General features: G+C 46.7%; 1 protein-coding gene across 2 annotated transcripts; it reads left to right on the top strand.

The window, feature by feature from the left end:
- The first annotated feature begins 60,319 nt into the window (after positions 1-60,319).
- Positions 60,320-63,443, top strand: LOC100279376 (uncharacterized). 2 transcript variants are annotated; one of them, XM_008656573.3, is made up of 4 exons: positions 60,320-60,791; positions 60,882-61,024; positions 62,682-62,801; positions 62,928-63,443. In XM_008656573.3, exons 1-4 carry the CDS (start codon positions 60,488-60,490, stop codon positions 63,153-63,155), a joined length of 795 nt encoding a protein of 264 aa, XP_008654795.1. In that variant the 5' UTR covers positions 60,320-60,487; the 3' UTR covers positions 63,156-63,443. The 2 variants fall into 2 exon arrangements, with proteins under 2 accessions (XP_008654795.1, NP_001347897.1); NM_001360968.1 differs by having other exon boundaries at positions 60,388-60,791; positions 62,903-63,402.
- The last annotated feature ends 8,646 nt before the right edge of the window (positions 63,444-72,089 follow it).

The raw sequence follows: 72,089 nt of genomic DNA, 5'->3' as shown, positions 1-72,089 counted from the left end.
AAAATTTGATGATAGCCTGAGTAGCAGTCCAGTAGACTCATGAGCTCCAAAGAAGCTGCTGCATCTACAAGAGAGTCTATTCTTGGCAATGGGAACTCGTCTTTTGGGCATGCTTTGTTGAGATATGTGAAATCAATACACATTCTCCATTTGCCATTAGCCTTCTTCACCATAATAGTGTTGGCTAGCCATTCTGGATATGTTACTTCTCTGATAACACCAGCACTAAGAAGTCTCTTTACTTTGTTTCGAGCACCTTCAACTTTATCATCAGACATCTTCTGAAGTCTTTGCTTCCTTGGCCTGAAAGATGGATCCACATTAGGGCTTGTTCGGTTAGCTCTCAATCCATGTGGATTGAGTGGGATTGGATGGGTTTGAAACCCAAACAAGTCAAACCTCTTCTCATTTTTTTCCAATCCTATCCAATCCATGTGTTTTGGGAATAACCGAACAAGCCCTTAAGTGAATGCTCGATGACATCTCTGTTGACACCACAAAGATCATTGGCTGTCCAAGCGAAGACATCTTTGTTGTTGAACAAAAACCTTATCAGAGTTTTTTCTTGCTCATCAGATAGCTGAGACCCCAGCAGTACCCTATGATCTGCTATATCTTCACACAGGGGCAAAGGCTTCGGCTGGTCTGCCGAAGCAGCCTTCTCTCTTTTGTGTTTATATTGTTGACAAGCTTCGGCTCCATCTATGTTGTGTATTGCCTTTGTGAGAGCACCTAGAGGGGGGGTGAATAGGTGATCCTGTAAAATCAAACACTAAATAGCCACAAACTTGGTTATTAGAGTGTTAGTTCGACTAAGTAGCTTTGAAGCGAGTTCCTGTGAACACAACTGAGAGCACCTAGAGGGGGGGTGAATAGGTGATCCTGTAAAAACTTAGAACTTAAAGCCACAAAACTTGATTAAGTGTTAGCACAATTAAATCATGTGGCTAAGGACTAAGCTCGTGTGAAACACAATAGTCACAAAGAGAACAAGCATACAAGACACGATGATTTATCCCGTGGTTCGACCAAGTATAACACTTGCCTACTCCACGTTGTGGCGTCCCAATGGACGAGAGTTGCACTCAACTCCTCTCAAGTGATCCAATGATCAACTTGAATACCATAGTGTTCTTCTTTCTTTACTCTTTCCCGTTTGCGAGGAATCTCCACAACTTGGAGTCTCTCGCCCTTACAATAAGAATCAAAGTGAAGGCACTAGAGTAAGGGAGGGAAGCAACACACACAAATCCATAGCAATACGCACACACACAGCCAAGACTTGAGCTCAAATGAGTAGCACAAAGTTCACCACTAGAACGGAGCTCAAATCACTAAGAATGTCAATCGAGTGCACAAAGACGGAGTGTGAATGATCAAGAATGCTCAAAGTATGCTTAGTGTTCTCCTCCATGCGCCTAGGGGTCCCTTTTATAGCCCCAAGGCAGCTAGGAGCCGTTGAGAGCAATCCAGGAAGGCAATTCTTGCCTTCTGTCGGGTGGCGCACCGGACAGTCCGGTGTGCCACCGGACAGGCACTGTTCAGTGTCCGGTGCAGATCACCTTCCTAAACTGGCGCAGCCGACCGATGAAGATTTGGAGCCGTTGGCGCACCGGACACTGTATGGTGGACACCGGACAGTCCGGTGCCCCCATCAGACCGTTGGCTCGGCCACGTGTCACACGCGGATTGCGCGGCCGACCGTTGGCTCACCGGACAGTCCGGTGCACCACCGGACTGTCCTGTGATTTTTAGTCGTACGCCGCCGACGAAATCCCGAGAGCGGCCAGTTTGACCAAAGCCAGCCTGGCGTACCGGACACTGTCCGGTGCACCACTGGATAGTCCGGTGCACCCAGACTGCGCAGAGTCTTGGCTGTACAGCCAAGTCCTTTTTCCTTTTGTCTTTTCTCTGATTCTAGCACTTAGACAAATATGTTAGTACACAAAAAAACAATGTACTAAGTCTAGAATCGTACCTGTGTGTTGATTTGCACTTCATTAACCATTTGGCACAGTTTAACACTTAGACCATCACTACTAAAAAATCACCCTAATGCCACGACAGATATTGCAACAACAATATTTTTGTTGCATTAGATGTTATTTATTGCCACGACCTTTAAAAGTGGTAGCAATATATGGACCGTTTTGCCACTTTTTTGTGCATTGCGATAACCATGACTTTCGTTGCAAGAGAAAGGTGTTATTGCGACCACTAGAACAGTTGTTGCAAAATCACCCTAATGCCACGACAGATATTGCAACAACAATATTTTTGTTGCATTAGATATTATTTATTGCCATGACCTTTAAAAGTGGTTGCAATATATGGACCGTTTCGCCACTTTTTTTGTGCATTGCGATAACCATGACTTTCGTTGCAAGAGAAAGGTGTTATTGCGACCACTAGAACAGTTGTTGCAAAATTACTCTAGTGTCACACGGATATTGCAACAACAATAAAGTTGTAGCATTAGGTGTTACTTACTGCCACAGCCTTTAAAAGTGGTTGCAATTTATGCACCTTTTTTGCCACTTTACTTGTGCGTTGCAATAATCATGAAGATGTTATTGCTACCACTAGAATAGTTGTTGCAAAATGTCCCTAGTGGCTCACCAGATATTACAACATCAGTAAAGTTGTAGCATTACGTGTTAGTTATTGCCACAGCCTTTAAAAGTGGTTGCAAAATATGCACCTTTTTGCCACTTTATTTGTGCGTTGCAATAATCACGACTTTCGTTGCAAGAGAAAGATGTTATTGCTATCACTAGAACAGTTGTTGCAAAAATGTCCCTAGTGGCTCACTGGATATTACAACATCAGTAAAGTGGTAGCATTAGTAGCAGTGTAAAGCGAGACGCGACATGTGCGTAGAATTCTTTTTTTCATCCAAACCGACCGGGCGTGCAGGGAGGGTGAGGCCACCCTATGTCATATACTCTCATGTCCGCGCAAGGCCAAGGAAATCGCAGTATATACGGACCTGCCGCGCGCGACATGTCTAAGCCGTGATCCAACTTTGCGTTTTGTATCTGGATCGCGATGGGAAATATATTCAATTTATTGATACGTTACAAGAAAAATACAAAGAACAATCTAGAAGTTTCTGTTCTCTCAGACACACATCAATAAAACACGCAGGTGAATAAAATACAAGGAAAAGGATCACAAGAATCTTCTAAAATCTGATATATAACCAACAATAGAAAAGAATACAAGGAAAAGGATCTCAAGAATCTTCTAAAATCTGATATATAACCAACAATAGAAAAGAATATAAGGAAAAGGATTACAAGAATCTTCTAAAATCTGGTATATAACCAACAATAGAAAAGAATACAAGGAAAATGATCACATGAATCATACAATTTTCCAATTGTTGTCTGCATGCCTATATTAGTACATATTACAACCGCCACTGCCTGCAAGGGACTCAAATTGCCGCCAGCCAGGACACACAACAACCAGCAGCCAGGGACTCCACTCGCCAGGGACTCCACGCCTTCAGCCAGGGACTCCACGCGCCAGGGACTCCTGGCTGAAAACAACCAGCAGCCAGGGACTCCACTCGCCAGGGACTCCACGCCTTCAGCCTTCAGCCAGGGACTCCACGCGCCAGGGACTCCATGCCTTCAGCCAGGGACTTCACGCCTTCAGCCTTCAGGTGTTCCTTCTGACTTTGGCTAGCTTATTCTCTCTGATTATCTTTGGTCTATGTTTTTTCTTCCGAGCCTTCATTTTCAGTGCTGGGTTTTCCCGCAACGACGTTTGATGTTCTTTTAAGTGACAAGAAATAACTCCCAGCAAACCCAATGGAAGCTCCTTTGGAATATACAGAGCAACAACAATCAAATAATGTTCAGTGCATTCATAATGTATGATAATACAGCCACACAAAACTGAACTAACATGCATGGAAAATAGGATTATAAAGCTTTGAGACCCATCTAAATAGCTGCATTCACATGAGTAGTTGTCTGGTATTAAAACTTTGCAGATATGTACAACGCTGAGGCGATGAATGGGTTGGGCGGTCCATGTACATAATATCTAGTATAAAGAAATTTGTTTCTATCAGAAAATGGATTCATTATGTTTCTTTTACAGACAAAAAAGAAAAGTTTAGAGTTAAAAACTATAGACAAAGTGCATACAACTATTTCTTACATGTTACCATTTTGTTTTACTCTCTTATTGATTTTCAAGTTTCTGTATTTTTATTAGGTACTTTGTAGACAACTTAAACTATTCTTCAAACTCAAATCTTAAAAAACATTTTATCACAGGTGAAGGAAGGACAGAGAGATCATACCATTTTGTTTAAGCAGATACGATAGCAACTAGAGAGAGAAACAACAAGTTTAGTATTTTAGTTATGATAAAAAAGAGATAATTTTGTTTCCTTTATTATGTACTTTGTGAGTTAATAAAACATACATTTTTCTGAGATCCATCGATCTTCTATTTGCTCGTCGTTACTTTAGATTATCCTGCAATAGATAGTATTAAAGAAAAAAGAGGAAAATATAATCATGTCGCAAGTAGAAAAAGAGAGAAGTATGGAGAAATGCTTGAGAAAAAATATGAAAAACTAACTCCTAGAATATGAAAAAGAGAGAAGTTCGTATTGTAGAGATGTGTTATTTTCAGGACTGCGCTTAAAGAAAAGATATGACCCCAACTACAAATGCATTTGTGTTGGCACTTAATCACCAAAATACTTAGAAATGGCCCAAGGGCACATTTCCCTTTCAATCTCCCCCTTTTTGGTGATTTATGCCAACACAACAAAAAGCAAAACATGGAAGTGCAACATCAATGCAAATGAGAACAAGAATTGTTTTTGATTCAAATTTGGCATATTTGGATCATCCTTTGCCACCACTTGGTTTTGTTTTTGCAAATCAACTTCAGTTTCCTATCTCTAAGTCAAACACACTTGTTGAGGCATAAAGAGAGGTATTCCAAGAGAAATTGATCAAAGATTAAAAAACTCCCCCTTTTTCCCATAATCAAACATTCTCCCCACAAGAGACCAACTTTTGACAAAAAGAGACACTTAGAGTATTTTGACAAATCAAAACTTCTAACTCTATTATTTTCAAAATTCTCAAGTGGTAGCTGATCCATTTGCTTGCTTTGGCCTTAATTTCTCCCCCTTTGGCATCAAGCACCAAAACAGGATCATTTTTGGCCCTTAAACTCCATTGCCTCACCAAAATCTCCAATTAAGAGTAAAAAGGCAAAAAGAGCATGGAGATGAACTTGGAATTAGTTACTCTCTCATCAGAGTGCAGTGGAAGTCTTTCATGGTCCAAGTCCACCTTTCCCTTTCAGTCCACTTGTGAGACTAAAACAAGTAAGCTCAAACACAAGGTTAGTCTCAAAGTGTCAAGTTGTAGCATGCCTCCCCCTAAATAAGTGCATCATGCGCAAATGGACTTGTGAGGTCCGGGAATCATGTGTACAACTTGAGCACCATAAGTAAGCAACAATATGCATAAAGAACATGATCAAAGGCATAAACACATGTATGTTATAGATCAATCCAAGTTACGCGAATCTAAGACATTTAGCTCACTACGCAGCCTGCAAAAGGTCTTCTCATCTAAAGGCTTGGTAAAGATATCGGCTAGCTGGTTCTCGGTGCTAACATAAAACACTTCGATATCTCCCTTTTGCTGGTGGTCTCTCAAAAAGTGATGTCGGATGTCTATGTGCTTAGTGCGGCTGTGTTCAACAAGATTATCCGCCATGTGGATTGCACTCTCATTATCACATAGGAGTGGGACTTTGCTCAGATTGTAGCCAAAGTCCCTGAGGGTTTGCCTCATCCAAAGTAGTTGCGCGCAACACTGTCCTGTGGCAACGTACTCGGCCTCAGCGGTGGATAGGGCAACGGAAGTTTGTTTCTTAGAACACCAAGACACCAGGGACCTTCCTAAGAATTGGCACGTCCCTGATGTACTCTTCCTATCAACCTTGCATTCGGCATAATCGGAGTCTGAGTATCCAATCAAGTCAAAGGTAGACCCCTTTGGATACCAGATCCCGAAGCAAGGCGTAGCAACTAAATATCTGAGAATTCGCTTAACGGCCACAAGGTGACACTCCCTTGGGTCGGATTGAAACCTAGCACACATGCATACACTTAGCATAATATCCAGTCTACTAGCACATAAGTAAAGCAAGGAACCTATCATAGACCGGTATGCCTTTTGATCAACGGACTTACCTCCTTTGTTGAGGTCGACATGTCTGTCGGTTCCCATTGGAGTCTTTGCGGGCTTGGCGTCCTTCATTCCGAATCGCTTGATCAAGTCTTGCGTGTACTTCGTTTGGGAGATGAAGGTGCCATCCTTGAGTTGCTTCACTTGGAACCCAAGGAAGTAGTTCAACTCGCCCATCATCGACATCTCAAATTTTTGAGTCATCACCCTGCTAAAGTCTTCACAAGACTTTTGGTTAGTAGAACCAAATATTATGTCATCGACATAAATATGGCACACAAATAGGTCACCATCACAAGTCTTAGTAAATAAAGTTGGATCGGCTTTCCCAACCTTGAAAGCATTAGCAATTAAAAAGTCTCTAAGGCATTCATACCATGCTCTTAGGGCTTGCTTAAGTCCATAGAGCGCCTTAGAGAGCTTACACACGTGGTCGGGGTACCGTTCATCCTCAAAGCCAGGGGGTTGCTCTACGTACACCTCCTCCTTGATTGGCCCGTTGAGGAAAGCGCTCTTCACATCCATTTGGAACAACCTGAAAGAATGGTGAGCGGCATAGGCTAACAAAATGCGAATAGACTCTAGCCTAGCCACAGGAGCAAAAGTCTCCTCAAAGTCCAAACCTGTGACTTGGGCATAACCTTTTGCCACAAGTCGTGCCTTGTTCCTTGTCACCACCCTGTGTTCGTCTTGCTTGTTGCGGAACACCCACTTGGTTCCCACAACGTTTTGCTTGGGACGAGGCACCAGTGTCCAAACTTCATTTCGCTTGAAGTTATTTAGCTCTTCCTGCATGGCCAACACCCAGTCTGGATCTAGCAAGGCCTCTTCTATCCTGAAAGGCTCAATAGAAGAGACAAAAGAGTAATGCTCACAAAAATTTGCTAATCTAGAGCGAGTAGTTACTCCCTTGCTTATATCACCCAATATCTGGTCGACGGGATGATTCCTTTGAATCGTCGCTCGGACTTGAGTTGGAGGGGCCTGTGGTGCTTCTTCCTCCATAACATTATCATCTTGTGCTCCCCCTTGATCACACGCCTCTTCTTGATGAACCTGTTCATCATCTTGAGTTGGGGGGTGCACCATTGTTGAGGAAGAAGGTTGATCTTGCTCTTGGTGTTCCTGTGGTCGCACATCTCCAATCGCCATGGTGCGAATTGCGTCCGTTGGAACATCATATTCATCTACGTCATTAAGATCAACTTGCTCTCTTGGAGAGCCATCAGTCTCATCAAATACAACGTCGCTAGAGACTTCAACCAAACCCGATGATTTCTTGAAGACTCTATACGCCTTTGTATTTGAGTCATAACCTAACAGAAACCCTTCTACAGCTTTGGGAGAAAATTTAGAAATTCTACCTTTGTTCACTAGAATGTAACATTTACTCCCAAATACACGAAAGTATGACACGTTGGGTTTGTTACCGGTTAGAAGTTCGTACGACGTCTTCTTGGGGAGGCGATGAAGGTAGACCCGGTTTATGGCGTGGCAAGCCGTGTTCACGACTTCCGACAAAAAACCGCTCGGGCGTCTTGAACTCTCCAAGCATCGTTCTTGCCATGTCTATGAGCGTCCTGTTCTTCCTCTCTACCACACCATTTTGCTGTGGTGTGTAGGGAGCGGAGAACTCGTGCTTGATTCCTTCCTCCTCAAGGTATTCCTCCACTTGAAGGTTCTTGAACTCGGACACGTTGACGCTCCTTATCTTCTTCACTTTGAGCTCAAATTCATTTTGAGCTCTCCTTAGGAAGCGCTTGAGGGTCCCTTGGGTTTCAGATTTATCCTGCAAAAAGAATACCCAAGTGAAGCGGGAAAAATCATCAACTATAACAAGACCATACTTACTTCCCCCGATGCTGAGGTAGGCGACGGGTCCGAAGAGGTCCATATGCAGTAGCTCCAGGGGTCTTGATGTGGTCATCACGTTCTTGCTGTGATGAGCATTTCCCACTTGCTTACCTGCTTGACAAGCTGCACAAGGTCTATCTTTTTCGAAAGTTACATTTGTTAGACCTAACACATGTTCCCCCTTTAGAAGCTTATGAAGGTTCTTCATCCCAACATGTGCTAGACGGCGATGCCACAGCCAGCCCATGCTAGTCTTAGCAATTAAGCATGCATCTAGACCGACCTCTTCCTTCGAAAAATCAACTAAATAAAGTTTGCCGTCTAGTGCACCCTTAAAAGCTAGTGAACTATCACTCCTTCTAAAGACAGACACATCTACATTTGTAAATAAGCAATTATACCCCATATTACATAATTGACTAACGGACAACAAGTTATACCCGAGCGATTCAACCAAAAACACATTAGATATGGAATGCTCGGATGAAATAGCTATCTTTCCTAGTCCTTTAACCTTGCCTTGATTCCCGTCACCGAATATGATTGAATCTTGGGAATCTTTGTTCTTGACTTAGGAGGTGAACATCTTCTTCTCCCCCGTCATGTGGTTTGTGCATCCGCTGTCGATAATACAGCTTGAGCCCCTGGATGCATAAACCTGCAAGGCAAATTAGGCTTGGGTTTTAGGTACCCAACTCTTGTTGGGTCCTACAAGGTTAGTAACAATAGCCTTAGGGACCCAAATGCAAGTTTTGTCTCCCTTGCATTTTGCCCCTAATTTCCTAGCAATCACTTTCCTATTCTTCCTACAAATTGCAAAAGAAGCATTGCAAGCATGGTAAATTGTAGAAGGTTCATTACTTGCTTTCCTAGGTACATGAACAACATTTCTCCTAGGCATATGATGAATAACATTTTTCCTAGGCATATCTCTATCATGCACACAGGAAGAACTCGAAGCAATCATGGCATTTGAATCATAAGCATTACAACTCCTATTATGATAAGCATTTCTAGAAAATTTTCTATCATAAATAAATGCATGATTTTTTTACTATTAATAGTCATAGGAGCCTTCCCTTTTTCCTTGTTGAAAATGGGAGCCCCTTGACTTGTTAAGTTCTTGGCTTCCCTCTTAAAGCCAAGCCCATCCTTAATTGAGGGGTGTCTACCACTAGTGTAGGCATCCCTTGCAAAATTTTAGTTTATCAAAGTCATTCTTGCTAGTCTTAAGTTGGGCATTAAGACTAGCCACTTCATCATTTAATTTGGAAATGGAAATTAAGTGTTCACTACAAGCATCAACATTAAAATCCTTACACCTATTGCATATCACAACATGTTCTACACAAGAGCTTGATTTATTAGCTATTTCTAACTTAGTATTTAAATTATCATTAATACTCTTTAAGCTAGAAACAGATTCATGGCATGTAGATAATTCACATGAAAGCATTTCATTTCTTTTAACTTCTAAAGCAAGAGAATTTTGCGCACTAACAAATTTATCATGCTCTTCATATAAAAGATCCTCTTGCTTCTCTAACAATCTATTCTTCTAATTCAAAGCATCAATTAATTCATTGATCTTATCAATTTTAGTTCTATCTAAACCTTTGAATAAGCTTGCGTAGTCTACTTCATCATCACTAGACTCATCATCACTTGAAGAAGCATACGTAATAGTACTTCGAGTACTTACCTTCTTCTCCTTTGCCATGAGGCAGGTGTGATGCTCGTTGGGGAAGAGAGACGATTTGTTGAAGGCTGTGGCGGTGAGTCCTTCGTCGTCGGAGTTGGACGAAGAACAATCTGAGTCCCATTCTTTTCCAAGGTGTGCCTTGCCCTTAGCCTTCTTGTAGACCTTCTTGTTTTCTCTCTTCCCATTCTTTCCTTGTTCCTGGACAGTTAGCAATGAAGTGACCAATCTTATCACACTTGAAGCAGGAGCACTTTCCCTTTGTCTTGCTCTTGTTTGGATGCTCCTTGCGACCTTTGAGCGCCGTCTTAAAGCGCTTGATGATGAGGGCCATTTCGTCCTCATTTAGCCCGGCCGCCTCAACTTGCGCCACCTTGCTAGGTAGCGCCTCCCTGCTACTTGTTGCTTTGAGAGCAACGGTTTGAGGCTCGTAGATCGGCATTGGGCCATTCAACGCCTCATCAACATATCTTACCTCCTTGATCATCATTCGCCCGCTTACAAACTTTCCGAGTATTTCCTCGGGCGTCATCTTGATGTACCTAGGATTCTCACGAATAGAGTTTACAAGATGAGGATCAAAGGATAGTGAAAGACCTTAGCATAAGTCGGACGACGTCGTGGTCCGTCCATCTCGTGCTCCTTATCTTGTTGACCAGGGTCTTGAGCCTATTGTACGTTTGAGTTGGCTCCTCTCCCCTAATCATCGCGAACCTTTCTAGTTCACCTTCCACCAACTCCATCTTGGTGAGCATGGTGGCGTCGTTCCCCTCATGCGAGATCTTGAGGGTGTCCTAGATCTGCTTGGCGTTATCCAAGCCGCTCACCTTATTGTATTCTTCCCTGCACAAGGATGCTAAAAGAACAATAGTAGCTTGTGTATTTTTATGGATTTTGTAACACCATAAAAATCATCAAATAAAAGTAATACATTTAGTTGTTAATGGTATAAATTTTATTTTAAGTGTTTGTTATTTGTTTGCATTTGGAATGATTTTTGATTACTCATAATAGATTTTGGATATTGAATATCATTTTTTCCTTAAATGAAAAACCAAATAAATAATATAATAATTAGTCCAAAAATTAATATTTTACTTAAAAATAATTTTGGTTTAATTATTATAAATTTTAGGGTTATTTAAAATTATATTTTGAAATTAGAAAGAAATTGAAAAAAAGAAAAAAAGAAAAAAAACAAACTCTAAACTAAGTCGGCCCACCAAGGCCCATTAAGCTGGCCGTGCTCCTCTCCCTGCCCTAACCGCGCCGCCTCCCATTCGCTCCCTGCTGGCCGCCGCCTGCTCCCTTTCCCTCTCTTCTCTCTACAGCGCGCGCCGCCAGGAGCACCCGCTGCCGAGCGCTCGCCAGGACCTGGCGCCCAGCCCTGCGCAGCTACCGCGACCTTCCCCGCTTGACCCCGCGGCCGAGCGCATCGCGCCGAGCGCCCAGCCCGACGCCGCGCTTAGAAGCCCGACGCACCCTGTGCCTCGACGCCCCGAAGCCGCCCGCGCCAAGACTGCAGGAACGCGCCAGGAAGCCGACCCAACGCCAGAACCCGGCCACCCGCGCTCGGCCATCCATGACCCCGAGCCCCTGCGCCGTGACACCCGCCTGCGCCCAGGACCCGGCCGAGCCGCTCGCGACAGAAGCCCTAAAATCCCACGCCGTCCATTCATCACTCGAGTAAAGAAGCTTCAATGGAACTGTTTCTCCTTTCCCCACTCTCCTCCGTTACTTCCTCCCTCCATGAATGCCATCAATGGCCGGTCGCCGTTCTACTCCCTCCCCCGGCGCTCTCTCCCTATAAATTGGACAGCCACTCTCTCCCTCTCTTCCCACGCCGAGCTCTTCTCCCTCTTCATCCCCATGCTCGCTCTCCAAGCTATCCCGTGTTCACTGCCGTCGTTGTGAACCGAAGCCGCATCAGCGCCCTACTCGCCGACGGAGCTCGCCGTCGTGTCTCGCCGGAGACGTCCCCGAACCCCGTCCAAACCTCGTCGCCCGTCGAATCACTCCCTCTCGTCGACGTTCATCACTTCCTGCGCAAGAACGAGAACTCAAGGTTGAAGACAACCCCAACCCGTTAATTTATTTTCTAAATCATATTTTGAATCTTACGATTTATTGTTGTAATATTATGATGATGCGATTTGGTGATTCATGTATGATTTTGGAGATTTCGTTTTATACGTGTAGTCAAAATCGAACCCCGCGACAACATTTTAATATGTGTATGATTTTATAATTTTAAAAATGAGTACGGTCACTATGCACTACTTCAGTGGTTTTCATACTAGAAAACATTTAGAGATTTGATTTTACTTTTGTGGGTGGAACGATAATTGTTAGTAGTATGTTAAGTATAAACTTATTTGCATGAAGAAATAGAAGAAATACTAGGCCACGTATTTTCGGTCAAATGAGGATATAGTTTACTATTCATAATAAATGAATTCATAAGTATGGCACCTAATTACTTAGAATAGTAATATGTTTATTTATATCATAATAACCATGGATAGGTTATTAAAAGTCCCCTTTAGTAATTTACAATTAATTCTTAGTATATTAATGTTAGAAGAATTATAAATAAATAATTTTTAGATATACGTATAAATTCTATTTAGAAAAGAAAGGAGAAATCGAAAGAGTTGAATTTATAATAATGTTAAAATGACTTAACTAGGCACTTATACTTTCCTAATAAAGAAAATGATAATATGTTGATAAATATAGGTTTCTTACTAAAGAATTAGAGAATTTGTTTCTAACTGTAAAACGACCTTTTAATAGACATCATGATTTTGATTTAATAAGATTCATTATAGATGTTTAAGTATAGCCGTACTAAATAGTAATTTGTCATATAAATGATATAATGGCTTAATTAAATACTCACACCGTCATAACTTAATTGATAGTTAATACCAATAAATATAGTATTCATTTTAATTATCTAGATCATTTGTTCCTACAATAGAATTAAAGATAATTAATAGATTAATTATCATTTAACATAATTTATTAGTCACACCTATTGTCAACTTGTTCATAACTAGTTATATGGGCTTGATTAATTTTATCACATTTAGTCCATGTTATATAAATCATTTAGTTTTTTCTAAAGGGTAAAATAAAGTAATAACTAAAATGTTACTTTATATATATACTTCGAATATAATAATATAGGCTATGTGTTTGTAAATGAAATTAAAAGGATGTTTGTTTGTTCATTGTCTTTTACATAAAAGTTTATTTAAGACATATACCATAACTTCCCATAAATAGGTGTTTAATAATAATAACGACCTTTTCATATAAAACCTATTTAGACTTATATCTTAATTTATCATAAGTGATAGGTTTAACAATGAATTATATGCTCCATAATGCTTCTACAATTAATAACGTGATTAGTAGCCCATTAACATTAGATATAACATATATCTTTTTAAAAGGTTAAAAAGGTTTAATATTGTTATAACGTGTTTTATCGTCTTATAAACCCTTTATCTTAGACGTATCGCATATGACGTTTTATAAAAGATTAAATTGGTGAACCTAATATTTGTATATTTTAATTAAGATATTTTTAAGCTCATGTCTTGTTTTAGAAAGTATAGATCACACATTTTTAAAAGAATACCCTCTTAATATAGCCATTACTTGCGATGTTTTTGAAAAGCGAACACTCTTTTCATTAGGCTTTCTTTTAGCTTTACGCATGGTGAATGTGGTATGTTATTGAGTGGTGTTTGTTCTTCTTGTTTGTTTGTGTGATATTCAGTGGTTGATCTAGTAGTTAAGAATCAAGACTATTCCTATCCGTGGAAGAACCTCAAGTTTTCAATAAGCAAGGCAAGTAGACTTCTCCCTCTGCATACTCTGTTTGATCCCAAACAATACATTTAATAAAGTTTATTGTTTTGGATATATATGCATAATTTGACGGGTTACCTATTTAGATAACCTTTCCAACCTTATTCCTTGATCAAACCTGGGAATTATACTTTACCTTAGTAGCTATGCTATTGCTACAACTTAACTTTATGCAGTCACTCCCGCTTATGATATTAATGTTCCAAATGGTAAGTTTACATTTTTGTTGTTAACCCGATGGTTAAACAAGATTATTGCATATTAATTGGAACATGGAGTGACCACCTGGGAAAACAGTGCTACCATGAGAACTATCATGGCTCTGGTCTTGGCTAAATAACTAGGGAAGTCTTATGTTGGGTGCTGGTCGTGGTCGACAGGAACGGGGGCATCTGGCAAGCTCTTATAGTTCCGGCTCAGGCAGATTGGATACGGGCATAGTTCCCAAATCTTTACCCTGTAGTCTGGACTATAAGTTGGTTACGGTAGGTGTGCCTTATGCAGTTTGACCATTTCCAGCATTTGCGTAATGAGGACTCTAGGGAGAAGCCTCGTAGTGAGACCCTGGCCATTCACCTCGGAAGTGAATACGGGTCTAGCTAACCCGGGCTAGAAGGGAATCGCGACTCATGGGTAAAGATGCGCCACCTCTGCAGAGTGTAAAACTGATATATCAGCCGTGCTCATGGTTATGAGCGGCCTAGACTCCTCACATGATAATTGAACTTGAAGATGAAAATAAATCGAGATCCGATGATCTGCCAATGGTTTGCTTAAGTGGTTTCACTTAAGTGTTTTTGATATACTCTTATACCTTTGCTTAATGGGAATACTTGGGATTCACACTTATTAGTAAGACAGGTGTTGTTAATAAAATGTTGACCAACTAAAATGCTTACTGCTCAACCTTAGCCTCACCTTGTTAAACCTGCATTAGTTTTTCCCCACTTGCTGAGCCCCGACCATAAGTGAGCTCACCCTTGCTTAATTTTGATCAGAAGTTGCAGATGAAGATATGATGCTGAACTCCATGGATGCTAGTCTAATGTTACCCCCGGTCATCTTCCTGTGGATGGATGTCCTTGCTCGCTGTACTTTGATGAATAAAGGTTAAGACATTATGTCTGTTCGAAGTGTAATATGTTAATATAATCGTTATTTACGCTTTTATGCATTGTTCTTTTGATATATTACACTTGTGACGTCAACATATGTGTGGAAATAGATCCTAGCACACATATGCTATGCACCCGGCTCTGCCCTTAGAAACGGGTGTGACAGAAGTGGTATCAAAGCAATGTGACCGTAGGTCGCTAAATTAGTTAGAAATGGAAAACCCAGTCAGTCTTTCAAAGCCTGATATATTTTCCTCCATAAAAACTTACTTTATATCAAAACTCGTCTCTTTTATCTTCAACTCTTCTTGTCTGATTCTTCGTCTATCAGAAGGTTCTAATGAGAAGCATTGCAAGATGATCAAGCTAGGATTTCGGAACTTGAAGTGAAGTCTACCGGAAGGAACCCTTTAGAAGTTATGGAAGATGCCCCATTCTCTGTCTTATCCCCGCCCCGCAAGAAGTTTCGTTATAGATCTCTTGGATCTATTAACATTCTTCTTGGTTAGGTTGATAGGATAGTTCTATAGTGCTAAGTTTTCGACTAGATCGGTAAGGACGATGTTATATTGTAGTTGTTTTCTAATCCGTAATATTGTTATATAACCCTTGATTTCTTCTACTCTTGTTTTCTTGCCATTGTATTGTCATCCTTGGACAATATCTACCTCGAGATATTGAACCCTTTGTCTCTCTACTTGATAATGCCCTTGTATTTTGTATCCTTAAAAAAAGGAAAAAAAACTTTCTCATATCCTTGGTGGTATAATTTATCCTCGCTTCACCAGTTAGTGGTTATCTTATTTCATTATTGGTCATTAACAATAATGTTTTGGTCTTGTCTAACTACTTGATAATTCTTACCTGACTCCTTGACTTTATAATATCTTTCTTATTCCAAACCTTGTCTCACCTTTTGTTTTGGTTGAATGAGTAGAATTGGATTGTGTTGTGCTGGTATGCTTGAATTCATTGTCCTTTGTGTTCATGTTTGATTTACTTCTTTGAAATGATTGTTGGTGTATTATGTGACTTCTATCCACAATGACATCAGTTAGCTAGGTAAAACCTTAGATAGATGGGTTTTCTCTGCTCTCTATAATCTGTCTTTACTCAACCCTTTCGTCCCTTCCATTCCTCCATACCCATACAGATGTCAGACCTTGGAATGTCAACTACAAGTGATGTCACTAAATGCAAAGAATGCGGTGTGTTGACAAGTCAAAACAACATTATAAATAAAATAGCTGATGAACAGACCTTCAAGACACAAAAGGATGCACAACCAAACCAACAGACAAGTGACCTTGGAACATGTTGTTGTTGTGAGTACTATGGAATTCCTTGTCGCCAGATCAGTACAAACGAAAGTGAAACTACAAAACAGAAGAACCGGATTTTATTTTCTTGTATAAAAAGTCAATGGTCTTCCCAAGAACAATTAATAGCAGATGCACTGTCAGACAATGAATTGCTAGGTTTTCCAAAAAGGAAACATCACAAGGATGCCCAGCCCCAAGAAGAAACACATGAGTGTTACATTGATGGATGGACTATTACTTGCACACAGTTTCAGCCTCGTGGTCACATCAGTTCCAAGAAACGAAAAGGGAAACATGGAAAAAGTCAAGAAATAACTTCAAGAAAAGCTTGCTATCAATGTGGACGTGAAGGTCATTACTTCCGTAACTGTCTTGAGAAAAATTCACTACAGATCACCTCTGAGATAAAGCTATCTCACTCTTCAGACATGGAATATGAACAAAAATGCACAGAAACTTCTACCAACACAGTAAAGACAACTCCACCATGTAACTTATCAAGAGGTGCTTGCTACTACTGCAAAAATGAAGGACATATTATTCGCGAATGCCCCAAGAAGCGTCTAGACCGACTAGAGAAGAAAGCTGCCAAGCATGACCTAATCAATAGTTCAGAAGACCCACCATTTTATAAGTATGATGATGAAGGTCGCTTGATTAGTATACATTGCGAAGCAAAGAAGTAAGAAAGTTCCTTAAGTTTGGAGGAGTTCAATGTGAACTAAGAACCTATAAATAACCATGTATCTCCTTTGCTTTCGTGCTAGCCTCTTCCTTAATCTCGAGGACGAGATTCTTTTTAAGAGGGGTAGATTTGTAACACCATAAAAATCATCAAATAAAAGTAATACATTTAGTTGTTAATGGTAATAAATTTTATTTTAAGTGTTTGTTATTTGTTTGCATTTGGAATGATTTTTGATTACTCATAATAGATTTTGGATATTGAATATCATTTTTTTCCTTAAATGAAAAACCAAATAAATAATATAATAATTAGTCCAAAAATTAATATTTTATTTAAAAATAATTTTGGTTTAATTATTATAAATTTTAGGGTTATTTAAAATTATATTTTGAAATTAGAAAGAAATTGAAAAAAAGAAATAAAAAAAGAAAAAAAACAAACCCTAAACTAAGTCGGTCCACCAAGGCCCATTAAGTTGGTCGTGCTCCTCTCCCTGCCCTAACCGCGCCGCCTCCCATTCGCTCCCTGCTGGCCGCCGCCTGCTCCCTTTCCCTCTCTTCTCTCTACAGCGCGCGCCACCAGGAGCACCCGCTGCCGAGCGCTCGCCAGGACCTGGCGCCCAGCCCTGCGCAGCTGCCGCGACCTTCCTCGCGCGACCCCGCGGCCGAGCGCATCGCGCCGAGCGCCCAGCCCGACGCCGCGCTCAGAAGCCTGACGCACCCTGTGCCTCGCCGCCCCGAAGCCGCCCGCGCCAAGACTGCAGGAACGCGCTAGGAAGCCGACCCGACGCCAGAACCCGGCCACCCGCGCTCGGCCATCCGCGACCCCGAGCCCCTGCGCCGTGACACCCGCCTACGCCCAGGACCCGGCCGAGCCGCTCGCGACAGAAGCCCCAAAATCCCACGCCGTCCATTCATCACTCGAGTAAAGAAGCTTCAATGGAACCGTTTCTCCTTTCCCCACTCTCCTCCGTTACTTCCTCCCTCCATGAATGCCATCAATGGCCGGTCGCCGTTCTACTCCCTCCCCCGGCGCTCTCTCCCAATAAATTGGACAGCCACTCTCTCCCTCTCTTCCCACGCCGAGCTCTTCTCCCTCTTCATCCCCATGCTCGCTCTCCAAGCTATCCCGTGTTCACTGTCGTCGTTGTGAACCGAAGCCGCAGCAGCGCCCTACTCGCCGACGGAGCTCGCCGTCGTGTCTCGCCGGAGACGTCCCCGAACACCGTCCAAACCTCGTCGCCCGTCGAATCACTCCCTCTCGTCGACGTTCATCACTTCCCGCGCAAGAACGAGAACTCAAGGTTGAAGACAACCCCAACCCGTTAATTTATTTTCTAAATCATATTTTGAATCTTACGATTTATTGTTGTAATATTATGATGATGTGGTTTGGTGATTCGTGTATGATTTTGGAGATTTCGTTTTATACGTGTAGTCAAAATCGGACCCCGCGACAACATTTTAATATGTGTATGATTTTATAATTTTAAAAATGAGTACGGTCACTATGCACTACTTCAGTGGTTTTCATACTAGAAAACATTTAGAGATTTGATTTTACTTTTGTGGGTGGAACGATAATTGTTAGTAGTATGTTAAGTATAAACTTATTTGCATGAAAAAATAGAAGAAATACTAGGCCACATATTTTCGGTCAAATGAGGATATAGTTTACTATTCATAATAAATGAATTCATAAGTATGGCACCTAATTACTTAGAATAGTAATATGTTTATTTATATCATAATAACCATGGATAGGTTATTAAAAGTCCCCTTTAGTAATTTACAATTAATTCTTAGTATATTAATGTTAGAAGAATTATAAATAAATAATTTTTAGATATACGTATAAATTCTATTTAGAAAAGAAACGAGAAATCGAAAGAGTCGAATTTATAATAATGTTAAAATGACTTAACTAGGCACTTATACTTTCCTAATAAAGAAAATGATAATATGTTGATAAATATAGGTTTCTTACTAAAGAATTAGAGAATTTGTTTCTAACTGTAAAACGACCTTTTAATAGACATCATGATTTTGATTTAATAAGATTCATTATAGATGTTTAAGTATAGCCATACTAAATAGTAATTTATCATATAAATGATATAATGGCTTAATTAAATATTCACACCGTCATAACTTAATTGATAGTTAATACCAATAAATATAGTATTCATTTTAATTATCTAGATCATTTGTTCCTACAATAGAATCAAAGATAATTAATAGATTAATTATCATTTAACATAATTTATTAGTCACACCTATTATCAACTTGTTCATAACTAGTTATATGGGCTTGATTAATTTTATCACATTTAGTCCATGTTATATAAATCATTTAGTTTTTCCTAAAGGGTAAAATAAAGTAATAACTAAAATGTTACTTTATATATATACTTCAAATATAATAATATAGGCTATGTGTTTGTAAATGAAATTAAAAGGATGTTTGTTTGTTCATTGTACATAAAAGTTTATTTAAGACATATACCATAACTTTCCATAAATAGGTGTTTAATAATAATAATGACCTTTTCATATAAAACCTATTTAGACTTATATCTTAATTTATCATAAGTGATAGGTTTAACAATGAATTATATGCTCCATAATGCTTCTACAATTAATAACGTGATTAGTAGCCCATTAACATTAGATATAACATATATCTTTTTAAAAGGTTAAAAAGGTTTAATATTGTTATAACGTGTTTTATCGTCTTATAAACCCTTTATCTTAGACGTATCACATATGACATTTTATAAAAGATTAAATTGGTGAACCTAATATTTGTATATTTTAATTAAGATATTTTAAGCTCATGTCTTGTTTTAGAAAGTATAGATCATACATTTTTAAAAGAATACCCTCTTAATATAGCCATTACTTGCGATGTTTTTGAAAAGCGAACACTCTTTTCGTTAGGCTTTCTTTTAGCTTTACGCATGGTGAATGTGGTATGTTATTGAGTGGTGTTTGTTTTTCTTGTTTGTTTGTGTGATATTCAGTGGTTGATCTAGTAGTTAAGAATCAAGACTATTCCTATCAGTGGAAGAACCTCAAGTTTTCAATAAGCAAGGCAAGTGGACTTCTCCCTCTGCATACTCTGTTTGATCCCAAACAATACATTTAATAAAGTTTATTGTTTTGGATATATATGCATAATTTGACGGGTTACCTATTTAGATAATCTTTCCAACCTTATTCCTTGATAAAACCTGGGAATTATACTTTACCTTAGTAGCTATGTTATTGCTACAACTTAACTTTATGCAGTCACTCCCGCTTATGATATTAATGTTCCAAATGGTAAGTTTACATTTTTGTTGTTAACCCGATGGTTAAACAAGATTATTGCATATTAATTGGAACATGGAGTGACCACCCGGGAAAACAGTACTACCATGAGAACTATCATGGCTCTGGTCTTGGCTAAATAACTAGGGAAGTCTTATGTTGGGTGCTGGTCGTGGTCGACAGGAACGGGGGCATCTGGCAATCTCTTATAGTTCCGGCTCAGGCAGATTGGATACGGGCATAGTTCCCAAAGCTTTACCCTGTAGTCTGGACTATAAGTTGGTTACGGTAGGTGTGCCTTATGCAGTTTGACCATTTCCAGCATTTGCGTAATGAGGACTCTAGGGAGAAGCCTCGTAGTGAGACCCTGGCCATTCACCTCGGAAGTGAATACGGGTCTAGCTAACCCGGGCTAGAAGGGAATCGCGACTCATGGGTAAAGATGCGCCACCTCTACAGAGTGTAAAACGGATATATCAGACGTGCTCACGGTTATGAGCGGCCTGGACTCCTCACATGATAATTGAACTTGAAGATGAAAATAAATCGAGATCCGATGATCTGCCAATGGTTTGCTTAAGTGGTTTCACTTAAGTGTTTTTGATATACTCTTATACCTTTGCTTAATGGGAATACTTGGGATTCACACTTATTAGTAAGACAGGTGTTGTTAATAAAATGTTGACCAACTAAAATGCTTACTACTCAACCTTAGCCTCACCTTGTTAAACCTGCATTAGTTTTCCCCCCACTTGCTGAGCCCCGACCATAAGTGAGCTCACCCTTGCTTAATTTTGATCAGAAGTTGCAGATGAAGATATGATGCTGAACTCCATGGATGCTAGTCTAGTGTTACCCCTGGTCATCTTCCTGTGGATGGATGTCCTTGCTCGCTGTACTTTGATGAATAAAGGTTAAGACATTATGTCTGTTCGAAGTGTAATATGTTAATATAATCGTTATTTACGCTTTTTTGCATTGTTCTTTTGATATATTACACTTGTGACATCAACATATGTGTGGAAATAGATCCTGGCACACATATGCTATGCACCCGGCTCTGCCCTTAGAAACGGGTGTGACAGATTTGTTCATTGATAAACATAGAATTATCCGAATTATCAAATTGCATTCCATTTTCTACTATCTCCCATATACTTGGATGAAGAGAGAACAAATGGCTACGCATTTTGTGACTCCAAAATCCGTAGTCCTCTCCATCAAAGTGTGGAGGTTTACCAAGAGGAATGGAGAGCAAGTGAGCATTGGAATTTTGCGGAATACGAGAATAATCGAAAGAAAAGTTCGAGTTAACCGTTTTCTTTTTCTCCTCGTATTCGTCGTCCTTTTGAGAAGAGGAAGATTCGTCGCTGTCGTAGTAGACAATCTTCTTGATGCGCCTCTTCTTCTTTCCATCCTTCTTCTTTTGACTTGAGCCGGAGTCATTGGCTTTGTCGTCCCTAGGCTCGTTGAAGATGGACTCCTTCTCATTGTCGTTGACCACCATCCCCTTTCCCTTATGATCCAGCTCTTCGGGCGATTAGTCCCTTTCGTGAAGAGAACGGCTCTGATACCAATTGAGAGCACCTAGAGGGGGGGTGAATAGGTGATCCTATAAAAACTTAGAACTTGAAGCCACAAAACTTGATTAAGTGTTATCATAATTAAATCATGTGGCTAAGGACTAAGCTCGAGTGAAACACAATAGTCACAGAGAGAACAAGCACACGAGGCACGATGATTTATCTCGTGGTTCGGCCAAGTATAACACTTGCCTACTCCACGTTGTGGCGTCCCAATGGACGAGAGTTGCACTCAACTCCTCTCAAGTGATCCAATGATCAACTTGAATACCATGGTGTTCTTCTTTCTTTACTCTTTCCCGTTTGCGATGAATCTCCACAACTTGGAGTCTCTCGCCCTTACAATAAGAATCAAAGTGAAGGCACTAGAGTAAGGGAGGGAAGCAACACACACAAATCCACAGCAATACGCACACACACAACCAAGACTTGAGCTCAAATGAGTAGCACAAAGTTCACCACTAGAATGGAGCTCAAATCACTAAGAATGTCAATCGAGTGCGCAAAGACAGAGTGTGAATGATCAAGAATGCTCAAAGTATGCTTAGTGTTCTCCTCCATGCGCCTAGGGGGTCCCTTTTATAGCCCCAAGGCAGCTAGGAGTCATTGAGAGCAATCCAGGAAGGCAATTCTTGCCTTCTGTCGGGTGGCGCACCGGACAGTCCGGTGTGCCACCGGACAGGCACTGTTCAGTGTCCGGTGCAGATCACCTTCCTAAACTGGCGCAGCCGACCGTTGAAGATTTGGAGCCATTGGCGCACCGGACACTGTCCGGTGCACACCGGACAGTCCGGAGCCCCCATCAGACCATTGGCTCGGCCACATGTCACGCGCGGATTGCGCGGCCGACCTTTGGCTTGGCCGACCGTTGGCTCACCGGACAGTCCGGTGCACCACCGGACAGTCCGGTGATTTTTAGCCGTACGCTACCGACGAAATCTCGAGAGCGGCCAGTTTGACCAAAGCCAGCCTGGCGCACCGGACACTGTCCGGTGCACCACCGGACAGTCCGGTGCACCCAGACTGCGCAGAGTCTTGGCTGCACAGCCAAGTCCTTTTTCCTTTTGTCTTTTCTCTGATTCTAGCACTTAGACAAATATGTTAGTACACAAAAAAAACAATGTACTAAGTCTAGAATCATACCTGTGTGTTGATTTGCACTTCATTAACCATTTGGCACAGTTTAACACTTAGACCATTTGTGTTGGCACTTAATCACCAAAATACTTAGAAATGGCCCAAGGGCACATTTCCCTTTCAACAACAATCACTGAGAAAGCAACACAAGAGACACGCGATTTTTATCCTGTGGTTCGGCCAAGTAACACTTGCCTACTTCCACGTTGTGGCGTCCCAATGGATGAGGGTTGCACTCAACCCCTTTCAAGTGATCCAATGATCGACTTGAATACCACGGTCTTTTCCTTTAGAGTATCTTCCCATTTGCGAGGAATCTCCACAATTTGGAGTCTCTCGCCCTTACAATATAGATCACAAAGAAAGCACGAGAGTAAGGTTGGGAGAGCAACACACACAAGACTCAAATACACAGCACAACCACGCACACAAGTGAAGACTTGAGCTCAACCGACAACACAGGGAGTTCACAACTCGAATGGAGCTCAAATCACTAACACAGCGAATCAAATGTGTGGGAGCGGAGTCTGGATGTCTTAGTATGCTTAGAGAATGCTTGGTGTACTCCTCCATGCGCCTAGGGGTCCCTTTTATAGCCCTAAGGCAGCTAGGAGCCGTTGGAGACCAACTTGGAAGGCAATTCCTGCCTTCTGTCGAGTGGTGCACCGGACAGTCCTGTGCACCACCGGACAACCACTGTTCATGTCCGGTGCGCGATCTTCTTCCATATCGAGTGCAGCCGATCATTGCTCCTCGGGGCTGATTGGCGCACCGGACACTGTCTGGTGCACACCGGACAGTCCGGTGCACCCAGCCGACCGTTGAAGCTGGCTACGTGTCGCGTGTTGATCGCGCGGACGACCGTTGGCCGCTGGCGCAGTTGGCTCACAGGACTGTCCGGTGAATTTTAGCCTTACACCTCTGTCGTTTCCCGAGAGCAGTCGGTTCACCGTCGACCAGCCTGGCGCACCAGACACTGTCCGGTGCACCACCGGACAATCCGGTGTGCCAGGCCCGAGCTGATGTTGGCTGCTCACAGCCAATCCTTTTCTAAATTTGTTTCTCTTTTCTCTGCACTGTTTCTAGCATTTGGACAAGCATGTTAGTACTTAAAAACAATTCACTAAGTCTAGAAACGTACCTTGTCTTTGATTTGCACTCCTTGCTCGCTTAGCACATACAAGTTCAAAACATTTGTGTTGGGCATCTAATCACCAAAACAATTATAGAAATGGCCCAAGGGCACATTTCCCTTTCAATCTCCCCCTTTTTGGTGATTTATGCCAACACATCGAAAAGCAACAAGAGGATTGCAATATCAATTCAAATTGAAGATCAAATACCTTTTACTTAGAATTTGGCATATTTGGATCACTCTTTGCCACCACTTGGTTTGTTTTTGCAAATCAAATTCATTTTCCTATTTCTAAGTCAAACACTCTTGTTTGGGCACATAGAGAGATATTCCAAGAGTAAAATTGATCAAGGGCCCAAAAACTCCCCCTTTTTCCCATAATCAAAATTCTCCCCCATAAGAGACCAAATTTTGTAATAAGATGATTTTGGGCAAAATGCAAATTCTAACTCTCCTATTTTTGAAGTTCACAAGTGGTTGGCTGATCCATTTGCTTTATTTGGCCTTAATTTCTCCCCCTTTGGCATTAAGCACCAAAACGGGATCATTTTTGGCCCTTTAACCCCATTGCTTCACCAAAAATGTCAATTAAGAGCAGAAGGCAATGAGAGCACAAGTATGAACTTGGAATTAAATACACTAATACCAAAGTGCAGTGGAAGTCTTTGTGTCGTCCAAGTTCATTTCCCTTTCAATGTACCTTCGAGACTACATCAAGTGTACTCAAACAAACAAATTAGTCTCAAAAGGGTCAAGTTGTAGCATATCCCCCCCTAAATATGTGCATCATTTGCATATGGACGTGTGAGGTCCAGGGAGGACTTGTACAACTTGAGCACCATAAAAATATAACGAATAATATAAATGCTCAAAGTAACATGATCAAAGGCATAGACTACATGTATGCTATAGATCAATCCAAGTTACGCGAATCTAAGACATTTAGCTCACTACGCAACCTGCAAAATGTTTTCTCATCCAACGGCTTGGTGAAGATATCGGCTAGCTGGTTCTCGGTGCTAATATGATAAATATCGATATCTCCCTTTTGCTGGTGGTCCCTCAGGAAGTGATGCTGGATGTCTATGTGCTTAGTGCGGCTGTGTTCAACAGGATTATCAGCCAAGCGGATTGCACTCTCATTGTCACATAGGAGTGGGACTTTGCTCAGATTGTAGCCAAAGTCCCAGAGGGTTTGCCTCATCCAAAGTAGTTGCGCGCAACACTGTCCTGCGGCAACGTACTCGGCCTCAGCGGTGGATAGGGCAACAGATGTTTGTTTCTTGGAACTCTAGGACACCATGGACCTTCCTAAAAATTGGCACGTCCCTGATGTACTCTTCCTATCAACCTTGCACCCGGCATAGTCGGAGTCTGCGTATCCAATTAAGTCAAACGTAGACCCCTTTGGATACTAGATCCCGAAGCAAGGCGTAGAAACTAAATACCTAAGAATTCGCTTAACGGCCACAAGGTGACATTCCTTGGGATCGGATTGAAATCTAGCACACATGCATACACTAAGCATAATGTCCGGCCTACTAGCACAAATATAAAGTAATGAACCTATCATTGACCGATATGCCTTTTGATCAACGGACTTACCTCCTTTGTTAAGGTCGAGATGCCCGTCGGTTCCCATCGGTGTCTTTGCGGGCTTGACATCCTTCATCCCAAACCTCTTGATAAGATCTTGAGTGTACTTTGTTTGAGAGATGAAAGTGCAGTCCTTGAGTTGCTTTACTTGGAATCCAAGGAAGTAGGTCAACTCACCCATCATCGACATCTCGAACTTTTGCATCATTACCATGCTAAACTCCTCACAAGACTTTTGGTTAGTAGAACCAAATATTATGTCATCGACATAAATTTGGCAAACAAAAAGGTCACTATCACAAGTCTTTGTAAAGAGAGTGGGATCAGCTTTCCCAACCTTGAAAGTATTAGCAATTAAGAAATCTCTAAGGCATTCATACCATGCTCTTGGGGCTTGCTTAAGTCCATAGAGCGCCTTAGAGAGCTTATATACATGGTCGGGATACATGTCATCCTCAAAGCCAGGGGGTTGTTCCACGTATACCTCCTCCTTGATTGGCCCATTGAAGAAAGCGCTCTTCACGTCCATTTGAAACAGCCTAAAAGAGTGGTGAGCGGCATAGACTAATAAAATTCGAATTGACTCTAGCCTAGCCACAGGAGCAAAAGTCTCCTCAAAATCCAAACCTGCGATTTGGGCATAACCTTTTGCCATAAGTCGAGCTTTGTTTCTTGTCACCACCCCGTGCTCGTCTTGCTTGTTGCAGAACACCCACTTGGTTCCCACAACATTTTGCTTTGGACGTGGCACCAGGCTCCAGACTTCATTTCTTTTGAAGTTGTTGAGCTCTTCCTGCATGGCCAACACCTAGTCCGGATCCTGCAAGGCTTCTTCTACCCTGAAAGGCTCAATAGAAGAGACAAACGAGTAATGATCACAAAAAGTAGCTAATCGTGAGCGAGTGGTTACTCCCTTGCTGATGTCACCCAAAATCTGATCGACGAGGTGATGTCTTTGGATCGTCGCTCGGACTTGAGTTGGAGTGACATGTGGTGCTTCTTCCTCCATAGCCTATTCTTCCTGTGCTCCCCCTTGATCACACTCCTCTTCTTGAGGTACCTGTTCATCATCTTGAGTTGGGGGATGCACTAGTGTCGAGGAAGAAGGCTGATCTTGTTCCTGTAGTTCCTATGGTCGCACATCACCTATCACCATCGTGCGCATTGTGGCCGTCAGAACTTCATCTTCATCTATGTCATCAAGATCAACTTGCTCTCTTGGAGAGCCATTAGTCTCATCAAATACAATGTCGCTAGAGACTTCAACTAATCCTGATGATTTGTTGAAGACCCTATACGCCTTTGTATTTGAGTCATATCCTAGTAAAAACCCTTCTACATCCTTGGGAGCAAATTTAGAATGTCTACCTTTCTTCACTAGAATGTAGCATTTGCTCCCAAATACACAAAAGTAAGAAACATTGGGTTTGTTACCAATAAGAAGTTCGTAGGAGGTCTTATTGAGGAGACGATGCAGATAGAGCCGGTTTATGGCGTGGCAGGCTGTGTTCACAGCTTCCGACCAAAACCGCTCGAGCGTCTTGAACTCTCCAAGCATCATTCTAGCCATGTCGATAAGTGTCCTGTCCTTCCTCTCTACCACACCGTTTTGCTGTGGTGTGTAGGGAGCGGTGAACTCGTGCTTGATGCCTTCCTCGTCAAGAAATTCTTCAACTTGTAGATTCTTGAACTCGGACCCATTGTCGCTCCTTATCTTCTTCACCTTAAGCTCAAACTCATTTTGAGCTCTCTTCAAGAAGCGCTTTAGGGTCCCTTGGGTTTCTGACTTATCCTGTAAAAAGAATACCCAAGTGAAGCGGGAAAATCATCAACAATTACAAGACCATACTTACTTCCTCCGATGTTGAGGTAGGCAATGGGTCCAAAGAGGTCCATGTGAAGAAGCTCTAGTGGTCTTGATGTTGTCATCACGTTCTTGATGAGATGAGTGCTTCCCACCTGTTTTCCTACCTGACATACTGCACAGGGTCTGTCTTTCTCAAAACAGACATCAGTTAGTCCAAACACATGATCTCCCTTTAGAAGCTTATGAATGTTCTTCATCCCAACATGTGCTAGACGGTGATGCCACAACCAGCCCATATTAGTCTTAGCTATTAAGCATGCATCTAGACCGGCATTCTCTTTCGAAAAGTCAACTAAATAGAGCTTGTTGTATAATACACCCTTAAACACTAATGAACCATCACTTCTTCTAAAGACAGATACATCAACATTTGTAAACAAGCAATTGTAACCCATGTGACACAATTGACTTACAGACATAATATTGTACCCGAGCGACTCTACTAAAAATACATTTGATATTGAGTGCTCGTTAGTGATGGCTATCTTGCCCAAGCCTTTCACCTTGCCTTGGTTCCCATCTCCAAAGATGATCGTATCCTGGGAATCCTTGTTCTTGACGTAGGAGGTGAACATCTTCTTTTCCCTCGTCATGTGGTTTGTGCATCCGCTGTCGATAATCCATCTTGAGCCCCCGGATGCATAAACCTGCAAGGAATTTAAGCTTGGGTTTTAGGTACCCAACTCTTGTTGGGTCCTACAAGGTTAGTCACAATAACTTTTGGAACCCAAATACAAGTCTTGTCTCCCTTGCATTTGGATCCCAACTTCCTAGCAACTATTTTTGTGTTCTTACATGAAAGTACAAAAGAAGTATTGCAAGCATGATAAATAGTAGAAGGTTCATTGCACATTCTTCTAGGAGCATGAGTCACAACATGATTTCTCCTAGGCCTACTTCTACCATGAACAAAAGTAGAACTAGATGCAAACATAGCATGTGAGTCATTATAAGCAGCATGATCATAACATCCATTTTTACGAGTATGACTAGTAAATTTCCTATTATAAATATAGGCATGGTTCCTTTGAGGACCACTAGTCATAGGGGCCTTCCCTTTCTCTTTGTTGAGAATGGGAATCCTTTGACTTGTTAAGTTCTTGGTTTCCTTTCGAAAACCAAGTCCATCCTTAATTGAGAGGTGTGTACCAACAGTGTAGGCATCCCTAGCAAATTTTAGTTTATCAAAATCAACTTTGCAAGTCTTAAGTTGAGCGTTAAGACTTGCCACCTCATTGTTTAATTTAGCAATAGAAATAAGATGTTCATCACAGGCATCAACATCAAAATCCTTACATCTATTACAAATAATAACATGCTCTACACATGAACTAGTTTTATTAACTTCCTCTAGCTTAGTATTTAATTCATCATTTAAATTCTTTAAACTAGAGACAGATTCATGGCAAGCAGACAACTCAGAGGATAGCATTTCGTTTCTTTTAATTTCTAAAGCAAGGGATTTTTGAACATTAACAACCTTGTCATGTTCCTCATATAAAATGTCCTCTTGCTTTTCTAACAGTCTATCCTTTTCATTGAGAGCATCGATTAATTCATTAATTTTCTCTACCTTAGCTCTATCTAAACCCTTAAACAATTCAGAGTAATCTACTTCATCATCAGAAGATTCCTCATCACTAGAAGAAGAGTACTTAGAAGTATCTCTTATACATACCTTCTTCTCCTTAGCCATAAGACATGTATGACGTTCGTTGGGGAAGAGTGAAGACTTGTCGAAGGCCGAGGCAGCCAGTCCTTCATCGTCGGAGTCGGATGAAGAGTAGTCAGAGTCCCATTCTTTTCCAAGATGCGCCTCGCCCTTCGCCTTCCTGTAATTCTTCTTCTTCTCCTTCTTCTCATGTCTTTCTTGTGCCTGGTCATTGTCATTATCGGGACATTGAGCAATAAAGTGACCAGTATTACTGCATTTGAAGCATGAGCGCTTTCCCCTTATTTTATTCTTGTTGGGGTACTCTTTGCGTCCTTTGATCGTGGTCTTAAAACATTTGATGATGAGTGCCATCTCATCTTCATTTAGCCCGGCAGCCTCCACCTGTGCCACCTTGCTTGGTAGCGCCTCCCTGCTGTTTGTTGCTTTGAGAGCAACAGGTTGTGACTCGTAGACGGGTAGTGGACCATTTAGCGCATCGTCCACGTATCGCGCCTCCTTCACCATCATGCGCCCGCTCACGAATTTTCTGAGGATCTCCTCGGGCGTCATCTTGGTGTACCTGGGATTTTCACGAATAAGGTTGACAAGATGGGGGTCAATTACAGTAAATGACCTTAGCATGAGTCAGACGACATCATGATCTGTCCATCTTATGCTTCCATAGCTTCGGATCTTGTTAACCAGGGTCTTGAGCCTGTTGTAGGTCTGAGTTGGCTCCTCTCCCCTGATCATCGCGAACCTTCTCAGCTCGCCCTCCACCAGTTCCATCTTGGTGATCATGGTGACATCATTTCCCCCATGTGATATTTTAAGGGTGTCCCAGATCTGTTTGGCGTTGTCCAAGCCACTCACTTTATTGTACTCATCCCTGCAAAGAGATGCTAGCAAAACAGTAGTAGCTTGGGCATTTTTGTGAATTTGATCATTTATAACAATAGGATTATCAGTGCTATCGAAATGCATCCCATTTTCTACAATTTCCCATATGCTAGGATGGAGAGAAAATAAATGACTACGCATTTTATGACTCCAAAACAAATAGTCCTCTCCATCAAAGTGTGGAGGTTTTCTGAGGGGAATTGATAGTAAATGCACATTTGAATTAAAGGGCATGCGAGAGTAATCAAAAGAATAATTTTGATTGACCGTCTTTTTTCTTGGACGAGGAGTCGTAGTCGTCCCTTGGTGAAGAGGAAGATGCATCGCTGTCGTAGTAGATGATTTTCTTGATGCGTCTCTTCTTCTTCCCGTCCCTCTTCTTGTGACTTGAGCCTGAGTCAGTGGGCTTGTCGTCTCTTGGCTCGTTGAAGATGGACTCCTTTTCCTTGTCGTTGACCACCATCCCCTTTCCCTTAGGATCCATCTCTTCGAGCGGTTAGTCCCTTAAATGAAGAGTACGACTCCGATACCAATTGAGAGCACCTAGAGGGGGGGGGGGGGGTGAATAGGTGATCCTATAAAATCAAACACTAAATAACCACAAACTTGGTTATTAGAGTGTTAGTTCGACTAAGTAGCTTTGAAGCGAGTTCCTGTGAACACAACAATCACCGAGAAAGCAACAAAAGAGACACACGATTTTTATCTCGTGGTTCGGCCAAGTAACACTTGCCTACTTCCACGTTGTGGCATCCCAATGGACGAGGGTTGCACTCAACCACTTTCAAGTGATCCAATGATCGACTTGAATACCATGGTCTTTTCCTTTAGAGTATCTTCCCGTTTAAGAGGAATCTCCACAATTTGGAGTCTCTCGCCCTTACAATATAGATCACAAAAAAAGCACGAGAGTAAGGTTGGGAGAGCAACACACACAAGACTCAAATACGCAGCACAACCACGCACACAAGTGAAGACTTGAGCTCAACCGACAACACAGGGAGTTCACAATTCAAATGGAGCTCAAATCACTAACACAGCGAATCAAATGCGTGGAAGCGGAGTCTGGATGTCTTAGTATGCTTAGAGAATGCTTGGTGTACTCCTCCATGCGCCTAGGGGTCCCTTTTATAGCCCCAAGGCAGCTAGGAGCCGTTGGAGACCAACTTGGAAGGCAATTTCTGCCTTCTGTCGAGTGGTGCACCGGACAGTCCGGTGCACCACTGGACAACCACTGTTCATGTCCGGTGCGTGATCTCCTTCCATATCGGGGCGCAGCCAACCGTTGCTCCTCGGGGCTGATTGGCGCACCGGACAGTCCGGTGCACCCAGCCGAAGCTGGTTACGTGTCGCGCGTTGATCGCGTGGACGACCGTTGGCCGCTGGCGTAGTTGGCTCACCGGACAGTCCGATGAATTTTAGCCGTACACCTCTGTCGTTTCCCGAGAGCAGCTGGTTCACTGTCGGCCAGCCTAGCGCACCGGACACTGTCTGGTGCACCACTGGACAGTCCGGTGTGCCAGGCCCAAGCTGATGTTGGCTGCTCATAGCCAATCCTTTTCTAAATTCGTTTCTCTTTTCTCTGCACTGTTTCTAGCATTTGGACAAGCATGTTAGTACTTAAAAACAATTCACTAAGTCTAGAAATGTACCTTGTCTTTGATTTGCACTCCTTGCTCACTTAGCACATGCAAGTTCAAAACATTTGTGTTGGGTATCTAATCACCAAAACAATTATAGAAATGGCCCAAGGGCACATTTCCCTTTAACTTTGAATCTGTCCAACTTCCTTCAGCCCTTCTAGCAACTTCTTGACTTCCATGGACAACAATGGGCCCTTGTTTCGAAGGTATCTTCATGCATAAGTATGCTGGATGAAGTATTGCTTCGAAGGCATTGGGTGTCCCTCGACCAATAATTGCATTGTACGGGTATTCCATGTCGACAATGTCAAAAACAACTTGCTCAGTTCTTTTGTTGTGGACATAACCGAAGGTGACCTACATTGTGATTTTCCCAAGTGCCACAATCTGTTGTCCTCCGAAGCCACAAAGGGGGTGTGTAGCATCATGAATCTTGTCCTCTGGTTCTTGCATCTGCCTGAAAGCCTTTGCAAATATAATGTCTGTTGCACTGCCTATGTCAACCAAAACATTGTGGACCAGAAATCCCTTGATGACACAGGATATGACCATAGCATCATTGTGAGGATAGTCTTTTAGCTGAAGATCCTCCTGGGAGAAGGTGATTGGGATGTGGGACCACTTGGACCTGACGAAGGGTCCTTGCACCCCAACATGCTGCACTCTTCTCTGTGCTTCCTTCTTCTGCTTCTTGTTGGCTGGCTCTGCACTTGAACCACCCGTGATTGGGAGCACCATCTTCGTAACCGAAGGTGCTACAGCTTGGTTGTTGGACGAAGCCATCGTCTCCACAGTGGAAGTGAGTTCACCGGAGGTGGGCGCTAATGTTGGGGACTTGTTCTCAAATGCTATGAGTTAAGAACAAGGCAACACAAAACATTAGTGGTTAAAGTCCTTCGTCCTTCGAAGCATTATCTCCCATAGGATATAATGATCTTCAGACGAAGGTTATGAAGGACGTACCTTCATCATCACAGTGTATAATAATGGAAGTAGAAGCATATGAAACATGGGAAATGACATGAATAATCATATGACATCATTAATATATCTTTATTATATCATCATGAATGAACATGAAGAATATTGAATTACATTTATACCTTCGGCTTGACAGAAGGCGAAAATCCAAGTGTGACGTGCAAGTGAATACAAGTCAGCGTGAACAGTACAGGGTTACTGTTCACCTATTTATAGGCACGGGACACAGCTTGGTCGAAATTACATTTATGTCCTTGATAACAAATTACAAACATGACACAAATTATCAAGGACCCAACAGTCTTTTCCTTTTTAAGTCGGTGACGCCCTTCGTCTCAAGGCGCGTCATTTATGCCGAAGCTTTCTGGGTTGTAGCTTCGGCATATACCTTCGTATTATGTCTGTGTGCATATCGTCCTGCCGAAGGTGTTTTTTCTTAGAGGACCTTCGGCGCAGAAGAAGGCCCCCAACAATTGCCATGGGTGCTTGTTGCACACAAATTCTTTATATGAAACAAACCCTTCTAAACTATGATGTAGTTCTAGAAAAGGTTCCTACTTTGTGTGATAATGAGAGTGCGGTAAAACTTGGTAATAATCCTGTTCAACACTTTCGCACCAAGCACATTGACATCTGTCATCATTTCCTTAGAAATCATGTTGCTAAGGGAGATATTTTACTAGGAGCGAGGACGAATGATCAACAGGCGGATATTTTCACGAAACCATTAGATGAATCCCGCTTTTGCAAGTTGAGGAATGAGCTTAATATTCTTCATCTCAGCAATTCCACATGAATCTAAAATAGTGGTGTCAAAATTGCATTGCATATATACTTTCATGTATTGCATCTAGGACTTGTCTAACCTAGTTAACATAACCACCCAAAAGCGTGTGAAAAAGCTTAACTTGGGCTCAAACTTGATTGCTGTTTGTTGTGTTGGTTTTTGAGATAAGCACTTGTTACTATACTTAGGGGGAGTATTCAAAACCCATTTCATTCATGAAACCCCTAGTGGAGCACTCAAATGCAAAATCTCTCGATTTGGCTATTTGTTAAAGATATGTAGCATATGGCAAACTATTTGAAAATATGAGAAAATATGTGAGGGTGCCAATACCAGCCCTAATAGGTGTTCCTTTGTGTTCTAATAAATTGGGATTTGGTTTGGTGCACGATCCAGAAAAGGAATTCTGAAAAATTTGTCTGGGCACACGGTGGCTCACCGGACCTTGCACTGTGCATGACCTGGCGCTTGGCCTGGTCACAGTTGCTAATGCCTCTGCATACGCAGTCTGGTGTGCATCGAACCATCTATTATGACCAGTACGGCTAGATGCTTACGGTCGACAAACGACGTGCGTGCATGGTGAAACTGCCGATGCTACTCCATAAACGTTATGATAACTAGTGCTTCTCGGCATAAAAATCGTTTCAATACGAGAAACCACAAAGATAAATGAATAAGAACAACATCACCCTGATCGCGAGATGTGATCACGGTGGCATGGCACTTACCCATGGAAAACCCTAGAAACAGGGGCGACATTGCGCCGAAAGCTTGTCGTCGCAAACATGTGAAGATTCATGATCACCCTTCACTAACCCTAATGCATCTTGGTTGGACTCTATCTTTCCATCTCTAAGATTATCCCTTAAACTAACCTTCTAGATACATGGCCGACTCGGCCTAGGAAATACCCACGCAGGGGCCAATTCTCAAACTTTCCTTAATTGCCCCTCAAAGCCCAATTCGATCAAGGCCCACTTCTGGTCCGGTCAAAATATGGCGATAATAGTGCCTTAGTCTCTCACTAAGTGTTTGACATTATGGACTCTCTACTCTGTGAGATTGAGGACACATGTTGTCATACGCTCACTACCTTTGTCACATGTTTGCACAGCTGATCTGAACCCCTCAGTTCCAGATAGTTCTTGATAGCTCCAGACTTGTTTTTGGCTTCTACCGTCCCCAGCCTAAGGTCGACCATCGTACAGGAGGTTGAGCCTATGACCACGCAGTCAGACGGATGGTTCTTTAGCCTCAGAGCACCAGGCTGAGGATAAGGCTATCAAAGAGCTTGATGAGTAGGGAATCATTCCTTTTGGTGTTGTTGATGCTTCTTCAAAGTCTACAGATGATGATGATCAAGCTATTCCACCACTGCCTCCTCGCTCACATGATCACGAGGACAGTGGTTTGCTTGTTGCACCCTCTCCTATACCTCTTGTGCTTGACCGTGCCGTCTCAGCTCTTCTTGAGCACTTGGTTATCGAGTTGGCTCATCAGGTACCTCTTATTCAGCAGTAGTCGGATTGAATGTTGTTTGTGTTTGAGACCATTTAGGCTAGGAAGGATGCCTTTTAGTAATAGCTTCTAGGCGATAGGGTAGAGCACCGGTCATTCATGCAGTACAATCTTCAGCACATTGTGCTCCTGTGCCTCCAGTTCAGTCGGCACCGCCTCCTTCCCTTCAGATCGCGGTTGTGCCAACGATACTGTCGAGCACTCCGACTCACACCTTTGGATCGTTTGTCTCCCCTATCCGACCTATCACCTTGGATTTCTCTACTCGGGCCATCTGAAAGGGAATTAGGCTTACACCTATTTTCCTAATTGATTTTGGTGGTTGAATTGCCCAACACAAATAATTGGACTAACTAGTTTGCTCTAGTGTATAAGTTATACAGGTATCAAAGGTTCACACTTAGCCAATAAAAAGACCAAGTATTGGGTTCAACAAAAGAGCAAAGAGATAACCGAAGGCACCTCTGGTCTGGCGCACCGGACTGTCCGGTGTGCCACCGGATAGTGTCCGGTGCACCACCGGACAGTGTCCGGTGCACCAGAGGACTCCAAGTCGAACTCGTCACCTTCGGGGAAATCCAGAGGCGCTTCGCTATAATTCACCGGACTGTCCGGTGTACACCGGACAGTGTCCGGTGCTCCAAGGAAGAACGGCTCTGGAACTCGCCAGCTTCGGGAATTCGCAACGGCTAGTCCGCTATAATTCACCGGACATGTCCGGTGTACACCGGACTGTCCGGTGTGACAACGAAGCAACGGATACTTCAGCGCCAAACGGCTACCTGCAGCGCATTGAATGCGCGCCAGCGCGCGCAGAAGTCAGGCACGCCCATGCTGGCGCACCGGACACTCTACAGCACATGTCCGGTGCGCCACCGGACATCCAGGCGGGCCCAGAAGACAGAGCTCCAATGGTCGGAACCCAACGGCTTTGGTGACGTGGCTGGCGCACCGGACATGTCCGGTGTGCACCGGACTGTCCGGTGCACCATGCGACAGACAGCCCCACCAAACGGCTAGTTTGGTGGTTGGGGGTTATAAATACCCCCAACCACCCCACATTCAAGTCATCCAAGTTTTCCCCCTTCAACTACTTACAAGAGCTCTAGCATTCAATTCTAGACACACCCAAGTGATCAAATCCTCTCCAAACTCCACACAACGCCCTAGTGATTAGAGAGAGAGATTTGCTTGTGTTATTTCGAGCTCTTGCGCTTGGATTGCTTTCTTCTTTCTTGATTCTTTATTGTGATCAAACTCACTTGTAATTGAGGCAAGAGACACCAATCTTGTGGTGGTCCTTGTAGGAACTTTGTGTTCCAAGTGATTGAGAAGAGAAAGCTCACTCGGTCCGAGGGACTGTTTGAGAGAGGGAAAGGGTTGAAAGAGACCCGGTCTTTGTGACCACCTCAACGGGGAGTAGGTTTGCAAGAACCGAACCTCACTAAAACAAATCCACGTGTCACACTCCTTATTCGCTTGCGATTTGTTTTCCACCCTCTCTCGCGGACTCGCTTATATTTCTAACGCTAACCCGGCTTGTAGTTGTGATTATTCTTGAGAATTTCAGTTTCCCCCTATTCACCCCCCCTCTAGGCGACTTTCAATTGGTATCAGAGTCGATGCTTCATTAGAGCCTAACCACTCGAAGTGATGTCGGGAGAACTCGCCAAGAGGGAGATGGAGACCGGCGACAAGCCCACTACAAGCCATGGGAAGGCTTCATCGGAAGAGTCCCGCAACAAGGAGAAGAGGAAGGAGAAAAAGAAGGAAAAGAAGACTTCTTCCCACAAGTCGCATCGGAATGGCAACAAAATAAAGAAGATGAGGAAGGTGGTCTACTACGAGACCGACACTTCATCACCTTCTACCTCCGGCTCCGACGCGCCCTCCATAACTTCGAAGCGCCATGAGCGTAAGAAGTTTAGTAAGATCCCCTTACATTATCCTCGTACCTCTAGACATACTCCATTACTTTCCGTTCCATTAGGCAAACCGCCAACCTTTGACGGTGAAGATTATGCTAGGTGGAGTGATTTAATGAAATTTCATCTAACCTCACTCCACAAAAGTATATGGAATGTTGTTGAATTTGGAGCACAGGTACCATCTGTAGGGGATGAGGATTATGATGAGGACGAGGTGGCCCAAATCGAGCACTTCAACTCCCAAGCCACAACAATACTCCTCGCCTCTCTAAGTAGGGAGGAGTACAACAAGGTGCAAGGACTAAAAAGCGCCAAGGAAGTTTGGGACGTGCTCAAAACGGCGCATGAGGGTGATGAACTCACCAAGATCACCAAGCGGGAAACGATCGAGGGGGAGCTCGGTCGCTTCCGTCTTCGCCAGGGGGAGGAGCCACAAGATATGTACAACCGGCTCAAGACCTTGGTGAACCAAGTGCGCAACCTCGGGAGCAAGAAATGGGATGACCACGAGGTGGTTAAGGTTATTCTAAGATCTCTTATTTTCCTTAACCCTACTCAAGTACAATTAATTCGTGGCAATCCAAGATATACACTAATGACTCCCGAGGAAGTAATCGGGAATTTTGTGAGCTTTGAATTTATGATTAAGGGCTCACGGAAGATCAACGAGCTTGACGATCCTTCTACGTCTGAAGCTCAACCGGTCGCATTCAAAGCGACGGAAGAGAAGAAGGAGGAGCCTACACCAAGTAGAACACCTATCGACGCCTCCAAGCTCGACAACGAGGAGATGGCGCTTGTCATCAAAAGCTTTCGCCAAATCCTCAAGCAAAGGAGGGGGAAGGATTACAAGCCCCGCTCCAAGAAGGTTTGCTACAAGTGTGGTAAGCCCGGTCACTTTATAGCTAAATGTCCTATTTCTAGTGACAGTGACAGGGGCGATGACAAGAAGGGGAGAAGAAAAGAGAAGAAGAGATACTACAAGAAGAAGGGCGGCGATGCCCATGTTTGTCGTGAGTGGGACTCCGACGAAAGCTCTAGCAACTCCTCCGACGACGAGGACGCCGCCAACATCGCCGTCACCAAAGGCCTTCTCTTCCCCAATGTCGGCCACAAGTGCCTCACGGCAAAGGACGGCAAAAAGAAGGTTAAATCTAAATCCTCCACTAGATATGAATCCTCTAGTGATGAAAATGCTAGTGATGAGGAAGATAACTTGCGCACCCTTTTTGCCAACCTCAACATGCAACAAAAAGAGAAACTTAATGAATTGATTAGTGCTATTCATGAAAAGGATGATCTCTTGGACACCCAAGAGGACTTCCTTATTAAAGAAAATAAGAAGCATGTTAAGGTCAAAAATGCTTACGCTCTAGAAGTAGAAAAATGTGAAAAACTTTCTAGTGAGCTAAGCTCTTGCCATGAAACTATTGACAACCTTAGAAATGAAAATGCTAATTTGTTAGCTAGGGTTGATTCAAATGCTTGTAATGTTTTAATTCCCAATCCTACAAATGATAATGATGATTTACTTGCTAGGATTGAAGAACTAAACATTTCTCTTGTTAGCCTTAGAAATGAAAATGAAAAATTGCTTGCTAAGACTAAAGATTTTGACGTTTGCAATGCTACTATTTCCGATCTTAGAGACAAAAATGATATATTGCGTTCTAAGATTGTTGAACTTAATTCTTGCAAACCCTCTACATCTACCGTTGAGCATACTACCATTTGTACTAGATGTAGAGATGTTAACATTGATGCTATACATGATCACATGTCTTTAATCAAACAACAAAATGATCATATAGCAAAACTAGATGCTAAAATTGCCGAGCATAACTTAGAAAATGAAAATTTTAAATTTGCTAGAAGTATGCTCTATAGTGGGAGACGCCCTGGCATCAAGGATGGCATTGGCTTCCAACAGGGAGGCAATGTCAAACTTAGTGCCCCTCCTAAGAAATTGTCCAACTTTGTTAAGGGCAAGGCTCCCATGCCTCAGGATAACGAGGGTTACATTTTATACCCTGCCGGTTATCCCGAGGACAAAATTAGGAGAATTCATTCTAGGAAGTCTCACTCTGGCCCTAACCATGCTTTCATGTATAAGGGTGAGACATCTAGCTCTAGGCAACCAACCCGTGCTAAGTTGCCTAAGAAGAAAACTCCTAATGCATCAAACGATCATAGCTTTTCATTTAAAACTTTTGATGCATCATATGTGTTAACTAACAAATCCGGCAAGGTAGTTGCCAAATATGTTGGGGGCAAGCACAAGGGGTCAAAGACTTGTGTTTGGGTACCCAAAATTCTTGTTTCTAATGCCAAAGGACCCAAAACCATTTGGGTACCTAAAGTCAAGAACTAAACATGTTTTGTAGGTTTATGCATCCGGGGGCTCAAGCTGGGTAATCGACAGCGGGTGCACAAACCACATGACAGGGGAGAAAAAGATGTTCTCCTCCTACGAGAAAAACCAGGATCCCCAACGAGCTATCACATTCGGGGATGGAAACCAAGGTTTGGTCAAGGGTTTGGGTAAAATTGCTATATCTCCTGACCATTCTATTTCCAATGTTTTTCTTGTAGATTCATTAGATTACAATTTGCTTTCTGTATCTCAATTATGCAAAATGGGCTACAACTGTTTATTCACTGATGTAGGTGTCACTATCTTTAGAAGAAGTGATGATTCAATAGCATTTAAGGGAGTGTTAGAGGGTCAGCTATACTTAGTGAATTTTGATAGAGCTGAACTCGACACTTGCTTAATTGCTAAGACTAACATGGGCTGGCTCTGGCATCGCCGACTAGCACATGTTGGGATGAAGAATCTTCATAAACTTCTAAAGGGAGAGCACATTTTAGGATTAATCAATGTTCATTTTGAAAAAGACAGGGTTTGTAGCGCATGCCAAACAGGAAAGCAAGTTGGTGCCCATCATCCACACAAGAACATCATGACGACCGACAGGCCACTGGAGCTCCTACACATAGACCTATTCGGCCCGATCGCTTACATAAGCATCGGCGGGAGTAAGTACTGTCTAGTAATTGTGGATGATTATTCTCGCTTCACCTGGGTGTTCTTTTTGCAGGAAAAATCTCACACCCAAGAGACCTTAAAAGGATTCTTGAGACAGACTCAAAATGAGTTCGGCTTAAGGATCAAGAAAATTAGAAGCGACAATGGGACGGAGTTCAAGAACTCACAAATTGAAGGCTTTCTTGAGGAGGAGGGCATCAAGCATGAGTTCTCTTCTCCCTACACCCCACAACAAAATGGTGTAGTGGAGAGGAAGAATAGAACTCTATTGGACATGGCAAGAACCATGCTTGATGAGTACAAGACTTCGGATTGGTTTTGGGCCGAGGCGGTCAACACCGCCTGCTACGCCATCAACCAGTTATATCTACACCGAATCCTCAAGAAGACATCATACGAACTCCTAACCGGTAAAAAGCCCAATATTTCATATTTTAGAGTCTTTGGTAGCAAATGCTTTATTCTTATTAAAAGAGGTAGAAAATCTAAATTTGCTCCTAAGACAGTAGAAGGCTTTTTACTAGGATATGATTCAAACACAAGGGCATATAGATTCTTTAACAAGTCCTCCGGACAAGTTGAAGTTTCTTGTGACGTTGTGTTTGATGAGACTAATGGCTCTTAAGTAGAGCAAATTGATCTTGATGAGATAGGTATTGAAGAGGCTCCATGCATCGCGCTAAGGAACATGTCCATTGGGGATGTGTGTCCTAAGGAATCCAAAGAACCTCCAAATGCACAAGATCAACCATCCTCCTCCAAGCATCTCCACCGACTCAAAATGAGGATGAGGCTCAAATTGATGAAGGAGAAGATCAAGCAAATGAGCCACCAAGACGACGACAATGATCAAGGGGGAGATGCAAATGATCAAGACAAGGAGGATGAAGAACAAAGACCGCCACACCCAAGAGTCCACCAAGCAATCCAACGAGATCACCCCGTCGACACCATCCTCGGCGACATTCATAAGGGGGTAACCACTAGATCTCGTGTTGCACATTTTTGTGAGCATTACTCTTTTGTTTCCTCTATTGAGCCACACAGGGTAGAGGAAGCACTTCAAGATTCGGATTGGGTGGTGGCAATGCAAGAGGAGCTCAACAACTTCACTAGGAATGAGTTATGGCACTTAGTTCCACGTCCTAACCAAAATGTTGTAGGAACCAAGTGTGTTTTCCGTAACAAGCAAGATGAGCATGGTGTGGTGACAAGGAACAAAGCTCGACTTGTGGCCAAGGGATACTCCCAAGTCAAAGGTTTGGATTTCGGTGAAACCTATGCACCCGTAGCTAGGCTTGAGTCAATTCGCATATTATTGGCCTATGCTACTTACCATGGCTTTAAGCCTTATCAAATGGACGTGAAAAGTGCCTTCCTCAATGCACCAATCAAGGAAGAGGTCTATGTTGAGCAACCTCCCGGCTTTGAAGATAGTGAGTACCCTAACCATGTTTATAAACTCTCTAAGGCGCTTTATGGGCTCAAGCAAGCCCCAAGAGCATGGTATGAATGCCTTAGAGATTTCCTTATCACTAATGGCTTCAAAGTTGGAAAGGCCAATCCTACACTCTTTACCAAAACACTTGAGAATGACTTGTTCGTATGCCAAATTTATGTTGATGATATTATATTTGTGTCTACTAACGAGTCTACATGTGAAGAATTTAGTAGGATCATGACACAAAAATTCGAGATGTCTATGATGGGGGAGTTGAAGTACTTCTTAGGATTTCAAGTGAAGCAACTCCAAGAAGGCACCTTCCTAAGCCAAACGAAGTATACTCAAGATAATCTAAGCAAGTTTGGAATGAAGGATGCCAAACCCATCAAGACACCCATGGGAACCAATGGGCATCTCGACCTCGACGAGGGAGGTAAATCTGTCGATCAAAAGGTATACGGTCGATGATAGGCTCTTTGCTATATTTATGTGCATCTCGACCGGACATAATGCTTTCCGTATGCATGTGTGCAAGATTCCAAGCCGACCCTAAGGAAGCTCACCTTACGGCCATAAAACGAATCTTGAGATATTTGGTTTATACTCCTAAGTTTGGGCTTTGGTATCCTAGGGGATCCACATTTGATTTGATTGGTTATTCGGATGCCGATTGGGCGGGGTGTAAAATTAATAGAAAGAGCACATCAGGGACTTGCCAGTTCTTGGGAAGATCCTTGGTGTCTTGGGCTTCAAAGAAGCAAAATTCCGTAGCTCTTTCTACCACCGAGGCCGAGTACATTGCCGCAGGCCATTGTTGCGCGCAACTACTTTGGATGAGGCAAACCCTTAGGGACTACGGTTACAAATTAACCAAAGTCCCTCTTCTATGTGATAATGAGAGTGCAATCCGCATGGCGGATAATCCCGTTGAGCATAGCCGCACTAAGCACATAGCCATTCGGTATCACTTTTTAAGGGATCACCAACAAAAGGGAGATATCGAGATTTCTTACATTAATACTAAAGACCAATTAGCCGATATCTTTACAAAGCCACTTGATGAACAAACTTTTAACAAACTTAGGCATGAGCTAAATATTCTTGATTTTTGGAACTTCTTTTGTTAATTTGCACACATAGCTCATTTATATACCTTTGATCATGTCTCTTTCATCTACTATGACTAATGTGTTTTCAAGTCTATTTCAAACCAAGTCATTGAAAGGGAATTGGAGTCTTCGGCGAAGACAAAGGCTTCCACTCTGTAACTCATCCTTCGCTGTCGCTCCGAGCAACTCTCCATCTTTGGGGAGAAAAGGACTCCGTCTTTGGTATAATCTTCACTCATTCATTTATGATCAAAGGGGGAGAGAGTATTTCTAAGGGCTCTAATGACTCCGTTTTTGGCGATTCATGCCAAAGGGGGAGAAAATATTAGCCCAAAGCAAAACGACCGCACCACCACCTAATTTTAAAAATGAGTTTTTCAATTGGTATGTCAATTAGTAAATTTCAAATCGATATCTTATTGTGTTCAAAAGGGGGAGAAAAGTAGTATTTCAAAATTGATATATCAAAACTCTCTTGAGCACTAAGAGGAGAATTTATTTAGGTGGAGTTTTGTTTAGTCAAAGGAAAAGCATTTGAAACAGGGGGAGAAAATTTCAAATCTTGAAGATGCTTTGCAAAATCTTATTCATTTACCTTTGACTATTTGCAAAAGAACTTTGAAAAGGATTTACAAAAGAATTTGCAAAAACAAAACATGTGGTGCAAGCGTGGTCCAAAATGTTAAAAATGAAGAAACAATCCATGCATATCTTATAAGTATTTATATTGGCTCAATTCCAAGCAACCTGTTGGAACTTGCTCTCGGCAGCAAGAAGGCCAACAAGGGAGAACAGTGGAGACAACAGGGTTACGTGCACGGGGGCAATAGCTCTGTTTTTTCTAGCCTCTCACGGGCACTGTGCGGGGGTATTTATAGGTATCTGAGTGCCCAGCGTCTTGTGTTAAGGACGCATGTGCCCTCAGACACCTATTTTATCCCCAGAATATTCCCATAAAGCAGGGTTACAGACCGTAATTACAAGTATTCCTTTACAAGTTAGGCCCGTAATACAGAGGCGGCCACGCGGGGCCCGTTACAATGGGCCAGATCGCACGTGGGCCTTGGGACTGAACGAGGACGCGCCGTGGTAGGACGTCGCCGCAGGCCTTCGTCAAAGTGCCGAGACCTGCGAAGGGTGTTCCTGCCCGCTCTGTCTCCGTCGGACCAGCGGCTGCAGCGAAGGCCTCGAGCGAAGGGTGGCGTCTTTGCCTTCGCCCCAACATTTGCCCTCCGAGGGACCAGTTCGACAAAGTCACCTGGTGCCGAAGACGTTGCTAGATGGCGGAGACGCTGCCCTCGCTCGAAGTGGTTCCGCGGGGGTTTTTGATGTGACCGTTGATGGACGGCGTACTGTTGGATTGCGGGTTTCCCGAAGCGTCGCGGCCTGTCGGGTTGCGGGTTTCCCGAAGAGTCGCGCCCTGCCTATAAAAGGGGGCGGGGGCGGCGCTGTTTGAACTCTGCCTTCCGCGCTCTGTAAAACCCTAGCCGCCCGCCGTCTCGCTGCTCCTCTTCATCCGCTGCTCCCTTTGCTCGCCGGCGTTCTGGCTCGAGTGAAGCAGACCGCCCGCCGCCGACGACGGTACGTAGCCATGCCATCCTCTTCTTCTTCCGCCGACGCCACGCCGCCGGCCGCCGCCTCGTCTGAGGAGACGTTGAGTGACGTGATGGTGGAGGAGTTGCGCGCCGGCGACTCTGTTGAATTTGGTGTGTCACGGATGACGTCAGCCCGTATTGAAGATATGCAGCGGTTGGGCTACTTTGGCGGCGGAGTCGCTCGTGCTCCGGGGACGGAGGAAGTCCCCGAGCCGGAGGGCGAGTTGGTTGTTTTCGAGGCGTTCTTCGTCGCCGGACTCCGCTTGCCTGCGCACCGGTTTGTCGGCGAAGTCCTGCGTAGATTCAGCGTTCAAATACATCAGCTGACACCGAACGCCATAGTGGCGCTGGCGAAGTATGTCTGGGCGACGACTTCGTACGGCGGACAGCCGTCAGTTGAAGTTTTTGCGAAGAATTATTGTTTGCATTGGCAGAAAAGGATGGTTGAGGACGGAGTTGCCCAGTTCGGGTCGTGCACATTCACGCCGAAGACCGGCAAGACCACGATGCCAGTGGTGGAGTTGGTCCCGTGCGCCCGCAACAAGTGGGGCAATTGGAATGAATTTTGGTTTTATGTTGCTGAGGCTACTGTCGAAGGCCATGAAGGGCTCCCCGTGTCCTTAATGTGCTCTCACTATTACTCTGCGTATCCACCTTATGAAGTGGCAGAAGAGGATGCAGACGAAGGGGCCCTTCGGTGCGCCGCCGGTCAGAGCAGCGGTCGAGATTTAGTTGAAGAGTTCGTGGCGTACGGGGTCTGGCCCCTGGCGCACGGCTGGGCGCTGGGCGAAGTATGCCCTCGCCAGATGCCCTTTCACGGAGGGAGGGTGGTGCGAAGTCCTGCCTTCGCACTGAATTTGCGAAACCGTGACCCGGCCGCCTTTGTGCGTGATGCGGAGAACTTGGCGGTGCGGCTCGTGGGGCGTTATGTGCCGAGGACGGAAGGCCAGCGCAGCTTTGACATCCGCGGGTCAAATGAACGTTTGAACAGGGTCTTCGAATTAAATCAACTGCCGTACGACGGCTACCCCGGTCAAGACGAAGCGGACCGCCGTGGGAAGAAACCGGCGGTGGAGACTGGAGGCGACCCTGCGCTGGTGGCCGCCGCCTCCTCGAAAAAGAGAAAATTAGGTACTGCGATGGGAAGACTTGGGGTGTCTGATAGTTTCGCTAGAGAGTTAATGAGGACGTGTGCGGCCCCGGGGGAGAGGATGTCTTCGCCCGAGCTCCGGGAGTCTTCGGCTCGGATGCTGAGGGTTACCGGGGGTTGTTGGCCTAAAGACATTCCTATCCCCTGCGCGACTGAGGAGGACTGTTTTACATCTCGCATGGTTCATCGGTGGAGAGTTTTTCCTTATGGGCGAAATATCGGTCATGTTGTGTGGGCAGTGATGGACAAGGATCGCCAAGGGGCGGCGCGAAAACGCCAGGCGACTGTGAGGGTTCACGAAGCCCGGCCGAAACGGCAGCGGGGAACGGCGAAGGCTGAGGCCTCCGGCGGAGGCAAGCCGCCGCTGCCGGCGAAGGTGGGCGCCTCTGCGCCCGGCAAGGCGCCGGAGGTGACGGTGGGCTCCGGAGGCCCCAAGCTGACGAAGGTGGTGCCGTCCGTCAGCGGAGTGGCGGAGGCCGCGAAGGCGGCCCGAACGTTACCGCCGTCCGGCAAACGCGTTGCCGACTTCGGCACCGAGATTAATGTGGAGGACTATCTTGGGGGTAAGTCTATATAAATATATATATATATATATATATTATTATTATTATTTTAACTCGTTGACGCGTTGCAGGGTCGGACGAGGGCCCGCTTGCTCTAGTTGTGCCTGGCGCGGCGATCGCGACGGCTGCGCCAGCGCCGAAGGCGGGGGGAGAGACCCTTGGCGCCGGAGGCGATGTGTCTGCTCTCGCGCTGGTCAGGGATGAGGCGGGCGTGGCGACCCGCCGGCTGAGGGGAGCGACGGAGGCGTTGAGTCGAGCGACGGAGGCGCTGAGTCAGGTCCGCCGAGCTATGCCCTCTCCGCCCCCCCCCCCTCCTCTTTTTTATTTTATTTTGTTTTATTTTTTTTTATACGCAACGGCCTTGCGTGTGTTCTGCAGGTGGCTGACTTCACCAGCCGCACCGCGTCGGGGGCCCTTACGACAGCTTTGACTGCCGAGGTCGAGGGACTTCGGACGCAACATGCTGACGCTGTCCGTGAGAAGTCGGCCTCCGACAGCAAGTGCCGCAAACTGGCGGAGAAGGTGGCCGCCCTGGAGAAGGAGAAGGCCGACCTCCGGCGCCAGCTGGCGGGGGAGAGGAGGGAGGCCAACGAAGCCATCGCCAAAGAGCAGGCTGCCCAGGCGGAGGCCAGGCTGGCGCGGGCGGAAGGCAATATCGCCAAGGAGCTCGCCGGAGAGCTGCAGCGGCGGCTTACTGCCCTGGAGAGCCGCGCGGAGGGGGCCGAGGCCGCGATGCGAGCGGAGGCCGAACGGACGCGCACGCAGCTCATGACTGCATACCGCGAGCTAGGTGTGCGGACGGGTGACTTCGAGGTGCCGGAGCGAGAGGCCGGACTTCGCTGTCTGGAATGGGTGCAGGAGGAGCTGCAGGAGCTCCCCACTGTCTTGGCGGGGTTGATGGCGTTCACCTCCCTGGTCACCTGCGAGGCAGCAATGAACGCGCTCTCTCGCGAAGGCTGCCGGCACTTTGAGGCCCTCGACCAGGCAGATGAGGATTTTGGGCGAGATATCTTTGAGGTCGAAGACCCCGTGGTGAAGGAGTCCGCCGGGGCCCTCTATGACCGAATGTGGAGTTCATACGTTTGTGAGGTGGTCCGGGCGCGGGCCGAGGCTGCGAGGGCTCAGGTAACGTTGTCGTTTGCTCGGCGTTTGCTGGATGCGGTCTGTGCGTGTGTTTGCTGAATTTTTGTGCATTTTGTCTTAGGCGGAGCGCGGCGAGCGGGTGGACGACTTCGGGGCGCTGAACAGCGCGCTGCCTGACCCGGAGACGACCCCTGCGGAGGCCGCGACTGGAGCCGCCCCGGGACCGACCCCGGAGACCGCGGAAGGTGCACCAGGCGCCCCTGCTCCTGCTGCGGCCGGCGAAGACCTTCCCCCAAAGATGGCCGAAGGCGCGCCCGATGCCCCCGCAGCTGCTGTGCCGAGCGCTGAAGATCCAGCGGAGGTGGGGGCGGAGGCAGCGGCGGAGGCCTCGGCGGAGGCTCCCGCAGCGGCAGGGCCTTCGCAGGTGGCATAGGTGGTGTTTAGGGTTGAGGGATTTTTGGATGTTGTACTGAACTTTGGTTGCTGCGCAGGTTCAAGATTTTGGGCCTGCGCACGCAACCGCTACTACTGAGTTTTTGGCGGCTTCGACCGCGGAAGATGGAAATGAATATGGTGGGTCTGTTTCTGAGTTTTCTGATTTTACTGACTCTAGGAGCTCGGTTGAGTGGACTGAGGAGTCTTCGGAGGGGGACTTGGATTATTTTGCGACCTTGGACGTGGCTGAGGCGGAGGCTGCGCCACATGCTGCGGACGCGCCAGGCGTGCCCGGTCCTAGCACCGGGCACCGACGACGAAGGGCGGTTGCAAAGCGTAGGATTAGTGCGGAGGAAGGGGCTCGGCTTCGCGTTAGTAGGGCTGGTCGGCAGGAGCTGCTGTCTTTGCCGGCCGCCTCGGGTGTAGGGGAAGGGGAGCTGCGAAGCCTTTTTGCGGGTGAGGAGCTTAGGATAATGTTATTTAATTATAGAGAGATGGGGATTATTCCTAAGGTTGAGCCGATGTAGGGCGTGGTGCCCTCGCTTGTGTATGTGTAAAGGCTTGTAAAATGGAGTTGTGTGCCCTCGCATGCCTGTGCCTGCGAGGGCGCTGTGTACTTTGTCTGGTGTGATTGGTTATGCTGTGCCAGTATGATTATAATTGGTCTTGGTATCGTTTCTGCTTTTGTTGTACTGGGTCGGCTGCGCCCTTGGGCGGCGCTTGCGTGAAGTCTTTGCGATAGGCCTCGGATTTTGCGCGCTTGTGCTTAGTCCGGCTGCACCTTTCGGCGACTTCTGCGCGGATAGTCTTCGCGATAGACATCAGATTTTTGCGCACTTGTTGTGCTAAGTCCGGCTGCACCCTTAGGCGACTTCTGCGCGGATAGTCTTCGCGATAGACTTCGGATTTATGCGCACTTGTTGTGCTAAGTCCGGCTGCACCCTTAGGCGACTTCTGCGCGGATAGTCTTCGCGATAGACTTCGGATTTTTGCGCACTTGTTGTGCTAAGTCCGGCTGCACCCTTAGGCGACTTCTGCGCGGATAGTCTTCGCGATAGACTTTGGATTTTTGCGCACTTGTTGTGCTAAGTCCGGCTGCACCCTTAGGCGACTTCTGCGCGGATAGTCTTCGCGATAGACTTCGGATTTTTGCGCACTTGTTGTGCTAAGTCCGGCTGCACCCTTAGGCGACTTCTGCGCGGATTGGTCGCACGCGAGGGTAGCTAGCGCTTAGCCTCGCGGTGACTTCGAATTGGTCGAATGCCGAAGACCGTTGTTGCGGTCTTTTTTCGACACATGCTTTTGCGGGGGATTTTTCTCACATGTATTACATGGCTCCGCCTCGTTAAAAACCTCACCCCCCCGGGAGGAAAAGAGTGCGGGCCGGTACAAGATTGTTTGCGGCAAATTACAAGGGCGAAATCAGCCCTAAATGGGTCAAACAAAAAATTTGCGAAGGTTGTCGATGTTCCAGGAGTGCTCTAGGTCCTCGCCGTTTGGCGTTGTGAGCCTGTAAGCACTGGGGGAAGCTTTTGACTTGACTATGAAGGGGCCCTCCCACTTGGGCTCCAACTTGCCCTTGGACTCCGTCCGAGCTGTTCGGATGAGTACGAGGTCCCCCTCGCTGAACTCCCTCGGGATGACTGCACGGTCGCGCCATGCTTTGGTCTGGGTCTGATATTTGTTTAGGGCCTGCAGGGCGAAGACCCGGTCTCCGTCAATGAGATCTTTTGAGGTTGGCTCATCCACATCGGGGACGGCTGACGGAACTGTACGCGGGGACCCATGCTTTATTTCTTGCGGGGTCATTGCCTCCGATCCGTATAGAAGGCGGAAAGGAGTAAACCCGGTCGCCCTGCACTCGGTTGTGTTTAGCGCCCAGACTGCCTCTGGTAATAAATCGGTCCATCTGCCTTTTCTTTCATCGAGGAGCATCTTTTTGACAGCTGTGAATATTTTCCCATTGGCGCGCTCCACGACCCCGTTGGACTGCGGATGATAGACTGAAGCGAAGGCAAGCTTGGTGCCGATGGAGAAACAAAAATCCTTGAAATCTTAGCTGTCGAACTGCTTGCCGTTGTCGACTGTTAGCTCGGACGGTACTCCGAAGCGGCAAACGATGTTCTGCCAGAAGAATTTTTGGGCAGTCTTTGATGTGATTGTGGAAACAGCCCTCGCTTCAATCCATTTGGTGAAGTATTCGACAGCTACAAAGGCGAACTTAAGGTTCCCCTGAGCGGTGGGCAGGGGCCCGACGATGTCCAGGCCCCAGCGCTGGAGAGGCCATGTATGGGCAATCAACTTTGTATATTGCGAGGGGTTGCCTGACCGAGGGGAGAACTTCTGGCAGGCTTCGCAGGACCTCGTGACCCGATTTGCGGCGCAGATCATTGCGGGCCAGTAAAACCCTTGACGGATCACCTTGGCAGCCAGGGCCCTTGGCCCTGCGTGCGAGCCGCACGTGCCACTGTGGACTTCGCGTAGGATCTGCATGCCTTCGGTTTCAGTGACGCATTTGAGCATTGGCTGACTAACCCCTTTCTTGTACAGTTGGCCCTCGATCAGAGCGAAGTCCCGGCTTCGATGTCTGAGGCGCTTTGCCTTACTGACGTCGGCTGGATGATAGTACCCCTGTAGGAACAGGGTTATTGGTGCCCTCCAGTCTTCTGTCATGATTAGGTTGACTATACGGTGGCCTTCGCTATCATTAGTGATCTGGAGCCCTTCGGGGCTCCGGACAGCCGGAGTGCCGATGGTGTGGAAAAACACGTCGGAGGGCAGGGGCTCGCCCCTGGCGGCGGCCTTGGCTAAGGCATCGGCCTCCTCGTTCTTGGCCCTATCCACATGCTGCAGGGTGAATCCCTTGAATTGTCTCTCGAGACTTCGGATAGCCGCGAGGTATTGCATGAGGGCGGGGTCTTTTGCTGCATAGTCTTTCTCGACCTGACCGGCAACTATCTTGGAGTCTGTTTTGATGATACATGTGGTGACTCCGAGGGCCCTTAGCTTGCGGAGGCCGAGGATGACTGCTTCATACTCTGCTATGTTGTTTGTACATTTGTCGGATTCTAGAGCGAAGCTGAGGCGTGCTGCATATCTGTGTTTGACTCCGGCTGGCGAGGTGACGACTGCAGCGACGCCTGCCCCCGCATGACACCATGCACCGTCGCAATGGATAGTCCAGACCTTTTCTGTGGATGGGTCCGGCTGCGATACTGGCCCAGTCCAGTCGACGACGAAGTCTGCCAGGACTTGCGACTTGATAGCTGTTCTGGGCTCAAAGCTGATGTGGTAGCCGGAGAGTTCGGCTGCCCACTTGGCAATCCTCACTGATGCCTCCGGGTTCCTGAATAATTCGCCGAGCCCCCTGTCTGAGGTGACTCGGACCTTAAATGCTTCAAAATAATGGCGCAACTTGCGCGAGGACATAACAACTGCGTAGGCAATCTTCTCCAGCTCTGTCATGTTGCATTTGGACGGTGTCAGGACTTCGCTGACATAATAGACAGGGCACTGTCTGACTGCGCCCTCGACTGTCTGCTCCTGTACCAGTGCCGCGCTGACCGCGTGCGGCGAAGCCGCGACATAGAGCAATAAGGGGAGCGAGGAGTCTGGGCTTGTGAGGATGGCCAGCTCCGCCAGGTACTGTTTTAATGAGGCGAAGGCCGCTGCTTGCTCCGGTCCCCAGGCGAAGTTTTCCGCGCCGCGGAGTGTTTTGAGGAATGGAAGACTTCGCTCGGCGGACCTGGAGATGAATCTGTTGAGAGCGGCCATCCTGCCTGTCAGGCGCTGGACGTCCCTGGCCGACTGCGGAGGCGACATATCGACGATGGCCTGGATCTTGGTTGGGTTGGCCTCGATGCCCCGGCGGGACACCAGGTAGCCCAATATCTTGCCCTGGCGAACACCGAAAACACACTTTTCCGGGTTTAGGCGGAGTCGTGCATCTCGCATGTTCGCGAATGTTTTTGCCAGGTCAGCGAGATGGTCCTCCTTATTCTTGCTGGCGACGACGATGTCGTCCACATATGTCAATATATTTCTACCGACCTGCCCCTCGAGCACTGTTTTGGTGAGTCTGGAGAAGGTGGATCCGGCATTCTTGAGACCCTCCGGCATTCTGACAAAGCAATAGGTGCCGAAGGGTGTTATAAAGCTGGTGCTGGCTTTGTCTTCCTCCTTCATGTATATCTGGTGATAGCCGGAGAAGCAGTCGAGGAGGGACATGACCTCGCATCCGGCCGCGCTATCGACTATTTTGTCGATCCGCGGCAACGGGAAATTGTCCTTTGGGCAGGACTTATTGAGACTGGTGAAGTCTATGCACATGCGCCATTTTCCGCTTTTTTTCTGCACCATCACAACATTGGAGAGCCACGTGGGGTAAGCCACTGGCTCGATGAATTTAGCCTCCAGGAGGCGATGCACCTCCGCCTTGGCGGCCTCTGTCTTTTCGTCTGACATTTTGCGAAGCTTCTGCTTTTTGGGTCGCACCGAAGGGTCAATCCCCAAGCTGTGCTCAATTATGGCTCGGCTGACTCCGACCAGATCGAGGGCAGACCAGGCGAAGACATCTTTATTCTTGGCCAGGCAGCAGAGAAGTCTCTCTTCTTCAAGTGAGGTGAGGTCTTCGCTGATAGTTACTGTCTGCTTGGGCGTGGCCTGATCGAGGGGGACAGTCTTGGTCCCGTCTTGGCACTGCAACTGTGCCTTGTCGTGCTGCTTGTCGGTTGGGCTGGCCGGCGCAGGGACCTCGCGCTGGGTCGTGAGACAGTGTACGTTTCTCTGACCGGGCACGAAGTCCCGCTCAATGTTGCGCGCCGTCTGCTGGTTGCCGTAGACTGTGATGGCGCCTAGCGGCCCTGGTATCTTCATACATAGGTACAACCCGTGGATAGCAGCTTCGAACTTGTTGATGGAGCCCCGGCCCATGATGGCGTTGTATGGATATACCATGTCGACAATGTCGAAGGTTACTTGCTCACTTCGGGCATTGGGCGCTACACCGAAGGAAAGGGGCAACTCTATCTTGCCAACTGGAAAGGTGCCCTTGCCGCCGAAACCATACAACGGGTTGTCCGAAGGCTTCAGCAGGCTGTGGCTTATACCCATGCGGTCGAAGGCGTGGAGGAAGATGATGTCCGCCTGACTGCCGTTGTCGACTAGGACTTTGTGTAAGTCCCAGCCTGCCACGCTGCAATTGATGACCATAGCGTCGATGTGGGGGGCGCTGCGCAGGTCGACGTCTCGTGCGTCGAAGGTTAGCGGTATGTGGGACCACTTCGTCTGCACGACTGGGCCAGTGACGGCGACATGGTTGATGCTGCGGTAGTGGTCCCGCTTCTGCCGCTTGGTGTCGAAGTCAGTGCTAGACCCCCCTGTTATCATGTGAATGACTCCGCGATATGGTTGATCGGCGAAGTCTTCCTGCTTTGGGGCATGGGGGATGTTTTGGTGTTGCTGGTGTGGTGGTGGGGGTGGAGGAGGTACGATTTGTACTTCCTGATGATGTTGGTAAGCGTGGTGCGGTGGGTGCGGAGCGGGAGCGTGGATATATGGTGGAGGGGGTGGCTGGTAATTATGCGCGACAATTCTGGGATTGTCGGCCGGCTGCGCCCGCGCCATTCTGTCTCTGGTGGCCTTCGTCTCGGGGTAGTCTTTGGTCTGGTGGGCGCAGTCTTCGCCGTGGAAAAGGCAATAGAATCGGCGCGGCGGCTGCTGCGCCCGCCCTCGACCCCTGCCGCGAGTTCCATTTCCGCGGCCCTGGGGGGGATATTCCTGGCGGCGAGGGGGATCAGCAGCAGGCTGTTGGTTGGCGATGTTGTGCACTTGCTGTTGACTGCGGCCATCTCGACCGGAGTCTGGCTGCGGAGTCCTCGTCCACGTGCGGCTGGACTGCGGGGGATCTTTGGGCTTCCGCTGTGACTCAACCTTGCGCTGGTGGAGCTCTTCGGATTTGGCATATTTTTCAAAGAGCTGATATAGCTCCTGCAGGCTCTTGGGTGGATCTCTGATACAATGGCTGTAGAGGACGCCAGCCCGAAGGCCGTTGATGGCGTAGTGGATAGCGATCTGATCGTCGACAGAGGGCAGCTGTGACTTGAGTGTTAAGAACTTGCGGTAATACTCCCGCAGAGTCTCCTTTTCCAGCTGTTTGCAAAGTGAGAGCTCGGCCAAAGCGTCGGTGTCTGGACGGTACCCTTGGAAGTTGAGGAGGAACTTGTCCCTGAGACTTCTCCACGAATCAATGGACAGCGGAGGCAATCTGGTGAACCAGGTGAGTGCTGGGCCCTCTAGTGCGATGATGAAAGACTTCGCCATTGTGGCGTCGTCTCCTCCGGCTGATGCAACGGCGACTTGATAACTCATGATGTACTGCGCCGGGTCGGTGCTGCCGTTGTACTTGGGGTATGCCCCCGCTCGAAAGTTAGCTGGCCAAGGCGTCACTTGTAGGTGTGGCGCCAGGGGACTTCGCTCGTCGAGGTAGTTGACCCCTTGGAATGGCGCGCCGTGCTGGGAGGCGTAGTCATGCTGGGGGAGACGCGGGTTCTCCGGCTGCGCCCGGTACTGCAGGGGTGGGCCATGCTGCCGGCCGAGGTGGCCTTCGCGCGTGTCCTCCGGTTGCGTGCGCTGTTGGAGGGGTGGCTCTTGCTGTAGACCGAGGTGGCCTTCGCACTGCATCAGCGCGATCTCGCGCTCGAGGTCTTGGGCTTTCTGCTCCTCGTCGCGTATCATTTGCCGCACTTTAGCTAATGCGGACACACGCTGGCGCTTGGCCTCCAGTATCTCTTTCTGCCTCTGGAGATTGCGGTTCCTGAGGCGCAGGGCGCGCAGCTGCAGCTGTTCTTCTGTTGAGACGCCGAGGACCTCACCGTCCTCGGTGAGGTCCGCGCCGTCCTGTGGGGCGAAGCCTGGGGGCGGCTGTGACTGTCCTTCGGTTCCGCAGGTGCGGAAGGTGTCGTCTTCGCCGGTGTGGGGAACATTGTCTTCAGTGGGCTCTTGGTGGGTGGATTGGGTGAGGACGAGGGCCTTGCCCTTTCTTGCGGCCAGCAGTGCTGCCTTCGCAGCCTCGTCAGCCTTGGGGTTAGCTCTCTTGGGTGCCATCGCGGGTGGTTTTGTCGTAGCACGAACGGTGGGCGCCAAATGTTGGAACTTGCTCTCGGCAGCAAGAAGGCCAACAAGGGAGAATAGTGGAGACAACAGGGTTACGTGCACGGGGGCAATAGCTCTGTTTTTTCTAGCCTCTCACGGGCACTGTGCGGGGGTATTTATAGGTATCTGAGTGCCCAGCGTCTTGTGTTAAGGACGCATGTGCCCTCAGACACCTATTTTATCCCCAGAATATTCCCATAAAGCAGGGTTACAGACCGTAATTACAAGTATTCCTTTACAAGTTAGGCCCGTAATATAGAGGCGGCCACGCGGGGCCCGTTATAATGGGCCAGATCGCACGTGGGCCTTGGGACTGAACGAGGACGCGCCGTGGTAGGACGTCGCCACAGGCCTTCGTCAAAGTGCCGAGACCTGCGAAGGGTGTTCCTGCCCGCTCTGTCTCCGTCGGACCAGCGGCTGCAGCGAAGGCCTCGAGCGAAGGGTGGCGTCTTTGCCTTCGCCCCAACACAACCTTTGCACTTACATTATGCAAGCTAGTTCAATTATGTACTTTCATACTTGCTTTGGTTTGTGTTGGCATCAATCACCAAAAAGAGGGAGATTGAAAGGGAATTAGGCTTACACCTATTTTCCTAATTGATTTTGGTGGTTGAATTGCCCAACACAAATAATTGGACTAACTAGTTTGCTCTAGTGTATAAGTTATACAGGTATCAAAGGTTCACACTTAGCCAATAAAAGACCAAGTATTGGGTTCAACAAAAGAGCAAAGAGATAACCGAAGGCACCTCTGGTCTGGCGCACCGGACTATCCGGTGCACCACCGGACAGTGTCCGGTGCACCAGAGGACTCCAAGTCGAACTCGTCACCTTCGGGAAAATCCAGAGGCGCTTCGCTATAATTCACCGGACTGTCCGGTGTACACCGGACAGTGTCCGGTGCTCCAAGGAAGAACGGCTCTGGAACTCGCCAGCTTCGGGAATTCGCAACGGCTAGTCCGCTATAATTCACCGGACATGTCCGGTGTACACCGGACTGTCCGGTGTGACAACGAAGCAACGGATACTTCGGCGCCAAACGGCTACCTGCAGCGCATTGAATGCGCGCCAGCGCGCGCAGAAGTCAGGCACGCCCATGCTGGCACACCGGACACTCTACAATACATGTCCGGTGCGCCACCGGACATCCAGGCGAGCCCAGAAGACAGAGCTCCAACGGTCGGAACCCAACGGCTTTGGTGACGTGGCTGGCGCATCGGACATGTCCGGTGTGCACCGGACTGTCCGGTGCACCATGCGACAGACAGCCCCACCAAACGGCTAGTTTGTGGTTGGGGGTTATAAATACCCCCAACCACCCCACATTCAAGTCATCCAAGTTTTCCCCCTTCAACTACTTACAAGAGTTCTAGCATTCAATTCTAGACACACCCAAGTGATCAAATCCTCTCCAAACTCCGCACAACGCCCTAGTGATTAGAGAGAGAGATTTGCTTGTGTTCTTTCGAGCTCTTGCGCTTGGATTGCTTTCTTCTTTCTTGATTCTTTATTGCGATCAAACTCACTTGTAATTGAGGCAAGAGACACCAATCTTGTGGTGGTCCTTGTAGGAACTTTGTGTTCCAAGTGATTGAGAAGAGAAAGCTCACTCGGTCCGAGGGACCGTTTGAGAGAGGGAAATGGTTGAAAGAGACCCAGTATTTGTGACCACCTCAATGGGGAGTAGGTTTGCAAGAACCGAACCTCGGTAAAACAAATCCATGTGTCACACTCCTTATTCGCTTGCGATTTGTTTTCCACCCTCTCTCGCGGACTCGCTTATATTTCTAACGCTAACCCGGCTTGTAGTTGTGATTATTCCTGAGAATTTCAATTTCGCCCTATTCACCCCCCCTCTAGGCGACTTTCACCATCGGAGTTGGGAGTGCTCCAGCGTAAGTGCCACCAGTATAAACAACAATTCCTACTTCTTTAGTGGCAGTATCCATTCATGTGCTAAAATCAGTGTCAGCTCCAGCACCAGTTCCTCAGATTTAGTAGACAGTTCCCTCAGAGTCCGCCAGTGCTCCAACCCTTGAGTCAGCACCTGTTCCAGCCTCTACAATAGATCCTAGATCCGATTCTAACTCCGACCATGATATAGACTATGAGCTTACTTCCCGACCTCACCTTGTTGTGTCTATGCCTCCTCCTTCTTTTGGTCCCTAGGTTAGGGCATACCTTTTGGTGCTTGACGCCAAAGGGGGAGAGAGGAGAGTGCATGAGAGTTAAGGGGAGCTCTATGAGAGTTAGGGGGAGCCAGAGAGAGAAACTCTTGATGTTTCATGATTTATGCTTTTGTGTTACTCTCTTTTGATTCTCAAATTTTGTCTAATACTTAATGATATGCTCCCATGCTCTTTTGATGACTTGTGTGTTTTTTATATGTTTTCACTCACTTAATACACCTGTCATGCAATACTTGTTCATGAATTTCATTCTTATATTTTGAACAAGTTCTATGTCATGTATATGCGCTTATGCTTTTCACAAACTGTATACATGACGTGCTATTGTCAACCTTATGAATATCGCTAACGATCTTCAACAAGCTGACAAAAATTAAAACAAAGTTCTCTCACACTCTTGAAGGGTTGTCATTAATTACCAAAAAGGGGGAGAATGAAAGCATCTAGGCCCCTAGTTTGTTTTAGTGATTAATGACAACGTAAGATTATTGTGACTTACATATGTTTTGCATATTATATGGTAAGTTAGGTCACAATGAAGGAAGATGGGCTTCAACAGGTGAAAACAACTCGTCTGATGAAAATCGATACGATGGGTAAAAAGATGAACCAAAAGGTGAAGGACTACATATCCTAAGTGTCAAAGGAGTTGTCAGACACTTAGTATAAAGTGAGGCCTTTTATTTTGTTTTTAGTCGTACTATAAAGAGGTGTTGTGATTGAGTAACTTGACCAAGGAATGACTAGTGTAGTGTTGTTGCTTATACACACATAGAACTAGTGCTAAGTGTCACTGAATAGCCCACACGAAGTTTGAAGTGAAAACCAATTTGAAAAACATAAGTTAGAAAGAGTTAGAGTGTCATGTGCACCGAGCCGGTGCAGTGGCGCACCGGACCATGCACCTAGAGAGCACTTTCCTGTGCCTCGGCTGAAGTGGGCCATCAGACCGGTCCGATGGCTCACCGGACCATCGACACAAAGAGCATGTAATTTGGGCCAGTTTGCCATTGTACACCAGACCGATCTGGTGTACTTCGTTGGCGTGCCGGACCCTCTACACAGTAACGACTAGTTATCAGAACTAGCCATTGATTGACGTCACATGATGGTCCAGTGGCGCACCGACTGCTCTGGTGCGCCCACAGATTGTGCAGAATAGTAACAACTAGTTTTTGGTGGATGGTTATTTGTATCCCATCCAACAACCACATTCATTGTCTTGCCTTCCCAAGCATAGTGCATTCATTGAGAGACATTCAAGACCCTTTGCAATACTAATGTGATTAGTAAAATCATAATCTCATGTTAGGACCTCATTAGTGCAAGTGAGAGACACATAGAGCACACACCACATTCATTAGACTTCTCTTGGTCAAGTGAAACTCTATGGCTTGTTACTCTTGGTGATCGGCATCCCCTAGACGGTTTCATGGCATTTTGAGCGTGGTGGTCACTCGTGTTGGTGACCCGACTCGATATTGTCCGCGATTGTGAGTGATTCACCACGCCGGAGTGGTGAAGAATCAACTCATAGTGAGCACTTAGTCCTTGCGCAGACTAAGGGGAGCTATACCCATGAGCGGGTGCTCCAACGAGGATTAGTGAAGAGTGCCGACTCTTCGATACCTCAGAAAAAAAATCAAAGGAGTCTTCTTGCCCTTGCTTTACTTTTCTCAATTACTTTTAGTATTTACATTCCAAGTACTTGCACTTTCTTAGTATTTGCCATGATGACTTAGGGCTTTAACTTTCTTAGGTTCTTGAGGTCTAGCTAAGTAGTTGGGTGAAGTTGGGCTTGAGGTTAGGGTTTAATCTTTTGTAAGAAATTTAGAAAAGCCCGATTCACCCCCTCTTGGGCATCGTGATTCTTTCACGAGCAAGAGTCTTCGATGTGTGAAGTATCTCGTGGGGGACTTAAGCTTGATCTTTGGAATCACTTGAGAGGATTGAAAGAGACCCAGTCCTTGTGACACCTCAATGGATACGTAGGTTTCTTTTGAAAACCAAACTCCGGTAAATAAATCATCATGTCTCTTGTGTTTGTTTGCTTGTGATTTGTTTTCCCTCTTCCTCTCAAAATCTCTTGCTTTGATTATCTTTCTAATCATTTGTGTTGCTCTCAAGTTTAATCAAAATTCATTGAGCAACACTTTGCGAGAAGAACTCATCCCCAACTCTAATTATTTATTTCTTGCTCAAATCGACTAATTTGGGATCAATTTTTTGTATTTAGTGATACATTTAGGTTTCGTCTATTCACCTGCTCTAGGCGACATTCAAGGAGAAAACATGGAAGCAGAGGGGCCAAACCATCACCAGCCACTATGCAATGGACCGCTCAGCAATTTTTCCATCTTTGGTTTTGTGAAGCTTATTTCCGTTCTTTCTGTTTTCAATAACGAACTCAACAGAAGGTGTTTTTCGGACAATCTGTGCAAAGCCCTCTTCATCTAGATTCGTTCGTGGTTTGAATCTGTTATAGAAAACGAACTAATCCCGTGAGTGACTACTGTTGAGGAGAAGCCTTTACCGAAGGTCCTCAAACTTATTGATTTCGTTGCGTTGAGCTTGTTTCATAGATAATTTAACAAGTTTCGTCCATAAGCTTCGACAAGACAAAGGAGGAAACAACAACTTCGTCATCTCGATTACGACGTCTTCGTTCAGCCAAAGCTTTTACCATGGATAAAACTCCGAATGAACCTGAGCACTGAAAAAACAAAGGTATCTAGAAGAGATGTAAACGAATGCCTTGTGAGGGAAAAAACACGGATGTCCCTATCAAATTTTGTAGGTCATGTATATAGGAGCCGGGACAATAATGTAATTTCGCACGAAGGTGTACGTCGCCATATCCCTATAAATAGGAGAACTGTGCCGATGCATAGGTCTCTCGGACAGTTGCTTGTGTGCTTTAGTCACCTTCAACCCGCTTGCCCTTCGAAGCTTCTGGTACGCATTCACCTTCGAACAATTCACGAGTGTTCTGAAGGTATCCTTGTAATCAATTACAACAAATGAAAAAGAATGAGAGATCGATTATTTGTCCCTTTTACTTAATTACCTGTACATTTAATTCGCTACTGTTGCCTTCACCCTTCTCTTCTTGTCTTCTATCTTAAGAATGGTGAGGAGAGAAGATACCCAAATAGGTGACCAACACATCTCACTTTTAGTAATAAAACTTTATTGAAATTTAACTAAAAATGTATAAAAATACACCGATAGTTATGATGCATAACTACTATAGTAATAATAAAATACATATTTATATAAATACTCCTCCGTTTCAATTTATAATTTATTTGTTTTTTAATCATAACTTTGACACTAGTTTATTAAAAAATTGTGAAAAAACAAAAAAATATGGTTTTATTTATTATCAAATATAATTCACGTATAACTTATTATTTTATTTTTTTATGATTTTTAATAAGACAAATTGACGTTGACGTCGAAAAAGTTCAACGAATTATATTTTGAAACGGAGAGTTATAATATTAAGGCCGGATATTTTGTGACAGGGTACATTCGAGCACTTCGATTAGATTAAATACGATGTCTGACCCAAATAGATTTGGCTTAGGCTATCTGATTGCTTATTTTATTATTAATTTTATCTTTTATTTCAAATTTTTTCTGAAAATAGTATTAAACAATATTATTTATATATCGACATCCTCTATTTTATATTTTTTTATTTATCGTATTTTAGTTAAAAAATAAACTATTGTACCACAAGTATTCAAGAATAGAGTTACACTGTTAGCAGTCGCATTCAGGAACAACGATCTTTGGCACGGCGGACGGCGACGACCCCTCCAACTCCCCCACCTTGATATCGCCGCTGCTACGCTGTTATCACCATTCGAAGCCATGAGATCTCTTCTTACCCGCCTCTTCACCTCAACTCACATTGTCATGGCCTCGTCTTCCTTCTCTTCCTCTCCATCTCGGCGGTTGGTCCACCTCACACGCCATCTCGTCTCCTCTTCTTCCGGCGAGCTTTCCTCAGTCGGCGCCCCCGCCGCTGCCGCCTCAGATGCCGACCCCGTGAAAAGCCCACGCTCCACTGCCTCCAGGGTTCACGCCGCGGTGCTGGTCTGCCTCTTCGAGGACCCTAGCAGTGGGCCACGGGTCCTGCTTACAAAGCGCGCTTCCTCCCTCTCCTCCCACTCCGGTAGACATCATGATTCTGGCTAAAGCTTGGATTTTCCTCTGGACGATTCCTTCCATGGAGTGCTTCAGTCATTTTCTTGAAAATTGTAAGGGGAGGTGTCGTTACCCGGAGGGAAGGTGGACGATGGAGACGCAGATCCGAAGGCCACAGCTCTACGGGAGGCGAAGGAGGAGATTGGACTGGATCCGGCGCTTGTTTCTGTTGTTACAGTTCTTGAGCCTTTCCTATCAAAGGTAAGCCATAATTGTTGCCGGTACTAAGTATTGACAGGACATCTATGAAAGAGCTTTAGGGCCCGTTCGGTTGTACAGGAATAAGGCAGGATTCATTCCAGCTCATCAAAATATATATAAATTAAAGAAATAATCCCGGTAGAAATCAATCCGGGGCTCCAATCCCTAAAAACCGAACAGGGCCTTACGATTTTACCGACCAATTCTTGTGAACTCTGAAGAGTCGTATAATGGTGTAGCAATGTATAAAGTCAAACTACTTTTGATATGTATGAAGATTAATCTCGACTCGTTGTAGTGCAAAACCTCCTCCAGTATATTAAGCTAGTGGCCAAAATAATTAAGGGTCTGTTTGGATGCACCCAGTTTTTAAGAAACTGGTTTATGAAAACTGAGTTGGTTCCAAACATATTATTTTATACGTCAGTTTATAGAAACTGGATTCCCGGTTTCTTAAAAACAAAGAAGCTAGCCTTTCCTAGCTAAAGCTAGTTTATAAAAACTGAGGTGGTTCCAAACACCATTAACCATTTTTTTCATTAACCAATTTCTAAAAACTAGAGATAGAAACCAGATTTTTAAAAACTAGGTTGTTTCCAAACATGACCTAAATGTATACGTATTGGGGCCTATGAATTTGATCTGAATATTTAGGGAGGCAAGTGGTATAAGCTTATTGGTTTAGTTGAGAAGAAATAGAGCTGAGCAAATGGATTTGGTCTAGCCATTGAAACCATGCCTACAGTAAGAAGCAAGTGAAGGCGCAGTTGGCCAATGAACAAATTTTCAAAGAAATGTTTAAACCAGGGATAAACTCCCTCGGTGACAATGCAACTTTAGCCGCCTGTTTGGGAGGAAGGATACCTGAAGGGTTACATGTGCAGTTTTCTCAAAAAAAGGGAAAATACAATGTTGGGGGATCTCAGGAAGAGGAAGATATTCTGACTGCACAAAATACTATGAATAAAAAAAAGGAAACACTTTCCATATAAGCATGTAAATATCAGTATTAACCTACTATCAGGAAGAGGTGTATTACTGTCATGTCAAATCATTCAATCAAAATTAAGGAACTAACAATGGTCATAACTGGTGAATATGTTGTTAAAGGTTTGTTTCACCATTATGTTGTCAAAGGTGGGTTGTTTCACCCCGTTCATCATATCTTTTTTTTTTGCACAACCCCCCACCCTTTTCCGTGCTGATGTCATTGAAATGCATGGATGTACCTATATCCATGAACCAACAAAATCACACACACCCATGATCCGTATGAAATACAGAACTGGTCAAATGAAATCTTCCTCACTCTAGTCAAGTTTAGGAACTTTAGCTTTTACATATATCTGTGTTACTGTTGCTAGCTGGAGATAGCTTTGAGATCTCGGAACATTTTGCGTCAGCCTTCCCTTTTAAGGTCTCTACCAATCAAAGATTCACTCATTACCTTGGCTCCATCTTTTTGGAACCGGTGACAAGGAAAAAGCTTTTAATCAAATAATTTTTTTAAAAAAGTTATGCAGGGATTACTGCACGAGTATATCAGTTTGACATGCATCTCTACTTTCCTATATCTATGATGTGGCACATGCTTTTCTACTCTCCCAATGGAAGCGCAAACTGTCCAGTACTTATGCTTTAGCCTTTCTTTTTGCAGAATGGCCTCACTGTTGTTCCTGTCATTGGTATGGTCCCAGATAAAGCCTTATACAAGCCTGTCTTGAATAAAGCTGAAGTGGAGGACATCTTTGACGCACCTCTGGAGATGTTTCTAAAGGTACTTCTTTCTCTATCATAGTATCATATGTTGTAGTGCAACAATTCTATCATAGATTCCTTTATAAGGCGCGAGTAAGGACATTGCATTGCATTGCATAGTTTTCCACTTGTATCGCATCAACAGGACGACCACCGGAGGACAAGACAGATGAACTGGATGGGCATAGATATCCCCGTCCAGTTTTTCGACTACGAGGCAGATGGCAAGAAGTTCGTGATTTGGGGCTTGACTGCGCACATCCTGACACGCGCAGCGGCAGTCATTTTCGGGAGGAAACCATCATTCGTCGAGCTTCCCAGACCCAAATATGCAGGTGCACCTGTTGCTGGCACTGGCAAGTCGAATCTCTGATGGAGCATAAGCTGGATGTAAGGGGCCTCTTTGGGTTTGGAACTTGGTGCATGAACCTTGTGATTGTAGAATTATATATGTTTCTCACTATGTGATGGCTGGGGAAGGTACCGAAAATTGCTTGGTATATTTATCTACAGAATATAAGATACATGCTCAACTGTATTTTGAGTGTAGCACAGCAGACAATATTGGCACACTTGGTGGATGGTGCTTTGTAAAAAAGAATGTATACAATGAACTCCAGAAAGTATACTGTCTTGAAACTGAAGCTTGTGCTTGCTGTCATACTAGAAGAGTACCGATTTCCTTATCCTTAAAGCTAAAGTTATTTAATTTCAAAAAAAACAATTAAAGTTATTGTTATTCAGACACTCTAATAAGTGGTTCTGAAAGCGACATGGAAACAGCTCACTCGTGATTGATTCCAGTTGTTATTAAATTAAATAATAATTGGAGCAATAGCACACTGAACATAATGCAAAACGATGAGACCACCCTGGCAAAATAGATCGCATTCAAAAATTAGCAAGGATAACCTAACTAAGCGGCCAGTGACGTGCTTCAGCGGCGACGGCGGTGAGTGCCGGCCGCTGGGCTGGCTGCTGGGGCTGCCGTTCGCACTGCTCGCCGTCCTTTCTCCATCGTCGGTTTTGCCCCTGCTTCCGTGTGAATTCTCAGCGGCAACACGCCTTTGCTGTGACTGTGATCCGTGCAGGCTGCACATCTCGTGCATCTGCACGTGCTGCCTCTGCGTGACGGTGGTGCTGGAGGTGGCGGTGGAGCTCATCAAGCCGCCGCTGCACGTTATGCCTGGTTCACCTCCATCCAAGATACCCCGCTAGACAAGTGGTCGGAGTATGATTTATGTGAGGCCAATTAGAACTGTCGCACCCGGATTTAAGGATAAACTCGAACGCGTCAAAAAATATGTGCTAGTCTCTCACGTATAATGACTTATGGTACAGAAATCAATGTTAAATCTTTATTATATAATATAGATTATGTATAAAATAGCTAAATAAATATATCGTATGACGATAACTATGCTTCACAGCCATATATTTGATTGGTAGACGATGGTCTAGACCTCTCATTAACTTATCGTAGCATCATTCATGCTCATCATCTTGCGGTACATGTTCTTAACATGTTGTGAGTTTAGCAAGATTGAGCTCACATATGTTCATCGCTCAATAAATTATGAAAAATAATATACATAAGCTCACTTATGATGGGAGTTGATGTGAAGCGTAAAGCTTACCAAAGAGAAAGTGGTTAAGCCTGAGCATTGATTTTAGAGTTGGTCAAAATTTTATTAACAATTACTAGGTACAAGTGTATACCAACTCAATTAAATAATTGATCATAATTAATAATAAATCCTACAATGCAATGCAAATGACAGATTAAGTTTAATTTTATAAGTTATTCATGTCAGCGTCCGAACCATTCTTTACCGTGAGCATGACTGATATACTAATTTTACACTATACAGAGGTTGCACATCTTTAGTCGTGTTACCCATTTGCCAAGGGATCATGATTTTACATCCATCTCTACCAAGGAGACGAGGTATGATCCCACTACGAGGTCTTTACAAAGTTCCACTTGCTTCAGAAAACATACTACGGTTTCTGTAAGAAGGGGGCGATATAGAAATCCCTCGCCCGATAAGTCATCACAACATGATCGACCCGAGAACCTCTATATACCGACAGCTCCTTACGCTGTGATTGCCCTTTTCGGGTAAAATAGTCCTATACTAGCTTTCCTAACTAGTCAGCAAGGACGTCTCATACCAACCTTATGGTAGCACTGTTTTCTCATGTAGTTTTCATGTTCCGATTAATAAAATGATCTTATCATGAGCAATAAATAATCCAAAAATAATGATAAGGCATGATCATAATTCAGATGTAACATTAATTCCAAAACCATATAGAGCAATAGCAAAACTATCCAATAATTTATTTTTTGCAAGGTGTAGAATAAACAAAACTAGTTTAACCAAATAAAAATTCAACATGAATGAAAACATTTTTTATTAATTAATGTATCTGTTTAAGCAAATGCTTCAAACAATACCTGAGTTGTAGAAATAATTCATTTAAGACTTTTTATCATAATAATTATTTGAGAAAATAATTCACTAAATTTTTATATTGGGTTTTGGTGTTTTACAGTAACGGATTGTTTGTCCGTCAGTATGCCTCTTCTTGTGTTTTTCATGGATTTCATTTGAAGTTGAGAACTTGAGCCTGATCGAGTGATGGCTACTGCGACTCTGCGAGTATCTGCGACTGCCTCTCGCAACTGGGCTGTCACGACATTAGCTTCGCAGCAATTCAGAGACAGGAGGAACAAGGCTACCAAGGTCTGTCACATCTCACATGTCGCTGTCCAGTCTCCACCCATGTGGAACACGGCAGTAGCTAACTACGGAATACGTATTAAAATGGGGCAAAACTTGGGCATGTTAATCTCAACCGCGCGCGTCTAGAACGACACAGCCAACGTAAACTAACGCTGGGTTCTAGGGGTATGTTATATCTTTTGGGGGTGTGTGTGTGGGGGGGGGGGGGGGGGGGGGGGGTTGAACAGAAGTATGCAAAACGGAGGAATCAAAATCGAATACATGAACAAAATGGATTGAAACTTGTCGGGGACTATAATTAGGGGTACCCTAAAGACTCCTAATTCTCAGCTGGTAACCCCATCAGCACAAAGCTGCAAAGGCCTGATGGGTGCGATTAAGTCAGGGATCGGTCCATTCGAGGGACTCGATCACGCCTCGCCCGAGCCTAGCCTCGGGCAAGGGCAGCCGACCCCGAAGGATCTCCGTCTCGCCCGAGGCCCCCCTCCAGCGACGAACATACTTCCGGCTCGCCCGAGGCCCTGTCTTCGCCAAGAAGCAACCCTGACCAAATCGCCGCACCAACCGACCAAATCGCAGGAGCATTTAATGCAAAGGTGGCTTGACACCTTTATCCTGACGCGCGCCCTTCAGTCAGCAGAGCCGAAGTGACCGCAGTCACTTCGCCGCTCCACTGACCGGCCTGACAGAAGGACAGCGCCGCCTGCGCCGCACCGACTGCTGTGCCACTTGACAGAGTGAGGCTGACAGGCAGTCACGCCCGGCCTCAGGCACCATAGGAAGCTCCGCTTCGCCCGACCCAGGGCTCGGACTTGGGATCAGCCCCGGAAGATGGCGAACTCCGCTCCGCCCGACCCAGGGCTCGGACTCGGGCTAAGCCCCGGAAGACGGCGAACTCCGCTCCGCCCGACCCAGGGCTCGGACTCGGGCTAAGCCCCTGAAGACGACGAACTCCGCTTCGCCCGACCCCAGGGCTCGAACTCAGCCCTGACCTCAGCCGACGGTCTCTGCCTCGCCCGACCCAAGAGCTCGGACTCGACCTCGGCCTCGGAAGACAGACTCGACCTCGACCTCGGAGGAGCCTCCACATCGCCCAACCTAGGGCGCGGACCGGCCACGTCAACAAGAGGCGCCATCATTACCCTACCCCAAGCTGACTCAGGCTACGGGAAACAAGACCGGCGTCCCATCTGGCTCGCTCCGCCAAACAAAGTAATGATGGCGCCCCGCACGCTCTATGACGATGGCGGCTCTCAGCCCCCTTACGGAAGCAAGAGGACGTCAGCAAGGACTCGACAGCCCCGACAGCTGTCCTTTCGCCAGGCTTCAACGCTCCTCCGACGGCCACGACACCACACGAACCGGGTGCCAAAACCTCTCCGACTGCCACGATGGCATGTACTTAGGGCGCTAGCTCTCCTCCGCTAGACACGTTAGCACTCTGCTACACCCCCATTGTACACCTGGATCCTCTCCTTACGCCTATAAAAGGAAGGACCAGGGCCCTCTTACAGAGGGTTGGCCGCGCGGGGACAAGGACGAGACAAGCGCTCGCGTGAGGCCATTCGCTGCCTCTCCCGCGTGGACGCTTGTAACCCCCTACTGCAAGCGCACCCGACCTGGGCGCGGGACGAACACGAAGGCCGCGGGATTTCCACCTCTCTCACGCCCGTCTCCGGCCGCCTTTTCCCCCCTTCGCGCTCAGCCTCACGCCGACCCATCTGGGCTGGGGCACGCGACGACATTTCACTCGTCGGCCCAGGGACCCCCCGGTCTCGAAACGCCGACAGTTGGCGCGCCAGGTAGGGGCCTGCTGTGTGTTGACGAACAGCTTCCCGTCAAGCTCCAGATGGGCAGTCTCCAGCAACCTCTCTAGCCCAGGACGGTGCTCCGTTTCGGGAGTCTTGAGTTCATGTCCCTCGACGGTAGCTACGACATGATACTCCTTCCCCCGCCGTGCGACAGTGACAATGGCGGCCGACAGCCCGCCCGCCGGCGGCGGAATCGACGACGTCTTCCCCGCGTGGTGGAAGAACAACATTCGAGCTCACCCCGCCCTCTCCCCCGCCGACGGAGGAGGAGGCGGGGCAACCAAGGCCAAGCAGGAGGCGGCCCCTCGTCGGCTGTCGAGCAAGTCGGCGGCGCCGACGCCCCAACGGGGGGCGTGTCGGGCATCGACCTCGCGTTTGAGACGAAGACGAGCGCCGTCTCCCTGCAACACGCCAATTCCGAGCAAACGGACGACGCCAGCACGCTCGCGAAAGGCTTGCTGGGCGTCACCCTCGTGCCTGCGACGACGGTGCAGTCAGTCCCCGACGTGACTTCATCACCGCCCGTCGACCAAGAGGTACCGACCGATTCCCATCTCACGCCCCTTGGATTCGGCGGATGCTCTCGTAGAGGCGAGTCCAAACCCTCTGGGGTATCGTATGCGGTCACCCTGGGACCGGCTGACGGACGTCTCGACCTACGGGCCCTCGGGGTCCGAGGAAGATGACGAGCCCGACTTCTGTTGGGATTTCTTCGGACTTGATAACCCCAGTGCCATGCGGGACTTCATGACCGCATGCGACTACTGCCTTTCCGACTATTCCGACGGTAGCCGCAGCCTCGGCGACGAGGACTACGGCCCAAGTCGTGAATGTTTCCACGTCGATCTAGGGGGTCCCTCCGAAGGCAACCATTTCGGTATGCCGGAGAACGGTGATCTCCCTAGGCATGTGCCTCGCGTTGACATCCTACGGGAGCTAGCTGTGGTCCCCGTTCAGGCGGGGGTCATGACCCACATCTTGAGCAAATCCGCGGGGTGCAGGTCAGGCTCGACGAGGGAGCAGGAGCACTTGAGCCGATCCGCCAGGACGTCGGGCAGGAATTGGCGGGCCAGCCTCCGGCCGGAGAAATGCGTCATCTACCCCAGGGCATCCAACACCGCATCGCCGACGATGTCAGGGTAAGGCCGCCACCCGCTTCCAGTGGGGTCGGCCAGAACCTGGCTGCAGCGGCAATGCTTCTCCGCGTGATGCCGGAGCCATCAACCACCGAGGGGCGGCGAATCCAGGGGGAGCTCAAGAATCTCCTGGAGGGCGCCGCGGTGCGACGGACCGAAAGCTCCGCCTCCCGAAGGCAGGGGTACCCCTTAGAACATCGCGCCGCGACTTCCCGATTCATGCGGGAAGCCTCGGTCCACACTGGGCGCACACGCAACACAGCGCCTGCGGCCCCGGGACGCCTCGGCAACGAGCACCATCACCGCGACCGTCGGGCCCACCTCGACGAGAGGGTGCGTCGAGGCTACCACCCCAGGCATGGAGGACGCTACAATAGCGGGGAGGATCGGAGTCCCTCGCCCGAACCACCCGGTCCGCAGGCTTTCAGCCGCGCCATACGACGGGCGCCGTTCCCGACCCGGTTCCGACCCCCGGCTACTATCACAAAGTACTCGGGGGAGACGAGACCGGAACTGTGGCTCGCGGACTACCGGCTGGCCTGCCAACTGGGTGGAACGGACGATGACAACCTCATCATCCGCAACCTCCCCCTGTTCCTCTCCGACACCGCTCGCGCCTGGTTGGAGCACCTGCCTTCGGGGCAGATCTCCAACTGGGACGACCTGGTCCAAGCCTTCGCCGGCAATTTCCAGGGCACATACGTACGCCCTGGAAACTCCTGGGACCTCCGAAGCTACCGGCAGCGGCCGGGAGAGTCTCTCCGGGACTACATCCGGCGATTCTCGAAGCAGCGCACCGAGCTGCCCAACATCACCGATTCGGATGTCATCGGCGCGTTCCTCGCCGGCACCACCTGCCGCGACCTGGTGAGTAAGCTGGGTCACAAGACCCCCACCAGGGTGAGCGAGCTGATGGACATCGCCACCAAGTTCGCCTCTGGCCAGGAGGCGGTTGAGGCTATCTTCCGGAAGGACAAGCAGCCCTAGGGCCGCCCACCGGAAGATGCCCCCGAGGCGTCAACTCAGCGCGGCGCCAAGAAGAACGGCAAGAAGAAGTCGCAAGCGAAACGCGACGCCGCTGACGCGGACCTTGTCGCCGCCGCCGAGTACAAGAACCCTCGGAAACCCCCCGAAGGTGCCAACCTCTTCGACAAGATGCTCAAGGAGTCGTGCCCCTATCACCAGGGGCCCGTCAAGCACACCCTTGAGGAGTGCGCCATGCTTTGGCGCCACTTCCACAGGGCCGGGCCACCCGCGGAGGGTGGCAGGGCTCGCGACGACGACAAGAAGGGAGATCACCAGGCAGGAGAGTTCCCCGAGGTCCACGACTGCTTCATGATCTACAGTGGGCAAGCGGCGAACGCCTCGGCTCGGCACCGCAAGCAAGAGCGTCGGGAGGTCTGTTCGGTGAAGGTGGCGGCGCCAGTCTACCTAGACTGGTCCGACAAGCCCATCACCTTCGACCAAGCCGACCACCCCGACCACGTGCCGAGCCCGGGGAAATACTCGCTCGTCGTCGACCCTGTCATCGGCGACGTCAGGCTCACCAAGGTCCTCATGGACGGAGGCAGCAGCCTCAACATCATCTACGCCGAGACCCTCGGGCTCCTGTGTGTTGATCTGTCCTCGGTCCGGGCAGGCGCTGCGCCTTTCCACGGGATCATCCCCGGAAAGCGCGTCCAGCCCCTCGGACAACTCGACCTTCTTGTCTGCTTCGGAACGCCCTCCAACTTCGGAAGGGAGACCCTCACGTTCGAGGTGGTTGGGTTTCGAGGAACCTACCACGCGGTACTGGGGAGGCCATGCTACATGAAGTTCATGGTCGTCCCCAACTACACCTACCTCAAGCTCAAGATGCCGGGCCCCAACGGGGTCATCACCATCGGCCCCACGTACAAACACGCGTTCGAATGCGACGTGGAGTGCGTGGAGTACGCTGAGGCCCTCGCCGAATCTGAGGCCCTCATCGCCGACCTGGAGAGCCTCTCTAAGGAGGTGCCAGACGTGAAGCGTCACGCCGGCAACTTCGAGCCAGCGGAGACGGTTAAGTCCGTCCCCCTCGACCCCAGCAGCGACGCCTCCAAGCAGATCCAGATCGGCTCCGAGCTCGATCCCAAATAGGAAGCAGTGCTCGTCGACTTTCTCCGCGCGAATGCCGACATCTTCGTGTGGAGTCCCTCGGACATGCCCGACATACCGAGGGATGTCGCCGAGCACTCGCTGGACATCCGAGCCGGAGCCCGACCCGTCAAGCAGCCTCTGCGCCGATTCGATGAAGAAAAGCGCAGAGCCATAGGCGAGGAAATCCACAAGCTAATGGCGGCAGGGTTCATCAAAGAGGTATTCCATCCCGAATGGCTTGCCAACCCTGTGCTTGTGAGAAAGAAAGGAGGGAAATGGCGGATGTGTGTAGACTACACTGGTCTAAACAAAGCATGTCCGAAGGTTCCCTACCCTCTGCCTCGCATCGATCAAATCGTGGATTCCACTGCTGGGTGCGAAACCCTGTCTTTCCTCGATGCCTACTCAGGGTATCACCAAATTAGGATGAAGGAGTCCGACCAGCTCGCGACTTCTTTCATCACGCCCTTCGGCATGTACTGCTATGTCACCATGCCGTTCGGCTTGAGGAATGCGGGCGCGACGTACCAGCGGTGCATGAACCATGTGTTCGGCCAACACATTGGCCGGACGGTTGAGGCCTACGTTGATGACATCGTAGTCAAGACGAGGAAAGCCTCCGACCTCTTTTCCGACCTTGAAGTGACATTCCGATGTCTCAAGGCGAAAGGCGTGAAGCTCAATCCCGAAAAGTGTGTCTTCGGGGTGCCCCGAGGCATGCTCTTGGGGTTCATCGTCTCCGAGCGGGGCATCGAAGCCAACCCGGAGAAGATCGCAGCCATCACCAGCATGGGGCCCATCAAGGACTTAAAAGGCGTACAGAGAGTCATGGGATGTCTTGCGGCTCTGAGCCGCTTCATCTCATGCCTCGGCGAAAGAGGCCTGCCTCTGTACCGCCTCTTAAGGAAGGCCGAGTGCTTCACTTGGACCCCTGAGGCCGAGGAAGCCCTCGGAAACCTGAAGGCGCTCCTCACGAATGCGCCCGACTTGGTGCCCCCCCCGTTGCCGGAGAAGCCCTCTTGATCTACGTCGCCGCGACCACCCAGGTGGTTAGCGCCGCGATTGTGGTTGAGAGACGAGAAGAGGGGCATGCATTGCCCGTCCAGAGGCCAGTCTACTTCATCAGCGAGGTACTGTCCGAGACCAAGATCCGCTACCCACAAGTTCAGAAGCTGCTATACACGGTGATCCTGACGCGGCGGAAGCTGCGACACTACTTCGAGTCTCATCCGGTAACTGTGGTGTCATCCTTCCCCCTGGGGGAGATCATCCAGTGCCGAGAGGCCTCGGGTAGAATCGCAAAGTGGGCGGTGGAAATCATGGGCGAAACAATCTCGTTCGCCCCTCGGAAGGCCATTAAGTCCCAGGTCTTAGCGGACTTCGTGGCTGAATGGGTCGACACCCAGCTCCCAACAGCTCCGATCCAACCGAAGCTCTGGACCATGTTCTTCGACGGGTCGCTGATGAAGACAGGAGCCGGCGCAGGCCT

The sequence above is a fragment of the Zea mays genome, chromosome 8, assembly GCF_902167145.1.
Source record: "Zea mays cultivar B73 chromosome 8, Zm-B73-REFERENCE-NAM-5.0, whole genome shotgun sequence".
Classification (NCBI taxonomy): Eukaryota; Viridiplantae; Streptophyta; class Magnoliopsida; order Poales; family Poaceae; genus Zea; species Zea mays.
The sequence above is the reverse complement of the archived record's forward strand: the minus strand, read 5'-3'. Positions and strand labels throughout refer to the sequence as shown.

What these genes read in the sequence shown, in the direction of transcription:
- LOC100279376 (NM_001360968.1), top strand. Translation starts at nt 60,488, where the DNA reads ATGAGATCTCTTCTTACCCGCCTCTTCACCTCAACTCACATTGTCATG. An exon ending in CTCCCTCTCCTCCCACTCCG is followed by an intron (nt 60,792 to 60,881) that starts GTAGACATCATG and finishes GAAAATTGTAAG; the next exon opens with GGGAGGTGTCGTTACCCGGA. An exon ending in TTGAGCCTTTCCTATCAAAG is followed by an intron (nt 61,025 to 62,681) that starts GTAAGCCATAAT and finishes TTCTTTTTGCAG; the next exon opens with AATGGCCTCACTGTTGTTCC.